The sequence below is a fragment of the Euprymna scolopes genome, chromosome 45 (assembly GCF_053919585.1).
Source record: "Euprymna scolopes isolate OS-2025 chromosome 45, ASM5391958v1, whole genome shotgun sequence".
Taxonomy (NCBI): domain Eukaryota; kingdom Metazoa; phylum Mollusca; class Cephalopoda; order Sepiida; family Sepiolidae; genus Euprymna; species Euprymna scolopes.
This window is the reverse complement of record NC_136526.1, coordinates 62,354,006-62,426,094: the sequence shown is the minus strand read 5'-3', so window position 1 is coordinate 62,426,094 and position 72,089 is coordinate 62,354,006. Positions and strand designations below refer to the sequence as shown.

At 31.9% G+C, this 72,089-nt stretch overlaps 1 protein-coding gene and 2 long non-coding RNA genes across 3 annotated transcripts in view; 1 reads left to right on the top strand and 2 right to left on the bottom strand.

The window, feature by feature from the left end:
* Positions 1-23,025: 23,025 nt before the first annotated feature.
* LOC145269831 (uncharacterized) lies at positions 23,026-31,998 on the bottom strand. Its single transcript, XR_013865262.1, has 3 exons — positions 31,854-31,998; positions 26,000-26,164; positions 23,026-23,502 (listed from the first exon to the last, which is right to left on the bottom strand). It is a non-coding gene; the product is annotated as an uncharacterized LOC145269831 (long non-coding RNA).
* A 7,738-nt stretch (positions 31,999-39,736) lies between these two features.
* On the bottom strand, positions 39,737-48,852 carry LOC145269830 (uncharacterized). The gene is made up of 2 exons (XM_080125545.1): positions 48,169-48,852; positions 39,737-42,475 (listed from the first exon to the last, which is right to left on the bottom strand). The coding sequence occupies exon 2, from the start codon at positions 41,132-41,134 to the stop codon at positions 40,676-40,678; it is 459 nt and encodes a 152-aa protein (XP_079981671.1). The 5' UTR covers positions 41,135-42,475; positions 48,169-48,852; the 3' UTR covers positions 39,737-40,675.
* Positions 48,853-70,712: 21,860 nt separating this feature from the next.
* Positions 70,713-72,089, top strand: part of LOC145269829 (uncharacterized) — a 2,109-nt gene continuing 732 nt past the window's right edge. The window contains exons 1-2 of the long non-coding RNA XR_013865261.1: positions 70,713-70,784; positions 71,006-71,076. This is a non-coding gene — a long non-coding RNA (uncharacterized LOC145269829). The remainder of the gene's footprint in view (positions 70,785-71,005; positions 71,077-72,089) is intronic.

The following is a 72,089-nucleotide window of genomic DNA, read 5'->3' as shown; positions in this document are numbered from 1 at the left end:
CAATATATATAATATGTATATACAATATATATAATATATATATATACAATATATATAATATATATATACAATATATATAATACTAGCGGGGGTACCCGGCGTTGCTCGAGTGTTTGTTTCTGGGACGGGGGGAGTTTTAAAAAATGTTATGGTAGGTAAGTAGGAAGGATCAAACCCGGAGTCATGAGTAAAAGTAGGAAAATAAAGTGTGAAAAAAAACACAAAAAAACATCTGCAACGTTAACAGTTCGGCCACCAAGAAAAGTCCATTCCAGTTTTTTAGGAAAAAAACAACAAAAAAAAAAACGACTACGGTAGGTCGGCGTGAACGTGAAAATATAATGTGAATTGTCCAGCACGCTAACCACTACGCCACAGAGCACTGCAGCTTAGTTTAGTGATTTTAAATAACTTCACATGACAGAACTACGAAGCCAAACCGGTGTTCTCTTCTCAACTGTTCCTTGTGAACGATCCCCAAACGGAGTTAAGTGGTGGCAGGGGGAGGAGGAATTTATTAGAGAGAAAATATTTTAACACTTCCATTGATCTTAACCGATTTTGGCCGTGACCTCTCAGCAGAAAAATATAGAAATCTAAGATTATCGAGGAATTTGAGAAATAATAAGCCTATAACACACCTCAGATATTGTTTTGCCGTTTGTGCATATTATATTTGCATGAAATATCTTGATTTTTAATCCTATTAATGTCAAAATCAGACGAGAAATAATGAGTACATTTTATTTATATAGAGATATATATATATACAATATATATATATATACAATATATATAATATATATACAATATATATATAATATATATATAAAATATATAATATATATATATAAAATATATATAGTATATATAAATATATATAATATATATATACAATATATATAATATATATATATATACAATATATATAATATATATATATATATACCATATATATATATATACCATATATATATATATATACAATATATATATATATATAATATATATATACAATATATATAATATATATATACAATATATATAATATATATATACAATATATATAATATATATATACAATATATACAATATATACATATACAATATATATAATATATGTTTATACAATATGTATAATATATGTTTATACAATATATATAATATATGTTTATACAATATATATAATATAATATATACAATATATAATATAATATATACAATATATATTATATATATACAATGTATATAATATACATACAATGTATATAATATATATACAATATATAATATATATACAACATATATAGATTATATAGACACTATATATATAATATATATATACAATATATATACAATACATACAAAATATATACACCATACATATAATATATATACAATACATATACAATACATAGAATATATATACAGTATATATAATATATATACAGTATATATATATATACAGTATATATAATATATATACAGTATATATAATATATATACAATATATAATAATATATATATACGGTATATATAATATATATACAATATATATAATATATATGCCATATAAATAATATATATATACAGTATATATAATATATATATATACAATATATATATAATATATATATATAGATACAATATTTATATATTTATAAATACATTATATAATATATATATACATTATATATAATATATACATTATATATAACATATATAATATATATACATTATATATAATATATATAATATATATATACATTATATATAATATATATACAATATATACAATATATATAATATATATAATATATATATAATATATATATAATATATATATACAATATATATAATATATCTATACAATATATATAATATATATAATATATAAAACAATATATATAATATATATAATATATATAATATATAATACAATATATATAATAGATATAATATATAAATACAATATATATAATATATAAATACAATATATATATACAATATATATCATATATATAATATATAAATACAATATATATAATATATAAATACAATATATATACAATGTATATCATATATATAATATATAAATACAATATATAATATATATACATTATATATAATATATATATATACAATATATATAATATATATATATATAATATATATACATACAATATATATATACAATATATATAATATATATATATATAATATATATACATACAATATATATATACAATATATATAATATATATATACAATATATATAATATATATATACAATATATATATAATATATATATATAATATATATCTACAATATATATAATATGTATATTTATATACAATATATATAATAGATATATACAATATATATAATATGTGTATTTATATACAATATATATAATAGATATATACAATATATATAATATGTATATTTATATACAATATATATAATAGATATATACAATATATATAATATGTATATTTATATACAATATATATAATAGATATATACAATATATATAATATGTATATATATATACAATATATATAATAGATATATACAATATATATAATATGTATATATATTATATATATAATATATACATAAATATATATAATGTATATAATATATATATACAATATATATAATATATACATACAATATATATAATATTTATAATAAATATAATATACATGTATATATGATATATATACAATATATAATATATATATATTATATATATATTATATACACAATATATATAATATGTATATTATATACAATATATAATACATATTATATACAATATATATATACAGTATATATATAATATATATTATATACAATATATATATAATATATATTATATACAATATATATATAATATATATTATATACAATATATTTATAATATATATTATATACAATATATATATAATATATATTATATACAATATATATATAATATATATTATATACAATATATATATAATATATATTATATACAATATATATATAATATATATTATATACAATATATATATAATATATATTATATACAATATATATATAATATATATTATATACAATATATATATAATATATATTATATACAATATATATATAATATATATTATATACAATATATATATAATATATATTATATACAATGTATATATATAATATATATTTTATACAATATATATAATATATATTATATACAAAATATATATAATATATATTATATACAAAATATATATAATATGTATTATATACAATATATATATAATATATACAATATATATAATCTATATTATATACAATATATATAATATATATTATATACAATATATATAATATATATTATATACAATATATATAATATATATTATATACAATATATATAATATATATTATATCCAATATATATATAATATATATTATATCCAATATATATATAATATATATTATATACAATATATATATAATATATATTATGTACAATATATATATTATATACAATATATATATTATATATATTAGATGCAATATATATAATATATAGCGTATGCAATATATATAATATATAGCATATGCAATATATATAATATTTAGCATATGCAATATATAAATAATATATATTGTATGCAATATATATATAATATATAGTATATGAAATATATATAATATATATTATATGCAATATGTATTATTTTATATACAATATATTGTATATATTATATATTATATATATATTATATACAATGTATAATATATATTATATATAATATATATATTATATACAATCTATATATAGTATATAAAATATATTATATACAATATATATATATATATATATATTTATATATATATATATATATATATATATATATTATTCAATTTTTACCCCCAAACAAGGCACAGTGCTACTTTGAAGCAGGGGGCTACTATTAGGGGATTAATTAGCGGGGTCATTATGAGGGGAGAAGATTAGAAAGATTTTTGTTAACATTACACTTGAACTTCTGCATATCATTGCAGTTGGGAAAGCAGAATCCCGGAAGGGAGTTCCAAAGACCCGCAGTTCTGGGGAAGAAACTATTGGAGTAAAAGGCTTGCTTGCACCTAGGGATCTCTACTGTAAAGGGATGAGACTTAGTAGCTTGTCGGGTTTGTCGGGGGTAGTTACGTCGGGAGGTACAAGTGTTTGCAGTTCGTCAGAGCATTCACCATTAAAGTATTTGTAGAACAGGCAGAGGAATGCAACATCTCGTCGATGGGACAGAGGTTGAAGCCTAGATTACAGTTCAGGACCTATCAGGTTGGCGACTCTTTTTTGAACCCTGTCCAGGAGCGAGAGACAAGCAGCAGATGCATCAGCCCAGATGTGACAACAGTACTCCATACATGGGCGAATGGCTGCCTTATAGAGGTATAGGATACCGGCAGGCGTAAGTAATTTTCTAGCACGGTAGAGGGAGCCAACCTTCCTTGCAGCAGCCTTGGCAATGCTCTCAATGTATCTATTCCAGTTCATATTCCCTGTAAACGTTAGGCCGAGGAGTTTAAAAGAGGTACATTCAGGCAATGTGTTCTTGGCCATTGCTATTGTTTGTAGAGAAGGTTTCTTGTAGTTATTGAAGGAAACAAGCTTAGTCTTAGCAGCATAGCATGTGACCAACCATTTTTGTCCCCATTCCACTACGGATAGGAGGTATCTTCTAGTGTTTCTGCCATTTCCTTGGATATGTGTTCATTTGTTTTCCCCTCATATCTGTGATAGAGAGTGGTGTCATCGGCAAATATACCCATCTCCGAAACAATATTATCAGGGAGGTCGTTTATGCATATCAGGAATAATAGAGGTCCAAGGATAGATCCCTGAGGTACTCCCGCATGTATGTCATATTGTTTGGATGTATGTCCGTCGAGGACAACTTTGATTTTTCTATTACATAAGAAGGATTTAATTACATTATGGATGCTTCCAGTGATTCCATATGATCTAATTTTCCTTAATATATTATAATATATTATATACAATATATATAGTATATATAATATATTATATACAATACATATATATAATATATATTATATACACAATATATATATAATATTATATACAATATATATATATATATATCATATACAACATATATAATATCTATAATATATATTACATACACAATATATATAATATACAATATATATAATATATATATTAGATACACAATATGTATAATATATATAAATAGAGATATTATATGAAGAATATATATTATATATATAATATATATTATATATATATACAATGTATATATATATATTATATGCAATATATATAATATATATTATATGCAATATATATAATATATATTATATGCAATGTATATAATATATATTATATGCAATATATAGTATATATTATATACAATATATATATAATATATTATATACAATATATATATAATATATTATATACAATATATATAATATATATTATATGCAATATATATATAATATATATATTATATACAATATATAGTATATATTATATACAATATATATATATAATATATTATATACAATATATATAATATATTATATACAATATATATAATATATATTATATACAATGTATATAATATATATTATATAAAATATATATAATATATATTATATACAATATATGTATAATATATATTATATACAATATATATATATAATATATATTATATACAATATATATGATATATATTATATACAATATATGTATAATATATATTATATACAATATATGTATAATATATATTATATACAATATGTATATAATATATATTATATACAATATATATATAATATATATTATATACAATATATATATAATATATATTATATACAATATATATATAATATATATGCAATATATATAATATATATTATATGCAATATATATATAATATATATTGTATGCAATATATATAATATATATTGTATGCAATATATATAATATATATTATATGCAATATATATAATATATATTATATGCAATATATATATATATTATATGCAATATATATAAAATATATTTATATGCAATATATATAAAATATATTTATATGCAATATATATAATATATTTTATATGCAATATATATAATATATTTTATATGCAATATATACATAATATATATTATATGCAATATATATTTTTTATATATATTGTATGCAATATATATAATATATATTATATCCAATATATATAATATGTAATATATGCTATAATTAATATAATATATATTATATGCAATATATTATATATAGTATATGCAATATGTATATATATTATATGCAATATATATAATATATATTATATGCAATATGTATATAATATATATTATATGCAATATATATATATAATATATATTATATGCAATATATATAATATATTATTTGCAATATGTATATAATATATATTATATGCAATATATAGATAATATATATTATATGCAATATATATAATATATATGCAATATATATAAATTTATATCATATGCAATGTATATATTATATATTAGATACAATATATAATATATATTATATATAATATATATTATATATTCAATATATATTATATATATATTATATACAATATAAAATATATATTATATATATTATATACAATATATAATATTATATATATTATATACAATATATAATATTTATTATATATATTATATACAATATATAATATATATTATATATAATATATATTATATATTATATACAATATATAATATATAATATATATATATTATATACAATATATAATATATATTATATATATTTAATATACAATATATAATATATATTAGATTTATATTATTTACAATATATAATATATATATTATATATATTATATACAATATATAATATATATTATATATATTATATATAATATTTATTATATATATATATTATATACAATATATAATATATATTATATATAATATATATTATATATAATATATATTATATACAATATATATATAGTATATATCATATATTATATACAATATATATAATATATATATTATATATATAGTTTATATATATTATACACAATATATACAATATATATAGTATATATATTATACACAATATATACAATATATATAGTATATATATTATACACAATATATGCAATATATATATAGTATAGATATATTATATACACAATATATACAATATATATAATATATATATTATATACAATACATATATATAATATATATATTGTATACACTATATATATAATATATTACATCCAATACATATATATAACATATATATCATATACACAATATATATATAATATATTATATACAATATACATATAATATATATATATTATATACAACATATATAATATCTATGATTAGACACACAATATACATAATATACAATATATATAATATATATATGTTAGATACACAATATATATAATATATATTTTATAGAGATATTATACGAATAATATATATTATATATATAATATATAATATATATACAATATACATATATTATATGCAATATATATAATATATATATTAGATACACAATATATATAATATATATAATATCGAGATAATATATATATATATATTATATACATAATACATAATATATATACAATATATATATATTATATGCAATATATAATATATTATGTATGCAATATATATAATATATATATATTATATACAGTATGTAATATATATATAATATATATAACATAAAGATATTATAAAAACAATATATATAATATATATTGTATACACAATATATATATCTTTTATGCAATATATATATTGTATATAATATATAATATATATATATTATATACAATATTCTGTATGATATATATATAATATATACAATACATATATGATATATTATGAACGATATATAATATATATACACTATATATAATATATTCTATACAATATATAAAATATATATTATATACAATATATATACAATATAATATATATACTATATGTATATAATATATAAACTATATATATCTATTATATACGATATATATAGTATATACTATATGTTTAATATATATATACATTTATATATATACATATATATATTATATACGATATATAATAATGTTAAATTTTTATTTGTTTTTTTGAAATTGTTTTAAATGTTTATTTTTCAATTTTTTATGTGCGATTTATTTCATTCTTATTACTTCGCTCCTTGAGCGTGGTTATAAGATAGGTGTTATTTGCCGTTTGTTTACATTTTTCTTCGTCCACACTTTTAGGACGTATTTAGTTTTGTAATTTTATTTAAAGATTAATTATTAATTAATAATTACTACGTGCATATACTATATATGTATATATATAATATATTATATACGATTAATATATATATAATATGCAATTTATATAATATATATATATATATTATAAACAATATATATATATATATTATAAACAATATATATAATATATATACATATATATATACAATATATATAATATATACATTGTATATATATTATATATAATATATATTGTATATATAATATATATACAATATGTATATAATACATATATAATATATATACAATATATATATACATACAATATATATAATATATACATTGTATATATATTATATAAAATGTATATAGTGTATATATAATATATATCAATATGTATATAATACATATATTATATATATACTATATATATACTATATGTATACAATATAGTTAATATATATAATATATATATATTGTTACATTGTGCAATTTAACCACATTAGATTAACATATCTAGAATATGTAAAGTCTCAAAGCTACACTGATAAACGAGACTCAAGAGAACAACTGGAAGAAAACATTTGATGCATTATTGCTGAAATACAGTCAAATTTTAATGCAAAATTTGACCACTTTACTACACGACAAAAGCGCAAACCACAGTGAGGGCATATGCTCTAAATTGTATTTTAATGATTAATACCCAAAATTAATCTTCGGAATAAACCACATATTTGTATGCAAAAAAATATTTTCTGTGATTTATTTTTATTTATTGTTCGTATAAGCACAAAAATAAATGTATTTATTATAATAATTAATGCCAGTAATGTAAAATTCTTGCCGTCTGGTATCGATGAAGTTGCGGAATGAGATTTGATATTGTTTAGGTTTTGTTTTTAAAGTTTCTGATGCATGTCATCTATTTGTTAACATAATGGTTTTTCAAAAAAACTATTAGATGAGACCGGTTACAGATTGTGGGGGTCGCCTGGCCTTTTTTTTTGGGAACTGACTTCCTCCACAAATAATAAAAATAAAAATAAGAAATCTTATGTGCAACACAAACGGAGGTTTATTTCCGGAATAGAAATAACAAATAATAACAAGTTAAAACATAGTTCTCAATATTTCAGAGTTCTTTTTTTTGAGTTCATATGAAAGGTGGAGAGTCTCTTTTTTTTTGTGTTCTTTGAATGTTCAAATATGTAACATAGACAATATTAATGTTCGTCTGTTAAAAAGAGAGTATTAATGCGCGGAGCAGTGGAAATGAAATAATTGATGTTTGCACACGTGGTAAGTCCTAATGAGAAAGCGTTGAATGAGTCGGAAGAGTTTAAAGAGACGAAAGAATGCTCGAAAGGCTAAGAGACTAAAGAGATAGATTTTGTGTTTGTGCATGTTTATATTTGGTTTGATTGGCTCCAAACGAGCTCTAGAAAATCAGTTTTAAAATGTGTCCTAGGAGGAATTCCATTGGACGGAAGACATCACATGGGGTGCTTTCAACTACGTACGCACCTTTGGTATATAAAGGTCACGCCGGAATTTGCGTGGGTGTCATTTTTCATTTTTTTAACGCGCCGAAACAATCAATTGCACTGCGCGCCTAAATTGTATTTAACGATTTTAAATTTGAATATTAAACTGTGCCAACTGGCACAAGATCGCCAGTCAGCATTACCTTCTTTTGGTGCAACTCTGGCTTCAGGAAGTGTCGTGGAGCTTCGTAGGCATCTTACAACTGAGTTGAGCATCGCTGGTTTTTGAATGTAACCCAATTTTCATTGCAAGTTACAACCCAATCATTCTTCTTGCATAAAAGAAGGGAAGATTATACTTGGTAATGGCGTTTTGTTTGGTTATCGTTTAATTCGTGAGGCATACATTAATCAAGATTTTGTCTTTTCAATCTCTCTTAAGTGGTTGGAAATCGTATACGTTACATTTAATTCAGAAGAAAATGCTCGAACAGTTGTGTGTAGATTGACTTCGACTAAGACCCTTATTTAATCGTTGTCAACATTTGATGGCCAACCACGTCGCTCATCATCTTCCTGGCTTTCATTGCTGCAATGAAATTTCTTAAACAACCATTGTGCTGTGTTCAGTAGTGGGTTTTGGGCTACACGCTTTTTTTTTTTGATAAAGCAAGCTGTTTTAGTAGCGTTTCGGCCTAGCTGTAATTGAAATAAGGACATTGTGCGAATTTGCATTCATCCATCTTTTTATTCAACGTTCTGAAATGAGGACAATTGTTATAAAATGATTGTAATTTAAACGATTAGATAGAACTAAACAAGTACCAATTTATTTGATTACCAAATCAACAAAGAAAGAAAACATCTATAATATAAATCTCACCTGTCTGTTTAAATGAATGTATGTATGTATGTATGTATGTATGTATGTATGTATGCCTAAAACTTTCGACAGAAGCAACAGATTTCCACGAGATCGGTATCAATTTGAAGCTCGACCCTTTGGACGACAAACATTGAAAAATTGGCCAACTATGCACTTTAGGTCGCTTTTTTTCGCCACTATTTTCAGTCATCCCTTTTTTCGATTGTCTAGCCTTAATTTAAACCTACGTAACTTCTAGTTTAGTGATGGGCGCAACCAAAAAACGTCAGGGGTTTTTCACGTTCTTTGCCTCCTTCGCGGTATGTGTTTGAGCCTGCCTGCCTACTACCACTTTTTTTTTTGCTCAACACGCACCTCCAAACACTCTGGCAAAGCCGGGCATACAGTCCAATATTAAATATAATGAAAATTATTTGAACCATGGTATTACAAAGCCTAATTTTTTCATGAATACACGGTTATATATAAAGACATACATAAAATATAAACAAAGAAATAAATAATTGTTTAAAAGTAAATAGACTCTGCCTTTCGCCAGGTGTTCACACCTCTTTATTTGTCTGTTAGCCACACAAACAGGTACAACGGACTCATCAGATGTACAGTTTACTTTGCCTTGTTTCCTGACTAGATCAATGGATGTCACCCTCACGCTCAATTTTTTTCTCTCACAAACTGAGAAAACTGTTTGTTTGCTACTTGTTTTAACTCGGATGATCTGGGCCGCTCATGTAAGAGGTTGTTACCTGGTCACTGTTTCTCTGGCCACTGTTTCTGACTGACAGGACAAAAGCTCTAACTCTTTGATAGCGTTTAGAGCAGCTGCTTTATCATCAGTTGTATATCGAGTTTGTTGTACATTGTCGAGCATGCTATCTCCAGTGGACTTTCACAAGGCCACAACCCTCAAGACAAGACTCGGCTAATTGACTACTTGTGTATGCATACTTGTGTATGCGTACTTGTGTATGCATACTTGTGTATGCGTACTTGGCTTCAACACTGACTCTCTTTGCCTAACACTCTACACCCAACCTGTAATTAAACAAAAACGTAAGGAAATGACAACCTCAAAAATATCACGATCAAGCAAGAAACCCACCCACACAAAACCAATTCGCCTCCACCCTTGAGGCTTGCATTCACAAATATCCGTGGATTTAGAAGTAACCTAGTATTAAGTGAAAATAACCCACACTTCTCAACCCCCTCAAACGATAACCTGATAGTATAGTTGCTTCCGTAAGGAGTCAGATATATGCACAAACTATATTTGTAGCAACCTCCCTTTGACTAGAGAGTAATGTTTTGAATCGGATGATCAGGACTTCGTGCGCTTTCGACTAGTCTTGCAACATTGTCGTAGTTATATTTTATCTACCGTTTTCTGTCAAGTCAGAACTGTACATTAATTGATCATGTCTTTGATAGTATATATGCAGCACTCTCCTTAGATACTAACGCCCAAATACATGTGTTTAGTGATTTCAATGTAAAAATTGGCTCAGTTCCTCAAGTTACAGATTCAGCTTCTCTATAGATCATTCCCTTACACAGACAGCTATGTTCCAGGCCCGCTTGCCAGATCGGGAACACTACTAAGCTTCACTTATAGACTTATTGCTTACCAAAGTAACCGTGGATGGTGTGACTAATGCCCATAGTTCACTTGGAAACACAGATCCCTGTGGGGTATATGGTTAGAAAAAAAACGTACCGAGCGTATCTGCATCCCTCTTTGGGAAAGAAGAAGGAAAGGATGGCTAACTCATACACGAAGGGCATCTTGGGAAGGGAGGGCATGATGGGAGAAGCTAATGTTTTTCCTGTCTCTTCCTTTTTTTTGTTTTTCTAGATAGGAGGATATAAAAGTTGGGAAAAATTCCCTGGAGGAGACAAAAAGAAAAGAGTCATGAACATCTGTTGAAAAGTATTTTGTGTTGCTAACGTTCAGATTGTGCGGTGTGGCATTGGTAGCGAGAGGTCAGGTGTGGTCGATTGGAAAAGAAGATGGCAGAAACGTGCTGTTGTCGAGCGAATGACTCACTCCTTTCCGAACCCCAGAACCGAATCCTGACAGTAGTATCAGTAGATATCACCCTTAAATCCCAACCCCAAGGTTAGAAACCATTTCTCAAAACGACAAGTAGCCATCAGATAATACATAAGATGCTCAATGGACCAATATTTTTTCCTGCTGAACAGTGTGCCAAGGAGAGAACCAAATGATGCAAAGAAAGTATTATAACATGTACAGCCTTTTTTAGTCTCACACAAAAACATGCGTTCACATTTCAAGCCACTTTTCTTGTCATACACATAGGCGCACACAAACATACGCACGCACGTACACATATTCACGTTCACACACTCACATTCATGTGCATACACACATGTATGCACACTTACGTGCACACTAGGGTAGGTCGATTTTTAACTTTTTTTTTTTAAATCAACTCAACTAGCCCCAGGAAAGTTGTGTAGTAGTATACCTAATACTCATACAAAAAATTAGATCTCTTACTTGCACCGATATCTTATATTTTCCCTATAAATTGGTTAGAAAAATTATTATTTTCAATATTTAACCCCAAAAATGTTATTTTGTTGCATTAAAATAAAATGAATAAGGTAAAACAGATAAAAGATAACTAGAATTAAAAAATCTAAACCCCCCATTAGCACTGACAGCTCCAACGTTCTTTTTTTAACTTCCTTAATGAAATTGGAAGTGATAACAAAAATTAAAAAGATTGAAAGAACAGATAATTGTTTTTGTTATAAAAAAGAAAATAATGTGTATCCTCTTGATTAACATATTGCATCAAATTACTGTATATAAGATCCCTTAGAAGCGAATGCAGGCCTCATTTGCCGACACAACACCTTTGCAATTATATGCCTGTGTCTTGCTTCAAATCCATACACTGATTCAGAAGCTTCGGTTGTTAATTTAACTGCCCTTTCAAAACTTTGCGAATGTGAGGGCAAATCTGGCAACTTCAACTTAATTCCATTCATCAGTGAATTCAAAAGTTCATCTTCAGAAAATGTTTTCTGTAAATGCCGGTTCAATTAAATCAGACCAATGATTGGCATTAAAGTTGATTTGTGTTATATTTTTTAATCTTCCTTTGCCCAGCTCCTCTTTCCTGAAAAGTTACTTTATTAAGCTAACTTAAAAGTGTAAGTTTATCTATTTTAATGTTTATAATGAAATGCAAACATAAATTTAAAATGACTTGATAAATCGACCAGACCAATTTAATCAATATTATATGCATGAATTGTTACTTACCGAATTGACAAAAAAATTTTTTATTGCCTTTTCTCTCACTTCTAGCTCATCTGATTTTACCATAGCATACAATATATTTTCAGGTAGCAAAGCTGTAAATTTTTTAATGTAATGTGCTAATTTCAAATTTGTTTCTTGATCCTATTCATCATATTGAAAATATACAGTTGCTGGTTATGGAACTTATTATCTCTTTTTATTTCAAACCAGCTAACTGCATATATTTCAATATAAATTTAATAAGACTGTGAAGATTGGCAGACATTTCTTGAGGATAGGCCCCTCGTGTCCATAAGCACATTAGTCTGATGACCAAAGTTAACCATTTTGCCTTATGTATAGGCCCAATTTTCCAGGCAGCAAATTTAGGGGCAACTTTTCCTCTAGAAATGCCAACTGCATATTCGAATAAAAGTCTCCAGGAATGTAGAGAATTATCCATTATATTAGAAATAACTATACAACTAGTCAGGTCAGAGTAGGTAGAATATGACAATGGAAATTAAGGAATGTTCTTTGTGTGCCAGAAAACGTGTTGGAAGCATGTGCAATAATCCACGTTCTGACGTCACAAAGAAATATAGTCAATAGATTCAGTTAAGTTGGGGTTCGAAATCAGTTGAGAGTTCAATTGGAGTCTGGAGTTAGAATTGGGGGGCAGTTAAGAGGAGAGTTGCATTAGCCTAAGCTCCTTTAGGAAGCGAGGCAGAAAGGAAAACAAGAAAAAATGTAGTAAATTTAACAGGCATTCTCATCACCAGCTGGAATTAATGTCTTCATTTTGTTTGTAATCCTTTCTCTTCGTCATTTCAACTGCAAGGTAATGTGCTTTTGTCTTCGTCCTGTATAATGAATTTATAGGAAATCAAAAGGTGTTGTCTGTATTCCCCTCATCAGTAATGTATCCCCTCTCTATGTCTACGCATCTCTCTTCTCATATATCAGCTCTTATTATAATTATGAACTCTCCAAGTAATTCTTTCATCGTCGTTACTGTGTAACCACGTAATATTATAAATGTCATTCCTAATATGTACACCCTGTTACACAACATACGTCGATTTGGTATCCCTCTTACAACCCTAACCCTCTTACACAACATTAAGAAATGCACAGCTGAGCTATCCCTTGTAATTTCCAAATTCGATAACAAATACCTTGCTGAACATTGCTTCCCAAACATCTAAATATCTAAAGAAATGGCAGAAACACTAGAAGATGAACTCCGCTCCGTAGTGGAATGGGGACATAAATGGATGGTCACATTCAATGTTGCCAAAACTAAACTTGTTTCCTTCAAAAATTAGAAGAAACCTTCTCTACCACCAATAGCAATGGACAATGACTCTTTATCTGAAAGTACATCTTTTAAACTCCTCGGCCTAACGTTCACAGGAAACATGAGTTGGAACAATTACATTGAGAACATTGCCAGGACTTCCGCAAAGGTGGGTTCTCTTTACTGTGCTAGAAAGCTATTAACGCCCGAAAGTATCCTATACCTCTATAAGGTCACCATTCGCCCATGTATGGAGTATTGTTGTCATATTTGGACTGGCGCATCTGTCATTAGTCTTTCGCTCCTAGACAAGGTTCAAAGAAGAGTCGCCAATCTGATAGGTCCTGAACTGTCATCTAAACTTCAGCCTCTGTCCCATCGACGAAATGTTGCATCCCTCTGTCTGTTCTACAAGTACTTTAACGGTGAATGCTCTGATGAACTGCAAGCACTTGTGCCCCCTCGATATAAATATCCCCGACAAGCAGCAAAATCCCACCCCCTTCACAGTAGAGATCCCTAGATGTAAGAGAGCCTTCTACTCCAGAAGTTTCTTCTCCAGAACTGCTGGACTTTGGAATTCCCTTCCGGGTCCCTGCTTCCCCAGCTGTACTGACATGCAGAAGTTCAAGTGCAACGTGAACCGACATCTTGCTGCCAACTCCCTACACAGTACCCATGATGCCTATGTCCCTGATAGTATCCCCCTACACCAAAGTGGCAATGTGCCTTGTTTGAGGTGAAAATGCAAAAAAAAAAAAAAATAACCCCCAAAAAACAGCTAGAATATGGCCTCTGTGCAAGCAGTGTACAAGAATTCTGGTCAAATAACTGACCTGCTCAATTATCACCTGATCACTTCCCTCCAAGAAGTTTGAATCACTTTTTCAGTTGAAATGAAATGCATTTAATCATGGTTATTTGAAAATTACGTATTGCCTCTCGTCTTATAAGTCTTTTAGTTTATGTCATCTGTCATGTAGTTAAATGTATCTTACCACGTTTTTCTTTTTCATTTTGTTGTGAAGTTACTTCCCGCACTGGCTATATCAACTGCATATGTGTTCTGCAGCTGATGTTACTACCAGCACTAGTGGAACTGTTACAGTTAAGAACTCGTGATTTCGTGAAAATATATAAGTCTAGTCAATTAAAGATAGTTAATAATTTCTCCACTATACAAAAATCAAACAGTCGCATGCATTACAATAGAGAAGGCAGAATATCTTTCCTTGCGATTTGCCTCTAACTTCACCTTAGGCGCAACAAACAATTCCCTCACAAATTTCCATATGTGAACTTAAGCCACACTTGATCTGAAACTCACCCCTTCTCATGTCTGCAATATCATAAAAAAACATAGACACCTTGAAAACGTGTGGGCGTGATTTCATCCCTGCCATATGAGAAATGCGCAGCTGAGCTAACCCTTGTAATTTCCAAACTCTACAACAAATGCCTTGCTGAACATTGCTTCCCAGCAGCTACAATATGGCCTCTATGCAAGCAGTGTACAGGAATTCTGATGAAATAACTGACCCGCTCAATTATCACCTGATAACTCTCCTCCCCATCTTTGTTAAAATCGTCGAAACACCAATCAATTAAGCACTAATCCATCACCTCGCAAAACCTAATCTCGTATCTGACCAACAGTATGGATTTAGACAATATCATTCCACTGCAGATATTTTAATTGACATCTCTGAATACATATGCAACATAATCCTTATTCTTCTTAAACAGTGTCGTTAGATTTTAACACTCAGAATCAAATGTTTTGTCTGAAACAGTCGAAAGAAAACAAGAAATTCGACTTTTTCAGTTGAAATGAAATGCATTTATTCATGGTTCTTCCAAAATAACACATTGTCTTTTGTTTTATAAATCTTTTGTTTATGTTGTCTTCCATGTAGTTAAAAGTATCCTACCACTACGTGGTCAAACATTCATATTCCTAGACATGCAGTTTTTTTCTCCCAGTCGTAGTTACATAGAGCACTTTTTATTTCTCTTTTCTTCCGCTGCTATGACGTCAGTTTCTGCACTGGCAAGGTCATTTGCATGTGTGTTATGCTGCTGCTCCCAGCGCTAGCATTACTGTTAGAGTTAGGAACTCCTGATATATGAGAAATCTTTAATAGTGTAGTGAATTAAAGACAAGTAATAATTCTTCCACTATTCAACAATCAGAAGGTCGCATGCACGGAACGAACAGCTTTCCTTGCGATTCGCCTCTAACTTCACCTTAGAGAAAACAAGCAATTCCCTCCCAAATTTCCCTATGTGATCTGAAGCAACACTGAGGATCTGATATTCAATCCTTCTCATATCTGTGATATCATAAACAATTAGACACCTCCAAGATGTATTGGCCTGCTCTCATTCCTGCTATACTAATTAAGAAATGGTCAGCTGAGCTATCCCTTGTAATTTCCAAACCCTACACTAAATGCTTTGCTGAACATTGCTTCCCAAATAGCTGGAAGATGTCTTCTATGGTAGCAGTGTACAAGAATGTATTAATTAGCACTGATCCACCACCTCGCAAAAGCTAATATTCTTTCTGACCAACAGTATGTATTTAGGCAATATCATTCTACTGCCGATATTTTAATTGTCATCTCTGAATGAATATACCAAGCACTGGATAAGGGGGGGGAGCCAGGGCTGTAGATGTTTATATATCCAATGTCTTGCATAAAGGGCTTCTAATGAAAATTAAATCACATGGTATAACTGGACAAATATTGAATATAATTAGATCTTTCTTAGATAAGACGACCATCCAGGCTGCCATTGATGTACGTACATTTAAACAAGATAACATTAATGTGAGACTGCCTAAGGGATCGATCCTTGGATCACTAGTATTCTTAATATTCATTAACGACTTTCCCAATAAGTATATTTTCCGATGATACAATGCTCTATAACAGGCACAAGGAAAAAAAAATAATATACACAGATCTTAGAAAATAGAAGTTTCTTTTAATGTCGTACACGAGACTCTGATATCTGGTGATATCAACCCTCTGAACTCTGTTTAAGCCATCAGTGTTATAGACAATGACTTTAAATAGGGTTATTACTTTTTCCCTTTTGTTCCATATTATAGAGAAGACAGCGTTAGCATTAGGGGTAGCTGTTCTCAGATTTTTAATAAAGATTCGAATGCGTCTTCATGTGTAGAATAAGGGCATAATTCGAACAATCCTTTCTGCTAAATTTACCTCAAAAGAGATGGAAGATGTCTTCCAACAAACATAGACGGTTGAAGACAGTGTCATGTAGTCATTCAAGTTCTATGGAGAATGTGTTCTGCAATGTTTTCATATTTTCAAATGTAATTGTTTTACCACACACTTCATATGAATAACAACTCTTGTTAGAGCGTGTTTTCATGTGTAGTTAAGCATTGGATTTGACTACAATGGTTTTGTTACATATATTACAAACTTTGCTAATAGATTGTAAAGACAATCAAGTTCTATGCAGATTGTGTTCTCCAATATGTTTTCCTATGTTGCATCAATATATATTTAAATGTAATTGTTTTACCACACACTTCATAACAATTCTCGTGTCTTCATATGTAGTTCAGCATTGGATTATTCGACAAATACGGCTCCCCTCTATTGTGCTAGAGGATTACCTCCACCAGAGAGTATCCTGTCCCTTTACAAAACCAACATTTGCCCAAGCATGGAACATTATTGTCACAACTGGGCTGGTACATTTACCGCTAGTCTCTCTTTATATGACATGTCAAAGAAGTCTCAAAGCTAATAGATCAAACACTGTCGACAAAGCTCCAACTTCTGTCCCATCGCCATTGCACCGTGTGCCTGTTTTACAAATATTTAAATAGTATATGCTTCGTATGTAGTTTAGCATTGGATTTGACTACCAAATGCTTTGCCATGAATTACAAAGTTATTAAAAGTTAGGAAAATAATTTTCCTCTCTCCCCAGTTGACCATTTAAATATGTTGTAATATTCCTTTCTTATTGTCTATGGAACTTAATGCATTCAATAATAATAATTGTTATTGTCTGCTGTGCACTAGGAGTGTCAGAGATTTCATGAAAACTATTGAATAATTCCACCCGTTATCGTTCGAAGCTTATAACTCATCGAAAAATGTAATTCAAGCCCTAATTTTTTTTTCAATTAAAGGAGCAAGGGCCAAGGTTTCATTAAAAAAAAACAACAAAAAAACAAACTACGTGTTTTTTTTAAAAAGGTTTTAAACTTCCGACTTTACAGTTAAATTTCTAAAAAACACAACTTTTTTGTTTTAAATTTGAATATATTATTTATTGATCTTTTATCTTCAATTTGTGATATATAAAACTTTGGTACATAAATTATTTACTTTTTAATAGACATTTGAAAATGGGGGGGTGCGTGAATTAAAAAAAAACATTTGTCTAAAATATTATATTCGGTTTATTTGAAAGAGCATAAAATTTCACATTGATCCGTAAAATATCGTAAAAATAGAATCAATAGAAAAATTTTGATAGATTTTTAAAGTTTAAAAATTGAAAAATACTGAACTCGTAAAATTCAATTAATTTCATTACTATTTTTTAAATAATATTTCTATGACTTTTTATTCAACTTTAATAGTTTATTTTGGAAGTATAATCCATAAAGAAAATAATCAACCCACTTTTAAAGGAGAAATTACGAGTTTTTTTATATTTTATTTGCAGTTTCGTGTTAGGGGTGTCAAAAATTCCTACAAAAATTCTGATACACCTAGCTGTGCACCATTCTTTATAAAAGCCAGAGTTGGCTCTGCATACCAAGGCGATATTATTTAGGCAGCAAATATTATGTGATTTTGAATACAAAGTCAGGTTTACATGAGGGAAAAATATCCTCATGGTAAGTTGTCCTATGCTGTTCTACACGTTTCATAAGAAAAAAGTTTTTTTTTTCTTTTTTTATTTTATTTTACTTCAGTCGAAGTTTTTTTATAGGACAGTGTTAAGTAGTCATTCGTGTGCTCTGCAATGTTTTCATATTTGTGTATCAATAAATATTCAGATGTGCACTACTTGACCACACACAGCATACAACATGGTGGTCTGAACAGAGCTGAAAGAGAGAAACAGACCAAATATCAATGTCTCATGTATATGAAAAGAAACTGGAATCTTAGAGAGATATCGATCATACCAGTTATCATAGGTGCCATAGGACTTATGAAGAAGAACCTGAAGTCCTACCTAACTAATATTCCTGGTGAACCAAGTGCAAAAGAGATTCAGACAATTGCACTTAAGGGAACAGCGAGGATACTAAAAAGGGCTCTCGGTTGGTTTCAATAAAAAAGCGGGGCAATGTTGGCAGCTGGTTTGGCTGCCCCATACCCAGCATTACAATCTTCAAAGGAAGAAAAAAAAGAAAAAAAGTTGAATATGATGTCCAGCAGATTTGACAAGGATAAGGTCTCTTCATATGAATAACGACTCTCTCCAGAGTGTATCTTGATGTATAACTTAACATTGGGTTTGACTACCAATGCTTTGTCATATATATATTACAAGAATATAGTTTATATATTTGTTTGTATTATTTTAACTTAATCGAATTTCGAAAAAATCTAGGGGCTACCAGTTGATCTCTCTATGAGATACAAAGATATTTGAATAGTCCAGTCAAGTTTTCAATACCTCTTAAAAAAAGTTAGGAATATAACTTTCTTCTCCCTAGATGCCCATTTAAATATTTTATACTATTCCATAAAATAAAATATACATCAAGTGCGCTTGAAAGCCAAATCATAACGTGATATTAGGAAAATAAACAAATAATTTACACCCCCATCTTCAGTATATTCTTTTCTTATATATTTTTTGCCATATTGTAAAGTTGGAGAAAGGTCTGTATGTAAAGAGCCACACATTGTATCTAAGTGGTAGCATTTTTAACTGTTGGAACAGTGCATAGGCAACGCGAAAATAACGTCAAGGGTGTTGAGTTCCATCTAGAAAAGTCGATTTGTAAAGAGCCGCACATTCCAACATTTCAAAATATAATGGCTGAGATACAATATGCAGCTCTTTACAAATCGACTTTTCTTTATCCAACTTTACAACATAACAAAAAAACAACATACTTATTTAGGTAGCGAATACTATGTGATTTGGAATATTTAGTCAAGGTTTACTTGAAGGTAAAAATATCCTAATGCCAGGTTATATTGATCCGCCTGTGCAAAGTATATATTGTCTAGTAGGCATTTAAATTCTCTCCTTGTTTTATTTTACTTCAGTCAAAGTTCTCAGAAATCAAGGGGCCCACAACCTGGGGCTAACACTTGAAGTCTATATGAGATACATAGATATTCGAATGTTCCATTCAAGTTCTTTATCTCTCAAGCACTGAGTTAGTAAAGAATTGAGAACATAATTTTCCTCTACCCAATTAACCATTTTTATACGTTGTAGTATATCTTTTATTTTGGTCTCTTAGTCTTACTGGATTCCAGGACAAGAATTTATCTAGTCTGGTGGAGTATCCAGCCTCGTGCTATTACTTGAGGCAATATCACTTAGAGAAGGTGTACCATTCCTCAGAGAAGCTGTGGAGTAGCCGTAGTGAGATCTTATTTGGGCTGCGAATACTATGTGATTTTGAATATTTGGTCAGGGTTTACTTCTATGGAAAAAGTATCCTCATGCCAGATTGTTCTGACAAACCCCTGTACAGAGAGACCTTAGACACTCGAGGACAGTGTCTAGTAGGCATTCAAGTTCTCTCCTGTTCAATTCTCTCCAGTGTGTGTTCGCATATGTTTTTTTAATGTGGAATTTATAGAAAATGAACATCCACATAATTCACAGTAATGAGGTTTCTCTCCAGTGTGTGTTCGCATGTGTGCCGTTGCATTAGTTTGCTATGCAAATGCTTTACCACACACTTCACAAGAAAAAGGTTTCTCTCCAGTGTGTGTTCGTATGTGTGATTTTATATCAACATTAGTCGCAAATGCTTTATCACAAACTTTACATGAATAAGGTTTTACTCCAGTGTGTATTCTTCGCATATGTATGATGGCATTACTTTTCTGTGTAAATGTTTTGCCACACACTTCACAAGAATAAGGTTTCTCTCCAGTGTGAGTTCGCATATGGTCGTTAGCATTGCCTCTGTTTGAAAATCGTGAACCACACACTTCACAAGAAAAAGGTTTCTCTCCAGTGTGTATTCTCATGTGTGTTTTTAACTCTGTATTGGTTGAAAATGCTTTGCCACAGACTTTACATTGACAAGGTTTCTCTCCAGTGTGTGTTCTCATGTGTACCGTAACACTGAAATGTTGTGTAAATGCTTTGCCACATACTTCACAAGAATAAGGTTTGTCTCCAGTATGTGTTCTAACGTGTGACTTTAAATCAGCATTGTTTACAAATGTTTTATCACAAGCTTCACAAGAAAAAGGTTTTTCTCCAGTGTGTATTCTTCGCATGTGTATTGCAGCATAAGATTTGCTTGCAAATGCTTTGCCACACACTTCACAAGGAGTTTTCTCTCCAGTGTGTGTTCGCATGTGCGATTGTACATCACGATTGCTTGCAAATGCTTTGCCACACACTTCACATGAATAAGGCTTTACTCTGATTGGTGTTTGCAGGTACTCCTTAGTTTCAAGGGCATTTGAAGATGCCATACCATACACTTCAAAGGTGGTAAGTATCAGCGTGTTAATCTTTAAACTCGAACTCGTTGAACATCCTCTTCCACACACTTGGCAAGAATAAAGAATAAATGTGTAAGTAAGATTTAACTTGAGAATTGGTTGAAAAGTATTTTTTCTTGTGTGTGCCAATATAGTATTGCTTGAAGATGCTCCCCCAATATTTTATTTTATAGCAAAATGGTCACTTCAAAAGGATAACATTTCTCAGTGTGATTGATCTCTTTAAACGTCTTACTGAAAATCTTAAGTCAATAATTTCATAGGATTAACATTTCTTTTCGATGTTTCAAAATTTCTTTTTAACTTAAAATGCAATACATTTTAAGACAAGTTGTTTTTCTCCAGTTTGTGTTTTATTTCTGCCAGTTAAATCATTTATATTCTTTAATAGGAAAACAGTGATAGCTCAGTTCAGAAGAATAACATTCTTTTATCTTAATTATATGAGTTTACTGTCCATTGCAAGTTTAACCTGTGAAGGAAAAATAAATAAAATTATATAAATCTTACATAAAAATAATCGATATGCAATAAATCAAGCCAAAAACCAATAATCTTCTGATATTAATTAATGCTTATCAAAAAGTTATAATCGAAAACTTTCAAGTGATTTTCTTGCCCATGAGATTTAAAATATAAATCTCAACATGTTCAATATTACATAACTGGGATGATTAAAATCTTCCATTTAATTTTAGTTTCTCTTAAGATCATACATAAGACCTTGACATTTGGTCCGTTTCTCTCTTTCAGCTAAGATCAGATCTCCATCATAGGGACAGTCACTTTAACCACGGTTGCCACTCTCTGCATTCTATAAAGGTTGAAAGCAGAATTTTAAACGAAGGTTGTAATGTACAGTGCATGCCTCAGTTTTTTCAAGTGTCTTCACAAGAATGTGATCTTTCTCTGGTATGCTTCAGCATATGCCGTGACAAACTTGCTTTTAGTAAAAAAAAAAAACACATACTTCACAAGAATATAGTTTTTCTCTTTTTGTTTTATTTTACTTCAGTCGAAGTTCTCAGAAATCAAGGGATCCACAACCAGGGGCTAACACTTGAACTCTATATGAGATACATAGATATTCGAATGTTCCATTTAAGGTCTTTATCTCTCAAACACTGAGTTAGTAAAGAATTGAGAACATAATTTTCCTCTCCCCAATTAACCATTTTTATATGTTGTAGTATATCTTTCATGTTGGTGTCTTGGTCTTACTGGATTCCAGGACAAGAATTTATCTAGTCTGGTGGAGTATCCAGCTTTGTGCTATTACTTGAGGTAATATCACTTGGAGAAGGTGCACCATTCCTCGTAAAAGCTAATATGGGTTAACCATAGTGAGATCTTATTAATATCACTTGGAGAAGGTGCACCGTTCTTCAGAAAAGCTGTGGAGTAGCCATAGTGAGGAGATCTTATTTGGGCTGCGAATACAAAATGTGATTTTGAATATTTGGTCAGGGTTTACTTCTATGGAAAAAGTATCCTCATGCCAGGTTGTTCTGACAAATCCCTGTACAGAGAGACCTTAGACACCCGAATGCACCAACAAAAGTTACTTCTGTATAAAAGAACCACAAACACTTCCATGAAAATATTCTAATCTATATAATATTCTGCTTGTTCCTATTTACAATGCCTCCCCACGAGACAGAGTTAGACACCAGGGTCGTTTTTTAATGTGGAGAAAAGGAACAAAAATAAAAACTGTCTCAGTCGTGAAGGATTTCTCCTCCATTGACAGAACAAGAAATTGAAGTGTAGCATCTTTGTTATGTATCAGCTTGTTATTCTTTTAACTAGAACCGTTTGGAATATTTTACACGAGAATTGGTCGTAAATGCTTTACAACACACTTCATAAATATGTTTTTTCTAGTGTGTGATCATTTAGAATTGCTTGAAGACGCTCCTCCAATATTATATTTCTTATACAAAATGGTAATTTGCAAACATTTCAAAAAGATACGTTTTTTAGTGTGGTTTATCTCTTTAAACTTATTGCTGGAAATCTTAAGCAAAGATTTCTACAGGAATAACATTTCTTTTCAGTGTCTCCAAACGTATTTTTAAATTAAAATGCAACACATTTTACGATAAGTAATGTTTTCAATGTGTGTTCATCAACATATGTTCTACAGTTTGTGTTTCATTTATATTCTCTAATGGGAAAGCAGTGATCAACTCAGAAGAATAAACTATTCTTTCATGTTAATTATATGAGTTGCTTGTCTTCTGTCACTTTTAATTTATACATCTATAAAAGTGAACGTGTATGTCTGCCTGTCTGTCTGTGTACATTTCCTGGCACAATAACTCTGTCAATTTTCAGTTTACGGACCCGAAATTTGATATACAGGGTACTGAGAGTTGGGAAAATCTTTATAATCCGTTTTCAGCCAGTAATTCGGCTGTGAAGGGGTCAAAGTTCAACGATTTGACCTGTGAGAACTTTACCAAACTCTTCCGCCAATTTTGGGTCTAAACATTTGAAATTTTAGATATAGGTTCCTTGGATATGCATCTAACGTGATAACTTGATTTGATCCCAAAACAATAAATGCTAAAGAGTCATAATAGGGGTCAAAGTTAAAAAAAATTGACCTCTGCGGTCTCCAGCAAATTACTCAGACAATTTCTGGTCTACACATTTGAAATTTTACATAAAGGGTATTCAGAGATAGGGCAAGCTTTTTAATCGGTTTGGGTCGAAAATTTTTAGTTATGAATATATAAATGTATGTATGTATGTTTTCATGTCTGCCTAAAACAGAGGCGACGGATTTTTACAAGATTAATATCGTTTTAAAGTTCAACATTTCAGACGATAAATATCGAAAATTTGGCTAAAACATTAATATCTTCACCTTCAACTTTTCTACAGGGGGGGGAGTCGCTTTTTTTCACCGATATTTTCGAAAGTCATTCTCTCCTTTTGATTGTCTAGCCTTAATTTAAACTTACGTCACTTCCGGTTTGGCGGTGGTTGTAACAGCAAAGACGTCAGGTTTTTCCCAGTCTTTTCCTCCTTTGCAGTACGGGTTCGGGCCTGCCTTCCTATTACCACTTTTTAAAATTGTTTTGCTCAACATACACCTCCAAACATCCGGGCAACGCCAGGCTGAAATGCTAGTAAGAAATAAAATTATACAAATTTTACATAAAAATAAGTGATATGCAATAAATTAAGCCAAAAACCAATAATCTTCTATTATTATATCGTCAAAATTATTCAAAAATCCATAATCGAAAACGTTCAAGTGATTTCTTGCCCATGAGACTAACAATATCTCAACATGTTCAATATTTCATCACTCTAGAACCGACGATGTCATAACAAAAACTTCTATGAAAATATTATCATCTATTTTTTTATTTTCTATATGTTATTCTTCCTTCTTAGTCTGTACATTGTTTTCAGTAATCAAATATAGTAAAAACTTAGTAATATGCAAACATGTTACTGTGCAGCAGTGCAGCACTGTTACTAGGCAACCTCATTACTATAACATGTATCCCAGCAAATCAAATAAAAGGGAATAAATTGCAAACATTTACATAAATTTCCATGTTCATAACAATTGATGATTGTGTTTTCTTTAATTCTATTTTATATATTTATAAGTGCAACTCCCGGCAGCTGCTAATGCGACAAATGACAAGAAGATGAAGGGGACAAAAACTACAGAAACAACATTGATAAGTGGTTGTTGAAAGTCAACAACTGGTTATCGCACAAACAAAACAAACTAATCAAAAAGGGAAGAGTGGATGTTATATTCAGAGTTATTTCACCTTGATAAGTATGTTCATAACTAAATACTCACGTGACAAATTCTTTCTCATCTCCACCACTTTTTCTCTGAAAATATGGACAAATACATAACTCTACATCTAAACTGACTAAACATACATATTTGTTATGTTATGGTTATCTTACCTGAATCTATCAATTGATGATTGTGTTTTATTTAATTTTGTTTTATATACTTATGAGCACACCTCTCGCCAGCTGCTGATGTGACAGATGACAAGACGATGAAGGAGACGAAAACTACAAAAACAATATTGGGTCAGCAATTGTAGAGTGGCAACACCTGGTTATCACACAAATAAAAAAAATAAGCAAAAATGGAAGAAGAAAAAACGAGCAGATGTTAAATTCAGAGTTATTTCCCCTTGACTGATAAGTATGCTCATAACTAAATACTGACATGACACATTTTTTATTATCTCCACCTTTTTCTCTTAAGATAGAAGATCAGTGACAAAGCAGTGGCTCCAGTAGAGTTGTTGAGTATGCAAGAGAGACTGTTGTTTCTGGAATAAATGTAGGTACTACCTGACCGAAATGTTGAGATCTCCGTATCTGTTGTGGTTAACTGCACTCTATCTCTTACACTCCTTGTTATTTATTGCCGTAGCCATACAGAATTCCAAGTTCTCCTCAAGACAGAGTGTGGTTTGTTAGAGTGAGGCACACAAAGCATCAGCATGTCGGACCTGCCACAGGTTGTCTAGCAATGTTGAACCATACTTGATTCGAGTGTTCCCAATAAAATACCACAGAGATCTGAGAACTGCACGCCTGTGGAATTCTCTTCCGTTTGCCTGTTTCCCACTTGACTACAACTTGGACGTCTTCAAGTCCAACATAAACAAATTCCTGATTGATCGCCCCCTTACGTAAGACGCTTTATCAAATCTCCAATACCAACTATTACTACGATATTATCCCATTGATTATTGCACACAAAATAACCCTTATCCCTGAGTGGCTTACGAGCCTTGATAAGTGGTGATCCCCATGTAAAAAAAAAAGGTGTGATACCAATATACATGATCTCAGCTTCATTCTATAACACCATTGTACTAACTTAAGGAGGGATGAGTGACACAGAAGCAACGTGAGAACTATTATATTCTCCAACGTGATGGTGACTCTCTCCACGTTTGTTATATCAGTTTTAATGCTAAGCAATGAGTCATTAATGAAAGCTGTTTGTCTCTGAAACAATCTTCAAGTCCTATGAAGTTGAAGTTCAGAAAGTGTCACTTGTCTGAAAGCCAAGTTTTTTTTTTTAAATTACATTTTCACCCCAAACAAGGCACATTGCCACTTTGATGTAGGGGGCTACTATCAATGACATAATCTACAGGGGTACTATGTGGGGAGTTGGGCAGCAAGATGTCGGTTCACATTACACTTGAACTTCTGCATGACAGTACAGTTGGGTAAGCAGGAACCCGGAAGGGAATTCCAAAGACTAGCGGTTCTGGGGAAGAAACTACTGGAGTAGAAGGCTCTCTTATATCTAGGGATCTCTACTGTGAAGGAGTGGGATTTAGCTGCTTATCGGGTTTGTTGGGGGTATTTACGTCGAGGGGGTACAAGTGCTTGCATTTCGTCAGAGTTGTATTATGATCTGCCAAACGCTTGCTTAAGATGTGGGTGATTTCACAGCAGTAATTTGCACCTGTTTTGACATCATTTTAGTGATATCTTTTTGGATGGCAAACAGGTACTTCCATGCCATCATTTGTAAATTTCTGTGTTGGTATGTGAAAGACATTTTCTCCCAGTTAACTTCAAGGAATGATGCAGAATTTACTCCGAGATGCCATATACTACTGAGGGAAAGACATCTGAAGTCTAAGCAGCTCAATTGCGATTCAAAGAATGGTTTGGATCTTGTGAATTTCCTGTCCACTCAATGATCTACAGATGGGTCAACATGTTCAGAACCCATGGGACTGCATAACTCAATTATAAAGACACTAGCAAACAATCATAATGTGGACAACTGAAATCACCTCACACAACGTTGCTGCAGTCAGAGATTCTGTTGTCTGCATCTCAATCAAGTGTGTGTTTTTTTATTTTGTAGTACAGACTTGAAACTTTGAAAATGTCTGCTATATAGGCTTGACCTAATGTAACTGAAGTTTTGTACTGATCTAAATAAGATTTAGGAAGTTATTTGATTTTTGGCAATGACCGTTTTCGTTCGGACGACAATTAGAACAAATCTAAGAATCCAATCTAAGGGAAATAACTTCTAAATTTTCAGAGAAGATTGTTTCCCCTGAACCTTGAAATGGTCCCTGGGATTCTCGTATGTAAACACAACAATGAGAACACAACAAGGATACAACGACAATACGAAGAAAGCGCGAGTCTGCGATTGGGAATGGAGGAACGAACATTGTTCTTCATAGCAAAGACATTTCTAATTCTATCTGTTCCCATCTGAATATATATTTTTATGTAATCGTTATGTTAACATCAATAAATGTTGTTAACTGATAATCATTGTTTTGTCTCTCCATCGATGTGATTTATTACCATGTTTTTTTTGTTTTTTTTTTACTCTTATGAAGGATTCCATTTACCCACGTCATAACTGTTTTTTTTTGGGGGGTGGGCCATCTTTAAATATTAAGTGCGACAGATCAACGGACATCGACAAAAATGATAAACATGACAGACCAACTAAAATTCTATATCAGACAATCAATAGAAATGCTATATCAAAGTTACGCGTGACAGACCAATGAAACGCTGTTAATGTTGATGAATAAGCAGTATGTAAGGCTATTTCTCCACGTCTCAAAGGAAAACATAATCTTATTTTTTTCTCAGGCATCACAGTTATGTGGATGCACACAGACATTTTAATTAGTCCATAAATATAAATGTATTACGTCAAACCGTTTGAAGGTATAAAAAGACTTTACTAAAAATTTCATATGGAATTCCCCGCAAAAAAACAAAACAAAAACGAATGAGTGTTACCAAAGGCAACAAAATTTTATCCACCATGTTTAGTTTTTCTATTTTGGAGCTGTTTTTAGTTTTATTTTCTAGTGTAGAAACAAATATAAAATGTAAACTAGTCAACAATCAAAGTAGAAAAACGAGCAGACGAGAAGGGCAAATAACTCTTGTGCACTTAGTTATTCCGCTCTCCCGAGCGAGAAATATGCTCATAAATTATTACCGGCGGGATGCATTTTTTATTGTTATTCTTTACTCTTCTTCTCTTAGGATAGGGCCTAGTAGTTTGTCACTTTCTCATACAATTACAATTTCTTAGTTTAAATAGAAAATACTTAATCGATTTATGTGGTTTTGGGAATATAACAATTTTTGTTCTGTGAGGAGTGTGTATATTCATAAATATTTTTTCTTTCTGTATTTTTGTTTAAGTCAAATTCTGGATTTGCACCATTTTTTTTTCTTTACTAATATTGGATAAAATTCAATTTCAGTCTGAATCGAATTATTTTCAAATGAGTTTTCAAATTTGCTAACAAAATTTAGTGAATGTCAAGAATTTCCTATAGAAAAAAGGTGAAAAAAAACAAAAAAACACAAACGTATTTGGATTTTTTATTCTGATTTTTTAGTGTTCTTTACGAGATTGTTTAAATGTATGAAGAGATGATATTTCCAAACGTAAAAAACAAACCAAATAGTTAAGAAAAGAAAAAACAACAGCAGACGATAAAGGCAGATAACTCTGCTTAACTCAGAGTTATCTCCCTTTGGCCAATAAGAATGCTCGTTACTTAATACTGCTTTTTCATTTGTGCCATTTATATCTCTGCCATTTATATCTGTGCCATTTTTACTGAGCAGCGGTCAAAATACATACACTTGTTCTTTTTTTTGTTGATTTTTTAATTTTCGTTTTCCAAGCTTGATAAACATTTATTAATAACCTTTTTACGGACCATATAATTAAAAGTTTTTATACAAATTAGAAAACCACCGAACTTATGTCTGCAGCAAACGGTTTCCATTCAGATTCAGTTCCTGATATTAAACTTCCTGTGTAATATAACTTCCGGCAAGAGTTTCAGTTTTCTCAAATCTTTTATTTAACTAGTTAAGTAAGTGTAGAATAGTTAACAAAACCTCTCCAAGTCAATAAACGTTTACTAAATACTAGTGACAATATTTCAGCATTGTCAGTAAACTGCAGACGATTATTAAGAAAGCCATTCTTTGAATGGCGACATGGGGTGTTTCTGTCTGTACTTTCACCTAACAATTTAATTAATCAATAAAAATTAGATTTTAATTAATAAAAATTAGATTTTAAAATTGATAAAACATAATAATAATAGACACAATATGGACTTATCTGCCCTCATTTTGTTTTCAAGAAAGTGAACTGCGACAGTCTCTTTTTACTTACTCATAAAATTTGATTTTTTTACTTAAAAATAAAACTATTTGATAGTTTAATGTGAGTTTTGGAATATGACAAAATATAATATAAATATAAAAAGTAATTAAAAAAAAGGTCACACACTGGTGAAAGACATTTTTTTTCTTTTGGAATTGATAAAAAATGTAACTGAAAATAAATACTAATAGCTTACAAATAAGTTTAAAATTGAGTAGAATTAAAACTCATTTTTTTTTTTTTTTTTTTTTTTTAATCCAGATTTATTACACCGCTGGTCCACCATACATTCGAAGAAAAAGACGCATGGCTTAATAGCAGCATAAACAAGCCGTAACAAAAGGATATGAACGCTTTTGTTTATCTCGACTTTAGAATTTGTTCAAATGCGTTTTTAATTTGAACTTCATAAACATGTCCAAACTCCATTTACGAATATTTAATATAATAGAAAATATTTTTAGATCATAAAATAAAACATTTAAATTCAAAATAATGTGATTTTTTTTTCTATAAATTTACCTTTTCCCCACGTTAAAAAAAACGACCCTGATGTCTCTGTCCCGTAGGGAGGCAGAGTAAATAGGTATAAATAATATCGTAAAAGACGTAAGATTACTTACTTTTCAGTCTTTCAATGATGTATTTGATTTAAAGGAAGAGATTAATTTTCGACCAGTAAAATAAAAAAAATAATAAAGTACTGGTTCATCAGTTTTCTTAAAAAAAAAAGAAAAAAAAGTTAAATATCGACCCAAATAAAAACTGCTTTTGTCTGAAAAGAAAAAAAAGTACTTTTTGTACAAAATTACCTCCCTTGATTGTCGTTTTTTTTTTTTTTTTTTTTTTTTTTTTTTTTTTCGGATTCCCGGCCATACTTTTGTGAAGAATACCGACCCTCTTCGTTCATCTCTCGTGCAAGAAATTGTTTAAACGCGTTATATTTTTTGTATAGCTCTGTGAAAAAAAAAATAACGTATTTTCATTGTTTTCATATTATAGAACAAAATATAAAAATCGGTGCAAGTCAAGAATTCAAACTAATTAAAAAATAGAAAAAAAAAAAAAAAAAAAAAATCGGCGCTTATATCAAAGGATCATTAAATGTAAGGGAGATAACCAGCATAGACATTGCCAAAATAAGCATATTTTGCAAGATATAATTTGGGACGCTGAATAATCAGTAGAACAATGAAAGTATGTTAAATGGGGGGGGGGAATGATTACACGATTACTGTAGCCGAATTTCGGAAATTGCGGAAGCAGTTTATGAAAAGGAAACAAATTAGCGAAGTTAACGAACTTAAAATATAATGATGTTAAGTAATAATTGTCCAATTAAGCGAAAAAAACAAACAAACAAAAAACAAAAACAAAAAAAACCCCGAACACTTTATCTTGTGCAGATTCCTTGAACGTTGTTATTTTTTCCTCTTTTTAAATACAGTTCTACATGATAGTAACAAACAAACAAACAAAAAAAAAAAACTTTAATCGTAGACAGAAATGACTGATTACCTAAAATAAAGAAAAACAAATTTCTTAATTTTTTATTTTTTATTTTCGTTAAAAAAATATATATATTAATGGTTCAAAAACGTTTCGTTATTTTCGTTTACAAGTTTAATTAATTTTTGTTGTGGATTAAACAGTTTACTTTTGTTTGTTAATTAATAAGTTTATTAATAAGTTTATTCATAAGTTAAGGAATAAGTTAAGTAATAAGTTAATTAAAATGTTTCTTAATTAGTTAATTAATAAGTTTATTAATAAGTTTATTAATAAGTTTATTAATAAGTTATTAAGTTAATTAATAAGTTAATTAATAAGTTAATAAGTTAATTGATAAGTTTTCTTGTTACTTAATATTGTTATATTTTAAGTTCATTGATTAACTTGTTTCCTTTTCATAAACTGCTTCAGCAATTTCCGGAACTCGACTACAGTAATCGAGTAATCATTTTTTTTAATTTAACATTCTTTCATTATTGTACTGATTATTTCAGCCTCTCAAATTATATCTTGCAAAATATGCTTATTTTGCTGCTAATGCACTTACTAATCCGCGCTATTTTTTAAAATAGTATTTCCACGTTTGATTAAAATTTTATGATATGTTTTTTTTTATTCAATTGTAAGGTTAAAGTACAGAATAGGTACAAAACACCTCCCCCTCGCCATGTTAAGAATGGCTTTTGAAATAATAACGTTATTATAAAATTAATACGTATTATATACGTTAGAAGCCAAAACAACGCATTATTACAAAATAAACAGACATTTATTTTGTTTGAAAATTATGTTGAAATTCATAAATATATTTCGAGGCAAAGCCTCATCATCAGTATGTCTTTCTTTCTTTCTTTTTGCCATGTTCTTGCTGGGGCAGAGAATCAGAAAGTAGAAGTCCGTTTGTTGTTTTTACGGTAGTTTTTTTTAAATCTCGGAACAAGTCTGTTGCCAAGGTCGCTGGAAAGATGATGGGATCCTTCTACCGCTCCAGAAGATATCTCACTACTGATGCAATTCTCTATCTATATAAAAGCCAAGTACGTCCAAGGATGGAATACTGTTGCCATATCTGGACAGGAGCTGCTAAAAACAGCCAATCCTGCCTTGACAGAGTACAAAATAGACTTTGTGGCTTAGTGGGGGATGCCCTTTTCTCTAACCTGCAACCTCTCTCCCACAGAAGAGACGTTGCGAGCCTATACTTGTTTTATTGTTATTTCCATGGCAGGTGCTCGTCTGAACTCCCATCTCTGGTCCCCCCTCGTCAATCTTCCACGAAAAACACCCGTCTAGCCGAATCCACTGTGAAAAATTTCCCCCACTCTTTATCTGTGCCTAAATCAAAACGTGGATTCCATGAACAAAGCTTCTTTCTTAGAACTGAACTGCACGCCTGTGGAACTCTGTTCCGTCTGCCTGCTTCCCACCTGACTACAACTTGGATGTGTTCAAGTCTAACGTTAACAAATTCCTAATGAACCGTCCCCTTAAGTAAACACTTCATTAAATCTCCACACTAACGTAATGTACTTGCAATAACCCTTATCCCTGACTTGATAAGTGGTGACCACTGTGTAAAAAAAACAAAAACAAAAAAAAAACAAAAAAACAATGGTGCGTTAGGTCACCTGGGATTCACGTTAAGATTTTTTGTGTTTCTTAGAATTAATAATGCGTTATTTTGGTTTCTAACGTATATAATATGTATTTATTTTAATCAAACTCAACCGCCGCTTCTAAGGAACACAAAAAAATCTTAATGTGAATCCCGCGTGTTCCTTAGAAGAACTGGTTGAGTTTGAATAAAATAAATACGTACTCTGCATGAGTACCCTTATTTTTTTATGTCTATACTGGTTATCTCCCTTAGATTTAATGATCCATTGATATAAGCGCCAAAAAATCTTTATCATGTACGTACCCGTCTCGGAACGAACATGTTATATACTAAGACTCATGTAAATTGATCAAGTAGCTATATTTTTAACAAACAAAATGCAATTCATGAGGAAACTAGAATGACGTGTCTTGATCCGCCATATTTAATAAAGGTAAACACCTTAATTCGAACTACCGACGTTTTAAAATCAGTTTGTAATCGCTAAAAATCGTAAAAATGATTTTTCTATGCATAATACTTGCTATTTGGAACTTGCTATTTTCGTTTCATGGCGGCATAAACACTTTTCTGTATTAATTAATTAATGTATTTTTTTATTGTGTTCTATTCTGCATAAAGGCCTTAAGATTGAAGCATATTTTAATCGTTTTTATATTATAGAATAAAATATAAAAATAAAATGTAAGATTTTGGGATAAATTTATGATAAATTCTTTTCACATTGCAAATATGCCCGTATGAATGTATAATTATCAACGTATGATAATGATCTTGGAAAATAAAGTAAAAAAAAAAAAATTGAAAAACAGGAACATAGAAAAATAATTTAATTAAAAAAAGGTAAAAATTATACGAACATTCAATGTCAGTAAGTACGGATGCACAGACATGAAAAGAAAACCAGTCTGTTTTGCCTACCATCCTCCTCTCTTTAACCGTTTGTGTTTGTCCACTTTAAATTTTATGCAGTCATTCTGATAAATTTTAATGCAGTTTGTATTTTTTAACGTGTAATTTTTTCAATAGATATAAATTGTTTCATTAACCAATTGTAATTTTGTGTAAATATTAATAAATAATGGTGTTAACATTTTTCAGTGAATAAATCATCATTAGTTTAATTAATGAATTTAATTAACTTTATGCAGTTTGTCTTTCAAGTTTACATTCTATTTATTTTAAATAATAATAATTATTTCAACTTTTTTCCAATTATTATGAGGTCGAGACTTTATGTCACACCTTCGTTTATTGTCGCATCGTGTTGCCGCTGATTGAGTTTGTTACAAGTCTCATGGCTCGCATACTGAACACATCATCACAAACTTTGGTTCCTATCAATGTCTGTAGCAACTGGGCACTGACAACTGATAGACTTAGAAAAGAATTGTTCCTGACCTTGCTAGCTGTTATGAGAGGTGTGATTTGGAACACGCGTATGAGGTTATGGACACAGGAGCCAACAAAACTGGTCCTTACTCTAAACTAAAACGTGACCTACACTGGACTAAAAAACGTGTCAAAGCTGATGTTCATCTTTGTTACCCAAAATTCTCTTGCCTAAGGCACATACTTACTCCTCTCACACGACAGACACACGCAAAAGACACCCACCTTCGACAAAGTCAGACGAAGAGAGTCTAACCCTCTCGGCCTTGATATGAACCTTCAAATGATAATAGAAGATTCGTATAAGGTCGAGAGGAGCAAAGTCCTCAGATCCGTAGACCACTCTTATATGCGTGTTCCAAATCACACCTCGCATAACCGCTAGCAAGGTCAGGAACAATTCTTTTCTAAGCCTATCAGTTGTCAGTGCCCGGTTGCTACAGACATTGATAGAAACCAAAGTTTGTGATGATGTGTTCAGTATGCGAACCATGAGACTCAATCAGCGGCACCACGATGCGACACTAAACGAAGGTGTGACATAAAGTCTCGACCTCATCGTCGCACTGTTTACAAATAGGCGACATTGCCAAGCCAGTTGAATGAAGTCTCTTACCGACCCAGAGAGCATCTCGAATTACCAGCCAGGTAATTTCTATAAAAAAGTGAAAGAGAACATATATCTGTAATTGTTTAATTGGAAATGTTTCGATTTAATTAATGAAAATGGGAAAGTTTTTCATTTAATTTTAGGTCAATTTATTTTTTCCGGAAGCAATTGTTCTTCAGTTTAATTTTTTTGTTATTTCATGCTCCAGCCATAGTTTAAAATAATGATTGCTCCCTTGGATTTTAACGGCAGGTGCGCAAAATAAAATGGTGTCTCCAGTTTCGGTGATAAAGTGTAGAAGTACTCGCAAATATAATAGAGGACGAATCAAGAATGGTGTCTGGGTTTTTGGAGCCGTCGAACGTGGGTCAAACCTGTGCAATATTACCAGAGTTGACAGCAGGGATCGGGACACGTTATTTCCGATAATTAATTTGTGGATCCTAACAGGAACACAAATTCTATCTGATGGATGGGCAGCATATAAAGGTCTGGACTACTTTGATTAGGGAAAATATGAAAATGGTGAAGTTATTCATGAAGAAAACTTTGTTGACACGATGGACCCCCTCCGGGTACACGCACACCCTAGAAGGTTTATGGTCCCATTGTAAAAAAAAAAAAAATTGAGAAAAGTTGGAAACAAGGAAATTATAAATTTTAAATGTTTTTCACTGATGCAGTTTACGCAAACAGAAATATGAGGAAGAAAATGAGACATAAGTCATGTTACACCGGTAGAAAGATTAAGTTTGTGAAGGAATCAAGGGCAGACAACTAAACAACAATTTCATAATATAACGTGTACTTTTTTCTTTTGTAGAAAATAAAGTTTTCAAATAAAAACAATATCTTTTAGGTCATTTGATATAAATAAAAACAAAATTTTAAGAATATATATATATTCTATAAAACTATCTGTTTCTTTCCTAAAGTTTTTATTTTGACTTTTAAGGTATTCGGCAACTTTGAGAATTAATTGTGCCTTCTAGAGAGCAGGGCTAACATTTAGTCTATAGTGCCTGCCTACTGCTGTAATATTGTCTTTGATTAATTTGTGTAGGCCCTCGCACATGGGCGACTTTAGAAAATTATTTACTTTATCCATTTTTTTCAAAAAGTTGTTTTCCTATAGTTTCTGTTTCCTCACATGTGTGTCCGTCTTCCTAGACACACGCCCCCACTTTTGTTACAAAAATAGATTATGGAAGGAGTGGAAAGAAAAGAAAAGAAGGTGAGATTAAACAAAAAAAAACAATAAAGATGGAGAGTCTTATTCTAATGTCTAAAAATGCCAAACGGAAAATACATGAATGAACAACAAAAAAGGGCAAAACAAAAAGAAACTTACATTCATGAGAGAGAAAGAAGTGTCTATAAAAAATGTATTTCTTTTTCCGTCAGCACAAAAGTGAAATAAAAAATGTTTTCTCTTTAAAACGCATAATCTAACGTGGCAATTATGTGACAGGGCGTATGTTGAAAATCATATTCATATCATTCAGGTTTGAAAAGCCTTGCAGGAACACAGTCATGATGACCAAATACATTCAAGAGAAGTTGTTTCAACAATGACGCTGGGCCCATCTACACCGAATTTGAGAGTGTGATTCAAATGAAACCTAGTTGTGTTCTACTTGAGAACAACTATTATGCAATGCTACACATAATTGAGTATGTAAATATTATTTAACTATCTGTACAGAATTGAAGATTCAATCAAGTAAGTAAAATATATAAAGAATTAATATATAAAAAATAAGAAAGCAAAACATTTTTGTTGGATAGATACAGTAAAATATCTATTTTTGCTCCAAAGATTTTCAATTCCGTAATCTTTTACTTTTATTTGTTTATTAATTTTTGCATATGCTCTTTTGTTACAGTGTTGTGCAAACTAAAATTCCAATAATTTTTCTTAATAAAATTGATTTTTAAATAATTTTATTAAGTTTTGCATATGGCCGTTTTGTTGCAATGTTGTGCAAATTTAAATTTCATTATCTGGATTCTTATAGAGTCCACATTTGAATTTGTATCAAATTTCGAACTATTAAATTTGAATTTTCTCTTCTTTGCCTTTTGTTTTTTATCTTAATACTAGCTGTAACCAGGCCACGTGTTGCTGTGGCTCAGTGTGGTTTCACGAAAAATAAAACAAAAAAAAAAGAAAGTGTTGAAAAAGCTTCAACCAGAACTAGCTCCCATAGTTACAAAGCTGTTTAAAAGTTGTCTTAAGAAGAATTGCTTCCCAATACCCTGGAAAATCTCATCAGTATGGCCTGCATTTAAGGATTCAGGTGATCATTCATCTTCCTCCCAGGACAGGCCAATAAGCCTCCTGTGCATCATCAGTAAGTTGCTGGAATCTGTGCTAAATAAAGAAGTAGTCAACCACCTCAGTAAAAATAACCTTGTTAGTGACATGCAATGTGGTTTCCGTTCTGCTAGATCTACAGCAGATGTGCTACCGGTTATATCTCATAGGATTAGTAAATCCTTTCTAGGGCAATTGCTCTTGACATATCAAGGCCTTTGATAGGGTATGGCATAAAGGTCTACTTCACAAGATCTCCAGCTATGGTATAGCTGGAAATATCTTTTCAATTGTGAAATCCGTCTAGCTGAATCCACTGCGAAAAATTTCCCCCACTCTATATCTGTGCCTAAATCAAACCGCGGATTCCATGAACAAAGCTTCTTTCTTAGAACTGCACGCCTGTGGAACTCTGTTCCGTCTGCCTGCTTCCCTCCGGACTACAACTTGGATGTCTTCAAGTCTAATGTTCACAAATTCCTAATGAACCGCCCCCTTAAGTAAACACTCCATCAAATCTCCGCACTAACGTAATGTACTTGCAATAACCCTTATCCGTGAGTGGCTTCCGGGCCTTGATAAGTGGTGATCACTGTGTAAAAAAAAAAAAAAGAAATCATTTCTCTCTGATAGGTTCATAAGAGTAGTGGTTGATGGACAGAAATTAGAAGCTCACTGTATAAATGCTGAAGTCCCTCAGGGGTCCATCCTGAGCCCAGCTCTTTTCCTAATATACATCAATGATCTTCCAAATCACATCCTATGATCATTCATAGACATTTATGTTGACGACACTACCATCTATGGTAGCACATCAAAGGCAAAGTTTTCAGTAAGAATGTGATTGATGTTTGTAAAGATAGATCTAGATGTCTACTTGGTTATAGAATCAAAACTCTTGCAAAAACCTATGGATGTATGCAATAATGACTGCTGCATATATATATATATATATATATATTATGCATGTATACAGAACTGGTCTTTAAAAATTCTGCAAAGAGCATATCGATCCAATTGATAAAAAGTAAAAGCAAAACAAAAATATTATATTTTAAAATTTATTTGGACGCTGATTGCGTCTTTTGTCAGTTGAACAGTTATCTTATGGGAGTAAAGGATTTTTTCATTACTTAAAAAATGCTGCAAAGAGCATTTCGATCCAATTGATAAAAAGTACTTGAATCTCCGCAAATACCAACCTTCCGTCATAGTTTGTGCAGAGATGATAACAGTATAGGATTGCCTCAACAGGCTATACCATCGGATGAAAGAAACACTTGTTTCAGATCTAAATCGTGGCAGAATGAGAGTATAGTCTATGGTAATCAAGTAGGACCACTCATGTCGGGAAGACTGATGAAGAACCTGAACTGTATAATGGGCCCTAGTAACGTCATGGGAAGCAGCACGACAGTTATGCACCATGGCAGAAGAAGTGAAGAACCAGACAAAAGACATCTAGCCAGGTGTTTATGATATTTGCTCACCACTCCCAATGTCATCATATTTGTTGAGCTTTTGATGTACTGCCTCATGCTTACTATGGTGGCTCGATATGCATGGTTACTTTCAGTGACGCCTAGGCGCTCTTCTTTCCGTAAGTATAGTCTCCTCTTTTTTTAATTTTACTTTTGTTAGTTTGAAGAGATCAAAGGGCTCCTCCTGGGGCTAACACTCGATTCTATCACAGTTTAAATTTATATCCGAGGGCTCTTTTAAGAATAGACACTGTTCCCTTTATGGCTGCTATCTGTATTTCCGTACAGTTTGGTCTTCCAGGGATTGCTTCTATGTATTTCTGAATGTTCTTTTTTATTATGCCAGTTGCTCCCGTCACAACCGGTATAATGTTTATTTCTTTCAGAGACCATGTCGTTTATAGATCATTTTTTAGGTCCTGATATTTTGTTATCTTTTCCCATTAAGCTCTATTAAGGCCAAAGTCATTCGGAACTGTGACGTCGATAAGGAGTGCAGTTCTTTTGAGCTGGTTCTATATTACTATATCTGGCTTGATGGCCTTGTCTTTTATGTATCTGCTCGCCTGTATGTCTTTGTCGTAGAACACTGTCACGTTTCCGTTGGATGTTATCGGTGGTGATTCAGGTCGTCGAACATCTGGGAACATATCTACTTGCATCTCTTCACAGATCTTCCAATGTAAGTATCTACATACTTTGTTGTGGCGGGCAGTGTAATGACCATTGGGTAGAAGGATCTTGCATCCAGACATTAGGTGGCTTGGGCTTTCAACAGGTGAGTGATAGAATCTGCATTGGTCGGTTTTTTGTAGACCAGCAATTTTCTTAAATCCATTTGTGAATAAGCCTTGGTCTTGTGCAGCTATAATTAATCGTTCTTCATCAAATGGAAATTTGTCATTTTTAAGCCATTGTAGTGAAGCCTCCTTGTCAATGTAGTTCTGGTTCAGTTCATGGAAGAACTGTTCCATGAACCTGCCTGCTCTCTTATGTTGTTGCCATCCTTCTAGTGTTGTCTTCAGTGTGTAGTCGCATATGTTTATTTAAAGTAGAATTTGTAGAAAATGAACATCCACATAATTCATAGTAATTAGGTTTCCCCAGTGTGTGTTCGCATGTGTGCCATTGCATTAGTTTGCTGTGTAAATGTTTTACCACACACTTCACAAGAAAAAGGTTTCTCTCCAGTGTGTGTTCGCATGTGTGATTTTACCTGACCACTGGTTGCAAATGCTTTACCACAAACTTTACATGAAAAAGGTTTCTCTCCAGTGTGTATTCTCCGTGTGTGTATTGTAGCATCAGATTGATTTGTAAATGTTTTGCCACACACTTCACAGGAAAAAGGTTTCTCTCCAGTGTGTATTCTCACGTGCCTTTTTAATACTGTATTAGTTAAAAATGCTTTACCACAGACTTTACATAGACAAGGTTTCTCTCCAGCATGTGTTATAATGTGTAATTTTAATTCAGCATTGGTTACATATGTTTTATCACACACTTCACAAGAAAAAGTTTTCTCTCCAGTGTGTATTCTTTGTATGTGTATTGCAGCATAAGATTTGCTTGCAAATGCTTTGCCACACAGTCTGCAAGAAGAAGTTTTCTCTCCAGTGTGTGTTCGCATGTGTGACTGTAAATCACAATTCCTTGCAAATGCTTTACCACACACTTCACAAGAATAACGTTTCCCTCTGATCGGTGTTTGCAGGTGCTCTTTGGTTTCAGAATAATTTGAAGATGCCATACCTCACATGTCAAATTTGTCAGCGTGTTAGTCTTTAAACTAGAACTGGTTGAACATGCTCTTTCAGACACTTTACAAGAATAAAGAATAAATGAAGTTTTCTTTGATGTCTTGAAGCAACATTTAACGCAAAAAATTGTTGAAAATACTTGACCACACACTTCACAAGCATTTTTAGTGTGTGGTGATTCAGAGTTGCTTAAAGATGATCATCTAATATTATATTTTTATAGCAAAAAAGGTCATTTGCAAACACTTCAAAAGGATACGATTTCTCAATATGGTTTATCTCTTTAAAACTTTAAACTTTTCACTCAAAATCTTAAGCTAAGAATCTCACAGGAATAACATTTATTTTCAACGTTTCCAAACATATTTTTAAATGAATTAAAATGCATCACGTTTTAAAGCAAGCTGCCTTCAATGCGTGTTCATCAACAAATGTTCTCAAGTTTTTGTTTCATTTCTGCAAGTTGATTCATCTCTGTTCTTTAATGAGAGAAAAGTGATAAGATCAGTTCAGAAAAAAATTCTTTTGTGTTAATTATATGATTTTATTGTCCACCTGTGAAAAAAAAAAAGAAATAAAATTATACTAATTTTACATAAGTCCAACTTGTAAAGAATAGATGATACAAAACTCCCTTGTGGGGTGGTGTTGCCTATCACTTTCACCTAACAATTTAATAAATGTTAATAATGGTTTTCTAAATAATATCGAGAACTGTTCAAATTTTAATTCCTAAAGATGAATGAACACTCCATACAGTAATCCAGGCATTTGATAAATAAACTATAAGAGAAAACAAAAACAAAATAGGAAATAAGTTATTGAATTCAATTTCTCAACAAGTGAAGCATGCATGATCCCCCGTGAGTGCACAGTGAATGAGGCATAAAATAAAATCTAATGAATGGGGCAAAAATTATAGGGTTAAATAGTGTCATTTATTTTGCAATTTTGAGGCATCTGTGACCCCTTTTGAGCTCCTGGCAGTGACAAATCACAGTGAAAATGGACAAATGGTGCAGTTTCACGCCTTACGACATGTATATTTGAATTTAGCACCATGGAAAACCACTATATAGATATACATATCAAGTTTTTGAGTAATATGAGAAAAGAGTTCCAAAAAAGCATGTTTTTAGCCCTAAAAATCCCAGAAGGATATTAACCAGAATTTTGCCAGGGTCACCGATACTGAATTTACATTAAGAACAATAGCCTCCACATTTTGGCCAAGTTTCGGGATAATCTAATGGATGAATTCAACGCTATGGGGGAAAAGTGTCATTTTAGGCGATTTTGGGGCATTTGTGTTTACCTCTTTTGAGCCCCTGGGGATGCCGAATCCCAGTGTAAATGGATAACGGTGCATTTTCAGACCCTAAAACATGTATATTTGAGTTGATCACCGTAAAAAAACACTATATAGTCAGACATATCAAGGTTTTGTTGAGAAATATAAAAGAAGAGCCACAAAAAAGGGCGTTTTTAGCACTAAAAGTCCCCAGGGATGTGAACCAGAATTTTGTCAGGGTCATCTATAGTGAATTTACATTAAGAACAATGGCCTCCACATTTTGGCCAAGTTTCAGAAAAATCTAATGGATGGATCAAAATTTATGGGCAAAAAATATAATTTCTGGACATTTTGGGGCATTTTTTTTACCTATTTTGAGCCACTGGGGACGCAACGGGAATTTTTGCAAAAAATTTTTTCTTTACTGTGCACATCTATTTAATGAAATACAATTTGTGGCAAAATTTCAAGAAAAATTAATGGGCGGTTATCTGACAATCGTTCGGACTAACAGATGCATGGATGGCTGCACGGAAGAATGCACAGACGCCACTGAAAACATAGGTCCATCTCCGATAAATCAGGGGACCAATACAAAAGAATGTTAATAATGGTATTCTAAAACATAGTGACAATATTTCAAATTTTTATTCCTGAACATGAAGGAACACACCATAAAATAATTTAGGTATTCAATAAATACATTTAGCATTCAATAAATACACTTTAGCATTCAATAAATACGCTTTAGCATTCAATAAATACATTTTAGCATTCAATAAATACACTTTAGCATCCAATAAATACACTTTAGCATTCAATAAATACACTTTAGCATCCAATAAATACACTTTAGCATTCAATAAATACATTTTTTGTGGAAAGAAATGAAATAAGAAACATGCCATTAAATTCTAATTCTAAATACAAAAGAATATCTGTACAATCGAAACACAACAAAATAACAGATGTAGTGGGTCAAACTATGGACATGTAGACTGTGTTATAAGGTAAGAAATAAATGCTGTTATACAAGAGGTAAAGATGATGATGATGCTGATAAAGATGATGATGAAAGGAAAGACAATTGTTTTACAGTTTGATAATAAAGCATCGGTTAATATATTGAATGAGAAACCTGTGATGGGGAAACACTCAAATGTGGAACGAGGCAGAAATGTAGCAATTACAGAAATGTAGGCTTAAATGATAATACGCAAAAACTGGACAGAAATACACAGTAAAATTTGTTATTGCAAAGGACAATTCCCCCCCCCCCATATTTGAGGCTAATGCAATTCAGCAGATTTATCAATGCAAATAGGAAAATTATATCTGTAGAAAAGATAGAAAATAATCTCCTCCAGAAAATGATCAAATACTCAAAAAGTGAAACAAGATAATTAAAGGGGTGTGGGGAGCAAAAGGCAACAAAATTATTTTAACCATAGTTCTAAATTGAGGCATTTTTTTTGTCAAGATAGAAGCACCTTCTAAATTAAGGCATTTTTTTGTCAAGATAGAAGCACCTTCTAAATCGAGGCATTTTTTTTTGTCAAGATAGAAGCATCTTCTAATTTGAGGCATTTTATTTTGTCAAGATAGAAGCACCTTCTAAATTGAGGCATTTTTTCTTGTCAAGATAGAAGCACCTTCTAAATTGAGGCATTTTTTTTGTCAAGATAGAAGCACCTTCTAAATTGAGGCATTTTTTTGTCAAGATAGAAGCATCTTCTAATTTGAGGCATTTTTTTTTGTCAAGATAGAAGCACCTTCTAAATTGAGGCATTTTTTTTGTCAAGATAGAAGCACCTTCTAAATTGAGGCATTTTTTCTTGTCAAGATAGAAGCATCTTCTAATTTGAGGCATTTTTTTTTGTCAAGATAGAAGCATCTTCTAAATTGAGGCATTTTTTTTGTCAAGATAGAAGCACCTTCTAATTTGAGGCATTTTTTTTGTCAAGATAGAAGCACCTTCTAATTTGAGGCATTTTTTTGTCAAGATAGAAGCATCTTCTAATTTGAGGCATTTTTTTTTGTCAAGATCGAAGCACCTTCTAAATTGAGGCATTTTTTTGTCAAGATAGAAGCACCTTCTATCTTGACAAAAAAAATGCCTCAATTTAGAACTATTTCTTTAGAAGGAAGTGGATATTCCTTACATAAAAAACTGACTTTGCATCTCACTCTGTCTTCGTAGGGGTGAAGTAAAAAAATAACAGATCGTTGGTAAAATAAAACCGTTCTCTAGAATTGTTTTATTTTACCAACGATCTGTTATCATTTTTACAAACGAAAAAAAAAGAGGCAAGACGTTCGATAATCAACGTCATCTCGAACCAATATACACGCAGTGCAATAGTTACACAAGGACATAGAAAGAAAGAGTTGTATGTTTTAGTTGTTTATATTATGGCATATCAACCCTTTTGGGGTTATTTTAATTACGAATACACCAATCCTGGGAAGAAAATTCACGTTTCAAGTTCTTTATAATTTTCAAAATTTATCCACAGGGTTTTGTTTGGTGGTTTTGTCTTTCAACTTATCAACCTTTATCGAGTTATTTACTGCCGAATCCAATAATTTTGGTAAAAGGTTTTATGCTTCAAGTTCCTTTAAATATTTAATCATGATGTTTGCAACTCGTAAATGTAGTAAGTGAGGAAGTTTTCTTTACGATTTACAGACCCGTGAACTAATCACGGCTCTTGAATTATCAACTCAAACTTCCTTGAAACATCAAACTAATTTCCCCCTTTTGTTCACTCATAAATGAACTATTATTTTCAATGAAAATATTTCCTAAAATGTAATAAATCTTTTTCCTTTTATAAATTGAGAGTTAACCTTGTTTGTTATGTTGATATATTTTCTACAAAAGAACCTCGTAAATTCGACTCTCTGTCTCGCTGTCTTTACTTCTTTTCCCCACAATAATAACATTAATTAATAATACATAAACAACAATAAAAAATAAGGAATAGGCAAAAGTTTCTGTCAGTTTTTATATTAGCAAGGCAAATAGAAAAGTGGAATCTGCTGTGAAGATAGCAAAGAACCTCCGCCAGAATTACTAAAATATTTATGCAAGATAATTAAGTGGGGGAGCAAAAGGCAACAAAATTATTTTAATCATAAAGTAAAACTGATTCAATTATTGCAACTCGTAAATGTAGTAAGGATTAAAACAAAACAAAAAGTCAGAAAGATTGGAAGAAAACGATTGTGTGGCAAAGACTGGATGAAAAGTTATATTTTGCCAAAGTTAATGGGCAGCTGTTTATTGTTAACTATTCTGTACTTTTACCTTACAATTTAATAAATAAATAAAAATTAGTATAAAACTTTGAAAAACACAAAAGTAATAGACCAAAAAGCTTTATTATGAAGAATTAAATTTTAGCAAACATGGTTTACTGCGGAATTTGAGTTAGATTTTCTGGTTTACCAGTTTTTAGTTATTATTTCGTTTAACAAATATTGTTATTGATATTTTTTAAAACGATCATACTTTCGCATTAATTTAAAGAAAAATACAAAGATTAATATAAAATACCATGTGTTTTTATATTAATGCTTATTAAAATATTTTAAAATATTTATTTAAGGCACATTGTCAGTCGAATGAAATATATATTCAAAAATATATTTATTTAAAAATAAATTATCATGTAAATAAATGAAATATATTTTTAAAAATATATTTATTTATATAAAAATTATCATGCAAAAAGAATAAAATATATTTTAAAAATATATTTATTTACAGTCAAATAAATAATATAATTTTAGAAAATATTTATTTACAGAGAAATTGTCATGCAAATGAATAAAATATATTTTTTAAATATATTTATTTACAGAGAAATTGTCAATAATAGAAATAATAAACAAATTAATTAAATATATTTTTAAAAATATATTTATTTACAAAGAAATTGTCATGAAAATGAATAAAATATATTTTTTTAATATCTAAAAATATTTGAAAAAAAAAATATCACATGCAATACATTCATAAAAATAAATAAATATATAAACATATATTAAAAAAAAAACAGTCTACAGATATGTGATAATTAAATTGATTGACTTACCGAGGGTGGCTCGGTGGGAAGGGAAAGACACTCATGGCTGTGTGTGAACGGGCCGGCCTGGTGTTTGTTAATGAAGAAAATAGGATGTCTATTCCTTATAGCTTAAATAGACATTCCAGTCTCGTTTCAATCTCGCTGAACGAGAGATTGAGACTATAAAAACAGTCACCTTTGTAGGTTGTTGTTGTTGTAGTTTTTGTTCTTGTCGTTGTTAGAGATCTATCAGACCGGTACGACAACTGTTAACAGCGCGTTATATTACAAGAATACGTTTGCTTGTAAGCAACGAGGTAATTTTTCGTTGCAAGTTAAACGTCTTTTCTCCCCCCCCCACTCGTCGGTAGGAAATATCGACAGATATTCTTATTTATTATATTTAAAATCAATAATGAAAATAACAAACAATAAATCGGAATTTTGTTTTAATTTAATTTTCTTTTTTCAAAATTTGTTTATTGATAAAAACATGTTAAAGTTTAAATAAATACTAATAAATATTAATAGATTAAAAAAAATGTTGTATAATTCGAAATCGTTTTTTTTAAAAAGTCCGGATTTATTACACTACTGGTCCACCAGTCCACCCACACATTCGAAGAAAAAAATGCGTGGCCTAGTAATGCCATAGACATAACAAAAGAATACCGACACTTCAAATGCGTTTTTAATTTGAACTCCGTGAAAAAATGTCTAGAAAACTCCATTTAAATATATTTTTCATATAATGATATATATTATTTTAAGATTATAAAATAAAATATTCAAGTTCAAAATACCGTGATCTTTTTCGATAAATTTGTGATCAATCCTTTTTACATTACAAATAATATCGTAAAAGTCATAAAATTACTTACTTTTTTGCCCAGTTTTTTTCTTCTTTCCAATGATTTAAAATAAGAAATTAATTTTCGATATTTAGATAAATTATTTTTCCATATTCCAATCATAAAAATTAATTTTTGGGTTAACCAGTTTCTTTCTAACAAATCACGTCGTATCGATCAAATTGAAAACGACTTTGTACTTTTTGAACAAATTTACCTCCCTTGATTATCGCTCTTCACTTCAGGTCCACCATACTTTTTATTTATTTATTATTATTTTTTTTTTAAAGAATATTAACTTTTTCATTTATCCCTTGTGTTGAGAAATAAATAAATATTTAAAATAAATGTCACTAAAGCAAAAGCACCGAAATGCCTTCACAACATTTCAATGTATTGTGGTCATTTTTTTTATTATAGACAACAAACGGAAAGAAATAGTCAATAAAAAATATGTTACAAGTCTATGTCACTAAAGACAAGATAAATTACTCTTCTACCTACCTGGATAAGTATTTTATGTTTTAACTTTAAAGTGTTTATTTAATTCGAAACAAACACACTACAACAAAGTGGCCGATATGAGATTATCACTTTTAGAGTCTCGATAATGGCTTGAATCCAAAATAAAACAAAAATAAATTCTAATTTTTATAATTCTGTGAAAAATACCGGTACTTATTTGTTAGAAGAGCGAAAATCGAAATCGAAAAAAAAATTTAAAAAAATTAATTTTCATTAAAAACAAGGTATTATTTTAGAAAAAGCGTGAATTCGAACAAGTAGAAAAAAATATTGTTTTTGTAGATTTCCGTGTGCTGAAAAAGGATGTGAAGACCATATTGTCACAATTTAATAGTTTCGGAGATATTAATATTTTTCCAACGGATTATTTTCTTTGTAAAATCAGCTATAATAGCGTAGGTCGGCTGATTGCGCATGCGCACAGACGCCATTTCACTGACTTTATTTACGATACGCACGAGGAGGAGCGGTAGTGACGTGACATTTTACAAGGCGCATGAATACATGACGGACAAAAACAAATGTTATCTACTTTTTATGAAAATTTCAACTAAAACCAATGTTAATTATCATGTTGCAATTACTGTATTATTTACATAAAACACGTATTTTTATGACTTAACGAAAGAACGATTTTGATATAATTTGTTACGGCCCGGAAAACTCGTCCATTTTTGCTAGATAGAAAAACTGGTCTCTTATTGAATAAATATCGATTGAAAACATATTTTATGACCGTTCTTGAAGGAGATATTGTATTTAAAAGAGACTATAAGCCCCCCCCCTAATATTTAAAAAAATATTTTTACTTTACTGTTGTTTAAAAAAAAAATCAATTTTCTAAGTGTCCGTTTTCTACCTAACTGGCTAAGTTGTTAGTGGTTTCACTTATTTTAAAGCGTTTATTCTGTTCAAAAACGAGACTACAGAACGCATATTTAAAAAAAATATTTATACTTATTTACTGTTGTTTTTAAAAGGGAAAAATCGATTTTTCTACCTAGCTGGCTAAGTTGTTAGTGGTTTAATTTATTTTGAAGCGTTTATTCAGTAAAAAAAAAAAAAAAAAAAGTAGCGTCGAGTGTTATGTGAGAAGGAGAAATAATGTCCGACATGAGGGGATCACATCTTAGGGTTCTTGATAATCGCTAAAAATAGAAAATTAAAGGAAATATTGAGGGAGATTAAGTTTTAAAAAGAGCTCCCACCCTCCAAAAGAAAATGAATTTTAATATCTCCCTCGAAAAACAAAACAATAAACAACAACAATTACATTGAATTTATATAGGAAAGTGATCCCCACTCTAGAATGTTATTTTTTATTTTTTATTTTTTCGAAATTTTCTCTTTTCATATAGTTCATAAAGGTCGTTTGACTGTATTAGGCACCCAAACAAGTAGATCTTCATTTTTTTAAGGGGTTAACCGACGCTGGGGCAGGTTGTAAAAATTTACCATATTTTTACAAAATAATTACACAAGACTTTAATGGTAATGTTTATAAACAAATATTATCTATTTTTTAATGTAAATTTCAACTGAAAGCAATGTTAATGATCATGTTACAATTACTGCATTATTTACATAAAACATGTATTTTTATGACTTTCAGAGGTATGTGGGTTTACATGAGATGTGCAATGGATATGCCAAGATCAGAAACAACTCTGGAGGAACTAATGTGTCGAGTACTAGGCGACTTGCTGGCGGAGGGATATGTGGCAAAGTTTGCTGATGATCTTTACTGTGGAGGGAACAGCATTAAGGACCTATTATCAGTTTGGCATAGAGTCCCCACAGCTCTATCTCTGGCTAGTTTAAGACTATCTGCCAGCAAAACCATAATATGTCCTAAGCAAACAATCATCCTTGGATGGATATGGTCAGAGGGATCCTATCATTACACTTAGCTTCTGTCAACTTCCCAAGACTGTGAAGGATCTTCAATCATTCACAGAAGCCTACAAGGTCTTTAACTAATTGTCCCAACTTTCTTAGCTCTTTAGATGAAGCCACTGCAGGAACAGAGTCACAAGATGTTGTAAACTGGTTTGACAACTTACGTGAGGCATTCTTCACTGCTTAGAAGCACCTGACGTCAGCAAAAAACATTCATGTACTCCGTCTTGCCAATCAGTTGTGGATCGTGACTGACAGTTCTGTAAGACAACACAGTACTGGTGCCCTGATGTACACAGACAAAGGAGGGAGACTGCTGCTATGTGGTCATTTTTCTGCGAAACTACATGGCCATCAACCCACCTGGTTGCCATGTGAAGTCGAGGCTATTAGCTATTGCTGCAGCAATCAAACATTTTGGCCCATATCTGATTCAGTCAAGACATCATCCTGCTGTCCTCACCGGGAGCAAGCCCTATATTCAGGCCTATGAAAAGCTCTACCGAAGCCAGTTTTCAACCAGCCCCAGATTAACGTCATTCTTGTTAACTGTTTGCAATTTCAAGGCCTCTGTTCAACATTTTGCGGGCAGAGTGAACTTGTCTGCCGACTTTGCCAGCTGTAATGCTTCTGAATGCAGGCACATAACATCAGGTCTGCTCCTTCTTACAGGTGCAGGAGGAGGTCGCTGTGTTTAGAGTCAGAGATCTGACAACTTACTCCCCCCCTCCAATTTCAAATCCCTTAAAAATGATGGATATCTGCTCACTTACCATATCTCAATAGAGATAGGTAACTCTAAAAATCTCAATTGTAACCCTGTTGCTGAAAACGCCGTCCAAGATGTCCAGTGAAAGCTCCTCAAGTTGGCTCCAGCTGGTTCGGAGACCTCTACAGTCTTGTTCTCTATAGCATGCTGCACGTTGAACTGTAGGTTTGGATCACTCAAATTATCCTCGAGAAATATCTTGTACCACAGGGACCAGTTTACCAATGAATGCGTCAACTTCAATGATATGGATCTTATAGAAGAGCGGCATCATAGGTGCAATGCCGACCATGTTTACAGTGAGTGGTCTAAAGCTCCAACCACTCACATAGGCCTTGTATGGAGAGGAATGTCGGAGACATTGGGTACCTTCACAGTAACTTATCAAAAAATAACTGACGTGAGCAATACTTAGTTTCATCCATTCACCCATGTGGTGGGACGACCCGTTTTGTTTATAAACTGCTGCTATATATCTTCCACCTATCTCATTTGATCCCAGACAATGCTAATATATGTTTTCCACATATCTCATTCAACCCTGGGTGAAACTGGGTATTCTGCTAGTATATATTTGCACTTACCTCATCCAATCCTGGGACTGACTTCATGTCTGCCACCCCATTGTTAAAAATAACATTAAATAAAGTAATTTTTAAATCATACACTATTTCAGCCATTTCCGGGACTGACTTCTTATTCCTTATCCCATTGTTATAAATATACATGGAATAATGTAATGTCTAAAACGTAAATGGTTACAGCCATTTCCAGAACTGACTGCATATCCCCCATCTACTGTTAAAAATATACATGAAATAAAGTAATGTTTAAATTGTAAACTATTTCAGCCGTTTCTAGGACTGACTTCTTATCCCTTACCCCATTGTTATAAATATGTATGAAATAATGTCATATCTAAAACGTAAATGCTTGCAGCCATTTCCGGGACTGACTTCATATCCCCCAGCCCACTGTTAAAAATATACATGAAATAAAGTAACGTTTAATGCATAAACGGTTTCGGCCATTTCGGGGACTGATTTCATATACCCCCCACTGTTATAAATATACATTAAATAAAGTAATGTTTAATGCATAAATGGTTTCAGCCATTTCAGGGACTGGCTTCTTATCTCCCACCCCACTGTTAAAATATAAATGAAATAAAGTAATATTTAAATCATGAACTGTTTAAGTAACTTTTTGAAAATAATACATAAAAACATTAACACGGTTAGGGATTAGACACCCATTACTTCAACATGAACTTTTGAGTGTAGTATCAGTCTCAGCATTCCAGTGACTTTAATCCTTCCTGGATTATCAGTAACAAAATATTTACCAGCATCTTATGAAATCACTCGACCTTGGAGTAACTCTGGAGGTGATAGGGGGAGGTCAGCACATGCTGCACCCCAGACCTTCCAGGACTTTCTTCATGACTTTATTGACATTCTTAGTGCCATTGTTAGTGATAATTGCTTTGGGGCTCTATATCGAGGGTAAATCTCACCCATGACTACGCCGCCCACCGACTGGGTGGCCTTGTCCAGTACCACATAGGCCTCTGGCTCACTATGTATTGATTGCCTTGCTCTGTTATTGGATTGGCGAGCTCTTTGTCTGCACCTGGTAATTCCCTGATGACCAGAGTGAATTTTGGCAATGATGGCCGGTTTCAGAAGTTCACCATACACCAGTAGTCCATTCCTACACATGATGCTGCCATGGTAGGCCCAATAGGGTTTAATCGATGCTGGAATATGGTTTTTGATGGCCAGCCGTTTCTTACATATTTTTCTGTAGTAGGTAAAAAGTCCATCATGGCGTGGGAGAATGCCGTTGCTAACTCTCCTAGGTCCTTGTCTTGCTTGGAAGGTCCATTGCTGGATACCACTCTTGACAGAGCATCAGCTGTATATAGTTCCTTACCAAGGACATAGCGAATTGTGTATCCATACCCCATTAAACATATTCGAAACCTCTGTATTTTTGTTGGAACTTCACTGAGGTCCTTGCTACCTAGTAGTAGCATCAGTGGTTTGTGGTCTGTCTCCACTGTGTAGTCCAAGATAGTCTGAGAAGCGTTCACAAGCCCATGTTATTGCTAGGGCCTCCTTTTCTATTTTGGGCATAACGAGTTTCAGTTTCTGACATGGCTCGTGAAGCATAGGTGATGGGATGTAATTTTGTGTCATTCTGTCATTGTAATAATACTGCTCCCAGCACGTTAGATGAAGCGTTGCTAGAAACCACAGTCTCATTTGATGGGTTGTACAGGCATAGAACAGGTGCTAAACACAATGCTTTCTTGATGGAGCTGAATGCATCCTATTCTGCATTGTCCCAAACAAATGCGTATTTCTGACTCAATAAATCCCTTAATGGTTTAGTCATGTCTGCTAGGTTTGGAATGAATTTTCCTAATTGATTCACCATCCCTAGGAAGTGGCGGGTTTCCGTCATGTTCGTTGGTGTTCGGAATTTGAAGACACCAGTGAGCCTTTCTGGATCTGGTCGCAGGCCATCACCATTGAGAATATGTCCAAGAAATTTTACTGATGACTTGAATATTTCACATTTTTCGGAATTGAGTGCCAGCAGCCTGAATTTTTTGTAGTGCGCTTTTCAACCGAGCATCATATTCTTGTTGATTTTTTCCATATACTAAAACGTTATCTTGCATACATATGGCTCCAATTTTGCTCTCTAGTACTTGTGACATGCGCCTCTGGTAGATCTCACTCGTTGATGAAATACCAAACAGGGGGTGGTTGAATTGGTATCATCCAGATGGAGTTATGAAGGTCGTTAGGAAACGGGATTCTAATGAAAGTGGAATCTGCCAACATCTGTTGTTGGCGTCTAATTTGCTCATGATTTTTGCTTCCCCTAACTGAGCCAAAAGGTGGTCGACCATGGGGAGCATGTGGAACTCACGTTTTACGCACTTATTGAGCTTTGTGAAATCTACACATATCCTACTCGTCCCGTTTGCTTTTGGTACTACAATCACGGGGAACACTATTCAGTGGGTGTGTCAATCTTGCTTATGACTCCCAGCTTTTCCATTCTCTGGAGCTCTGCCTGTGTTTTCTCCATCAAGGGTTGTGGTACGCGTCATGGTATGGATACTGAGTATGGACTCGCATCCGGATGTAACAGTACGGTATATTCCTCCCCACATATGCCTAGGCCTGTGAATAGGTCTGGCATTTCTTTTTATTTTTGAGTCGAATGGTCGTTTTTGGCTGCTGATGGTATGCATGTTTGGGTGGACAGTTAAGAGCGTAAGTGCTTCAATGGCTAGCCTTCCTAATAGCGGCTCCTCGAGATTGGGGATAATAAATATCCACTGTTTTGTTGAAAGCTTTTCATGTGAGACAGTTACAGTGACCATTCCAGCCACTTTGAGTGGAATACATCTTGGATCATGATGGATTTTGTGGGTACCCGAGAGATCTGGTAGGTCTCTCCTTAACTTCTAGATGTGTTCTGGAATCGTGGTCACGCCTTCCCCAGAATCCAGCTTGAATTACAATGGCACTCTATTGATGGCGATATTGTTTCGCCAAGGTTTACTCATGCTGATCTCTGATATTGCCAGGACACCAAGGTACACACTCTGATCACTTTCACAGTCATCCGAGCTAGGTTTAATTTGATGCAGCCTTCTCGTGTGGCAGCACTGAGCATAGTGTCCAATCCTTCCACAATTGTGACAGGTGATTGAAATGGCGGGCACGCACGTCTCTGCTGTTGGGTTTTGTTACCACAGTGGTGGCACTCAGCCTCCAGTCTATGCTGCTGCATGCACTCGTATTTTTCTCGATTCTTGTAGTGAAATTCTCGTCCGGGTCTTGTCATGTGTTTACCCTGATCTTGTCTGTGAATTCTGTTGTCACCAATGTAGTGGACTGCAATATTACTGTCAGCCAGATCTTCATCAACGATGTGTTCTGGAGACCGCAGGAGATGCTGTCGTGATTTTATTGTCTCACTCTGTTGTGCGCGTCTAATGGCACCGTCTAAGGTGTGGTCTGAAATCATTTGCAGACTTAGTGATAGCTTAGGACCTGTGCACCCAACTACAATTCTGTTATGAATTAATTCCACGTGCAGGTCTCGGAAATTGCAGTTTTTAGCTAGTGTGTGGAGATTCGTGATGAATGAATCAATGGACTCACTTTCTTCTTGACACCTTCGGTTGAATCTGGCCCGTTTGTAAATTATGTTCGTATCCCTTTGAAATCGTCATTGAATTTTACTACCACTATATTGAAGTGTTGGGCTTCCTCAGGTGCAAGTCTGAACGTGGCAAAAATGTTTTCAGATTTATCACCCATACAATATATTAAGGTGCCCACCTGACAAGGTCTTGTTTTTTCGTCAAGGCTTGTTTTTCCCATAACTCGGGTTGGTCAAATGGAAAGGGTTCTGGTGGGCTCACGTGGCTATTCATACTGGGGGTTCTTATGAGATTTCCCCCTTTTTTAACGGCTTTTAGGCTCGGTATTTAGTATAAATCCTTCCCCGTATTTTTCTCCCATTCGTTAGTAAATCCTTTGTTCTGACACCATATAATAAAAATTATAATAATAATAATGATGATAATAATAATAATAATAATAATAATAATAATAATAATAATAATAATAATAATAATAAAATCATAATGTTTTCTTACCTTTCTATCATTAACAACAGGACAAGACAAATCATCACCGAGACCTAAAATGTCCAGCTGCCTGAGTATCGTTTATTCATGTCTGAGAGTTTACATTTTCAACATTGAACAAAAGAGGATAACTCCCATCGATGTAAGTGACATAACATTCTGTTTTTCGGGTAGAAGTCCACAATTATACAGGGAATGGTAGATTTGTTCCCTCAGTTGTGCTGTTAATATTTTCCACATATTGGGTAAGCACGTGATTGACCTATACTTGTTGGGGGCGGTTCCTTTGTCTGTGTCCTTCTGTATCAGTGTGGTCTTACCTTTGTTGTGGACCAGGATATAAAATACCCTAACTCGCTACAAGAAAAAATAATGAAACGAATTGAATGAAGAAAACAAAGAACTCAAATGCTGGAATAAAATAAACATGTCGTTTATTTTCTGTTGAGAAATGAAAGTCTTCGGTGTACACGTGTTCATTCAGCCGTTGACGACTACGTGCATGGAAGGAAAGGGGGAATGCAATAGAGAAACGTGAAGTGGCAAGCCGTCTGTAGAAAGAAAGGATTAAACTTAGTAGAATGTCGCGCACATGTCTGTGTCGATGGGCCAGGACGAAAGGGAGATAGTGAGAAAAGTCAATCCAGTTCATGGAGAGAGAAAGCGTATAAAGTGTACTTGCGCTTGCCCCACATTACAGTAGCAGGGAAAGTGACGTTAGAATATGCGGTTGGTTCATCGACTAAGCAGCTTGAACGCTGGTCCAGATGAAAAAGGGGAAGTTAACAGGTTTTGTTGACTTATATACTGGGGTCAGTGTTCTGACTGCGCATATCTGGCTTTCACTTTAAAGGTAGTGACGTTTCACATGTGTGCGTACTTGTGTGCATATATGTGCATATATGTGTGTACGTAAGCGCGTGTGTGTGTGTGTGTGCGCGCGTGAATGTGAGTGTATATACGTGAGCGTGAGTATATGTACGTGTCTCTGCGTATGTGCGTGTGTACATTTGGGTGTGTGTATGAGGATGTGTATATGCGTGTGTGTGTGTATGTGTGCATATGTGCGTGCGTACGTGTGGGTGTGTATATGTGAGGGAAAACATGTTCGAACACCTTTTGTCATCCAGTCTGGCACGTTGGTTTTCTCTATATATTTTCTCAGGTTTTGAGCTAGTCTTTCATGTAATGTTGTGATCTTTTTAAACTAGTATGCATGTATCCCGTCGTGTCCTGGTGCTCTTCAGTTCACCATTTTTTCTATGGTTTTCTTTATAGTTTCCTTGTTGATTTGATTCACTGTTCCTTTTTCGATTTGTTGTAACTCTCCTTTCATATCTTTCAGCCATTCGGCATTTGTATTGTGATCCCGTCGTTCTTCCCATATCTTACTCCAGTAAAGTTTTGTTTCGGTCGGGTTTGGTCATTCTGTTTTTATTTTTCCTCCGTTCACATTTTGGTAGAATTGGCTTTCATTGTTTTCAAATGTCCTGTTTTGCTTGCACTGTTCAGATTTGTATTTATATCAACTCAATCTCCTTTCTTTTGTCTTTACTTTTTAGTTCAATTCTTCCTGTTTCTTATTTAGCCTCTCCCTCTTTCCATCTTATTTACATCGCTTTGTCTTCTTTTTTATGTTTGTTTATTTGGGTTTCTAGTCTTATTTGCCATCCAGGTTTTGTCGATTCATCTTTCCCCGGCTGTTTTTCTGATTCAAACTTTATACATACCATTTGGCTCCTGCATAAATGAAATTGTTTAGGTCTGTGATTGTATCTGTTGTGATTTGTGGGAGGAGTTTGTTAACCTTTTCCGTTTTGCCTCTTAATTTCTTCTGTTCTTGATTACTTAAAGATAGGAATTTTGTTTTTTCCTCGTTCATAAACTGCATTTTTTTCTCTATTTCATCTGCTTCATCCTCTGTTAGTTCTGTTTCATTGTTCTCAGTTTCCACGTTTGTAGAGTCCAGTCTTTACAGATCATCTGTCTGTAGTGTTTTCACACGTGCGATAACAGTGGGGGATACTTCATGCTCGTTTTCCCAGCGTCTCTGGCAACAGATTTGATGTAGGTGTTCCATTTCAGATCAGGAGTAAAGGTCAAAACATGGAGCCTCTCCAAGATGAGAGGCATCCGTTTCAATTGATGCCAGATGGGGATCAGAGCGTTGATGATATAAAGATAGGAGTTTGATTTTAGATGCATTAAAGGTAACATATATATATATATATATATATATATATATATATATATATATATATATATATATATATATATACTTAGTCAGTTAGAGAGTTAATCGGCTAGTAGTAGATGAGGGATTGAGACAAGCCACTGTATTGTAAGAGAAAAGGGCATCACCCACTAAGCCACAAAGTCTATTTTGTACTCTGTCAAGGCAGGATAGGCTGTTTTTAGCAGCTCCTGACCAGATATGGCAGCAGTATTCCATCCTTGGACGTACTTGGCTTTTATACAGATAGAGAATTGCATCAATACTTGGCTTACCAATAGAAAGCGCTTGAGAAGAATATGGCGGAACAACAACTTTTAGGCATGATTATATTAATTGAAATTAAAATAAACTATAATCTATATATAAAAGCGAAAATGTGTTTATGTATGTATGTTCGTTTTTTGTGTATGTCCGAGAAAGGCTTTTTTATGCTTAAAGTTTATTTTTCGCTGTTTTTTTGTTCCAGTTTTGAGAGTCAGCCTCTCTTGAGTATAACTCTTGCTTGATCCGCAATTGTTTATTCTGTTGTATGGTAGTAACTGGACAAGTCCCAGACTTCTTTCATTCGTGTCCAATAACCTTCAATTTTATATTTATGGTGGCTTCTATAATAGCATTCCATTACGAGTCGATTCTCTTTCGTCGTCCATTTCTTCCTTCGAGTTTTCATTTTTTTATGGTTTAGCATTGTGGTCCCTGAAATTAGAAGACATACCTGTTATATATATGAAGGATAGTTACTGCAGACTTCCTTTTTTTTGTGGGAGGGACTTCCGGTGTTGTGGTACTCTAAGTGTATCAGAATTTTGGGGGAATTTTTGGCACCCCTAACAGAAAATTGCGAATAAAATATAAAAAAAACTTGTAATTTCTCTTGTTAAAGTGGGTTGCTTATTTTCTGTATGGAATATACTTAAAAAATTAACTATTAAAGTTGTTTAAAAAATAATAGAAATTTTATTTTTTATTTAAAAAAAAAACAGTGTTTACAAAGTGCCAGTGCGCGTTCAACCAGCCATTTCTTTTACGTATGAAATCAATTGAATTTTACGAGTGAAATTTTTTTCAATTTTTAAACTTTAAAAATCTATCGAAATTTTTCTATTAGTTCAATTTTTACGATATTTTCAGTGTCAATGTGAAATTTCCAATATACCGAATAATATTTTAGACAAACATTTTTTTTACCCCCCCTCATTTTGAAATGTCTATTAAGAATTAAATAAATGATTTATGTACCAAAGTTTTACATATCACAAATTGATCAATAAATAAAATATTCTAATTTAAAACAAAAAAAAGAAGTGTTTTTTGGAAATTTACTTGTAAAGTCCAAAGTGTAAAACCTTTTTTTTTTAAACTACGTTGATTTTTTTTTAATGAAAGCTCATGTTATGCTTATATCGTCAAGTAAATACCGAACGCTGACGGCAATTTTTCCTATTTCATTCAATGTTTCTTTTTTTTAGATATTTAAAAAAAAATCTCGTCGATAAAGTAGAAATAAGATATAATAATAAAAAACTCGAGTATTTCATTAAGAGAATTAAAAATAATCGGTAAACTGGATTTTTTGTTTAACGGGAAAAAGTTATAAGTAAATGTGTGCTTTTTTACTTACGGAGGACCAAAAATACTAATTTTGGTTAACAGCATACAATAAAAAAGAGACATTAATTATGCCGCTTTGATGAATCCGTATTTGATAAATTGCAAAGTAGCAGCAGCGCTTTATGCTTATGGCACAAAACGTGTTACGAAAATGCGATTTTCTACAACCTTTGCTTCCAAAAAATCCTTTTATTTAAAAAATACATGGAATATAAAATATAAATATAGAAAATTCTTATAAATGAAGAATAGAACCAACCATTGCCTGTTTTTTTTTTTTTACAGGTAAGTGATTTTTTGGTATTTATATATACTTAATAGATTTTGGTACCACTTAAAATTTGTTGAATTTTGTGAAATCTTTTTTTTAAGAAAACCGATGAAAATAAAATTGTATTTTTTCGATTAAACCTTTCATTATTTTAAAATTTGGTCTTTCCTCATTTTATTAAAAAAAAATTACAGTTTGAAATTACATTTTCATATTGATTATAAGCTTCGAAACAGAGACAGTCTAATACAACCAGATGTTTATTCAAGTTTCTAATGGCGCCTTCTGATACTCCTAGTGGTACTCAGGTCTCATTAGATCCATTTTTTCACCACAAATAAAATGAAATTAAAAAACGTTTAACATTTGAAATAAAATTAGTTTATTTACACAAAAACTAACAAATAACAAGCCAATCATTTAGTGTCGAAAAAGTGCAAATGTAAAAGTTATTTAGACTGTTCATTGTTTTGAAGGAAAAAGGCAGAGCATGTCCTTTGTTTTCTCAGCGAGAAAGCTGGCTTAGTTTTTTGTGTGCTGGAAGAAAAAAGAAAGAAAAAGGGAAATGTACTGGCGTGCGGCTGAATGTCGGCATTATTCTGTGTGTATGTGTGCATTTTGTGTGGATAAGCAATTCACTGTGCGTGTGTGCATGCATATGGATAATTGTGTTTTGCCAGGCTGGCGAAAAAAATGAGTGGTAACGTTGATGTGAATGGAGAGTGGTGAGCGCAGAGCGAGAAATGCTGGTTGAGAAGAGTGAAAAAAGAGAAGGGGGAGTGAGTGAGTTCGTTTAAGTACATTTCGATCGGCTCCCAGGCGATGTGCGAAAAAAAGGTTGTGAAAATTAAATCTTTCTTTGTGTATCGATTGGTTAAAACTTGCACGTCTTAGTCACGTGGTATGCTTTCAACTATGTCGCCGAACAGGATGCATTTCACGTTTTGTTCCCAGCTGAATTTGCATATTTTTAAAAGTCTTTGCGCCTCTGAAATTTATCTTTTTTATTTGAGCGCATAATTAGATTTTTATTTATTTATTTGTTATTTTTAGAACAAGAAGTGAATGCATTTTTTTGGTGTGTTTAACCGCACACTGGGTAGTCCGGGGTCGGGTCTTCCGGTAATAGCATTCTTGGAATAAAAAATCTTATGCAAACATTCTCCAATGTCTCTCTTCTTGCCATGTGTTGAACGACATATACAACAGTGGATCCCTTTATTAAATATGGTTAATCAAGAAACACCGTTCTCACTTTTTTATAAATTAGATGTTCTTAGTTAAAAAAAAAAGAACTAACTGATCAAGTCGAGTGAGTTTTGGAATATGACACGTTCGTTCCGCGTGTACATACATCATAAAGATTTTTTTATATTTTTATATTTATCACATTATCACATGTTGATTACAAATATGGTCGAATGTTCGCGAGCAAGATTTTTAAAAAATATATTTACAAAAGTTTTAAGATCTAAAAGAAAAAAATATATATTTACAAAACATTTTCTTTAATACTAAATATTTACAAAACTTTTAAGGATAAAAAAACTGTTTTCTATTTACACAAAACTTTTTTGTTACTTCCAGCTAGTCCGGGGTGGGGTCTTCTGGTAATGGTGTTTTTGAAATAAAACTTCTGTAAACATTCTCGGATGTCTATCTTCTTTGTTTCACCTGTTGTAAAGACATCATGATTTTTTCTTTCAAGAACAATAATCTCATCTTCCAACGGTAAGACTATTTAGTCCATCTCCACATTATTCAGAAAGAGATAAACCTCTTGAACGACATATATTACATGGTGACTTATTTGCAGAAATTTTAAATACGATATTCGTTTTCAGCATATCCGAAAAACAAATGATCGTCATTTTAAATGAAAATGTTAAATTAGAATCCAGGTAAAAATTTTCAAATAAATAAATAAATAAATAAACGGTACTAGTGCACTGCACTTATTGATCTGTGCTGAAATAATAACATTATTATTTAAAAAGTCGTTCTTAACATGGGGAGGGGAGAGTGTTTTGTAACTATTCTATACTTTAACCTTACAATTGAATAAAAAAACATATCATAAAACTTTAATTAAACGTGGAAATACGATTTAAAAAATAGCGCGGATCAGTAAGTGCACAAGCACCAAATAAACAGATAAAAGGGCAATCAATAATATGTAATTGACCATCAATGTCCATTTCCTATGGCATAGTAATGTCTCGAGTAAGTTAATATGCGTGATTGCCAATAACTTTTAATAATGAAAGAATATATATATATATATATATATATATATATATATATAATAAATTCCACAGCCAAAAAACGTCGCAGCTCACAAGAGACATGACAGTCAATGAACCGGAAGTCCAAGACTCAAGTTTTGCCCTCATTTGGGCTCATCAGTTAGACACATCTGAACTCAGGATTCGAAACCCGAGCTGTGGAATTTATTATATACAATCTCTCACATTCTGAAAATCCTATTATAAGTTGCTCGTTTGGTTAGCATTGCTGGATGGCGTCGTCCTTTCGAGTTAAAAACTCCTACTTGTGAGACATCGGCTTGGGTTATTGACTGGTTGGATGGCCGCGTCCCTTGTCGAGACGAAGTAGGTTCATTTCACAGTTGGATTTTGGCGCGGTTTGCTTCATCTGTGTTGGTTAATAGAAATTCTTGTGTGCGGGGCGGGGCGTTTGCTCAGTTAGTAGAGTGCTTGTGCTTGCCTCGCATGCAAGAGGCTCGGGTGAGCTGCGACGTTGTTTGGATGTGGAATTTATTATATACAATCTCTCACATTCTGAAAATCATATATATATATATATATATATATATATATATATATATATATATATATATATATATATATTTGGCAGATTTGCCGTTTTAGTTGTACAAATAGCCTCGAAGCCTATTCTCACGAAAAGGGACACGTTGGGTCAGCACCGGTATATAGCGATTAATGTAAAGAAACGTTTGTTTATATTTACGTGATTATTGAAAATGTAATCCTATGATTAAAATTTAATTTAAATTATTCACGTTGTTTAACAAATAATAAAAAAAAAAATAATGAAAAATGAAGTCTTCTTTTTTTGATTATTATTTGTATTGTTAAATATTTAAAATTTTAAATTATAAAATAAAAATTTTAAATTATAAAATAAAACACATTTAATCATTTTAAAACTTAATCTTTCATTATTTTTATTTATTTATTTTTTGTTAAAGAACGTGGTTGGTTCACATTAATCGCTATATACCGGTGTCGGCCCAACGTGTCCCTTTTTGTGATAATAGGCTTCTTCGAGGCTATTACAACTAAACGGCAAATCTGCCCCCCTTTTTTTTATTTAACCCAAAGCAAAAAAAAAAAAAAAAAAAAAGAAAAATTACTAAAATCAAATCACAATAAAATGAAAACAAATATTTCAATTTTCTGCGAACTTGCTTTTCCGGTCGCCATTTTAAAATGTTGACTTCCACCCGTCAAACTCGTCTCGTTTAAATTAACTCATTTTATAATCGTTTCTTTGTTAAAAACAGATTGCCAAACAAAAAGTAAGTATTTATTAATTTAATTGCTTTTGAAGCTCTTTTTTATTACATTATTATTCCCTTTGTTTTACTACAGGGGCGCGTCGAAACCATTATGATTGCCTTTGTTTTAATAGAGAAATGAGTCAACATTCCATGATTGCATAGAAACGAAGAATGGTACTTTAGAAATCACTCTAATCGGGGTTTTTATTGTTTAGTTTTGTTTTTAAAGTTTATTTTTCTTCTTTTTTCAAGTGCCTTGAAAATTATCTTTATATTGAAAACATCGCAATTACCTAACATATTATGACATACTCTTAACATAACGACCCAAAATATATGAATGGAAAAAAACCCCCCAAAAAAAACCCAAAAAACAAACGGTTTTCGATATGATTAAGTCAAAATAGAACCTTAAAATCCGTTACTAAACATATCCCAAGAAGAAATTAACAATAATAATAATAATAATATTTATTTTTGGAATGAAAATGGGGAAAAAAGTGGGATAATACTGATTGATACTGACCAAAAAAAAAAAAAAAAAGAAAAATTAACAGAAAGTGCCTCTCCCTTCATTTTAAAATTCAATTTTAATGAAGTTTTCTGCATTTATTTATTAACAATCACAGAATATAGTAAACATACTTTTTTTTTTAATCTTAATAGAAAATTATTATTTTATGTAAACAAAATAACAATTTTCTAAAGTTCTATTTTAAGTACTAAAAACACATTTATTTTAGTTTTGATGAAGATAAAACATCGTAAATGTTAGCAATTTATTTAAGTTTAAGTCATGTAAATATGAAAGACGTGGTTCTACAATTCATTGTTAAGATCAACTCAAAGCAAAAATGGCGTTTTCCATCTCTTCTTATATACTATTGAGGGACAGATAACTCACTGGTACTTCCTGTACAATTGGCAGATAACTTTTATATACTATTCCAACACATTAGTCGATAACTCTTTTCCCGCTACATCTTCCACACTGTGACCACAAGACGGATTATCATGATCATTTTTGTGTGCAACATGATATACACATTCATTTTACATTTAAACGTAAATATGTCGCTTAAAAAAAGCAATGACAAACGAAAAGTTTGACTCAATTTTATTTTATTTGCTTTTGGCATTTTCACATCTTGGATCACCAATCAACTGTAAATGTATTGCTTTGAAAATAAAATACAACAAATAAACAGAAAGAACAAAAGTTCTCAGCAGCTTAAAACCAATCCTTAATAGCCAGCATTCCACTGGGTTTGGCCCATGAGTACCTTGGTGTTATGAACTGCCATTACATGTTGCATCCCTGTGCATGTTGTACAAATATTTTAATGGAATGTGCTCTGATGAACTCATTGTACTTGTGCCCCCTCTATGTACATATAACCGACAAACCGACTTAGCAACAAAATTACATCCATTCACTGTTGAGGTTGTATCAAATTCAACTTCAATCGTCATCAACGCTTGCAATAGTAACACAATGACTGTTTTGAAGTTGTTTTGCGTTTATTTATTTATTTACTATTCTTATTAAACGTTCCTATTGCTATTCTCTTTTACGATTTCTTGTTACTATCTTTTTACTTTAGGGTATTTTTAAAGTGTCTGTGTGTTCTTACCAAAGTTCTTATCAAAGTACTTATGTGTGTGTGTGTGTGTGTGTGTGTGCGTTCTATCCTTACACAGTTTCTTGCCTTGAAGGGTTTTGACATGTATGCGCAAATAATATCATGCATACATACCTGCTTGCATTATCCAGCGGATGATATCTTCTGGTCGCTAGTCTCCATCTCATGGGGAGTGGTCACTGCTGCAGACAGACGCATTGATAACACAAGATGGATTTGAAGCTTCGATTCTTTTTATTAAAGGCAAGCCTATCATGGACCCTGGTTGCCACGGAGAGACCCTAATCTCCTGTCTGTTTAATCTGCAGGCCAAAACCACTCCCATGTGTCTGTCAACCGGAAGCCTATGACCACAATTCCCGTTACCCTATAATTTCTGGTGCACGTCACCCCTAATTTCCAGTGCATCTAACCTAGGTCATTAAAGGTGACTTGAGTTTGATGAGTGTCAAATCTAACCTTCTGTGACCCCACTAAATTCACTGACGGGAACCAAAAATATACTTACATAACTTACTATTTCTCCAACTACCTAGATAGCATTTAAGCTGGGATTCCCAATAATACATAACCTTGTGACTGTAAATGACACTGTTTCCTCCACTCACTCAAGCTTGCTTTTTATGCAGTTTTTCATCTTGTCTCATTTGCATGTGTGCCCTCTGTTTTGTCATGATCTCGCGATCTCACGAGACTACAGTTTATAAAACACCAGATGCCATTCCCTCAGTTTGCTGGCGCACATGACAGCATCGGCAGAGTAAGCCTCAATGTACTGGTTGAGCTCACGATAATCCAGCACTGGTCTTACTTTTGACTTGTTATGCTGGATAACCACCATTAAGGGTATCAGACCCTTGGGAGGACCAAGCTTCTTGGGGTAGGGGATCAGCTATCCAGCTTGGATCCATGCCTCAAGCTCTTGCTCATACTCATCACGAGCCTCATCAGGTATAGGGTATTCCCTCAGTCCACTTCCATGACGCAGTCCAGGCCTGCTGTCTATAGTCATAGCCCACCTTAAAGTCAGGGCGATTGATGTGGATTACAGCTCACACTGTTTTTTTTTTAAACCTTTAATAGCTTCTTCCCTGTCTGTGGTGAAAGTGAGGAAAAAACTCTTAATAATAATGGATTGTCAAATGTAAATGCTTTGCTTTAAAAATAAAATATAATAAATATACGGAAAGAACAAATATTCTTGGCACCTTAAAACCAAGCATGTGAAGAATCCCATCAATAAAACAATTCATTCGCATGACCAGACTATCATTACAAAATTGGGTGAATAATTGCAGTGTTAGAAAGAGACCTAACAGACTGCTTTATCATCTTGCTCCTGTGGTGAATGCGATTGTGGCTCAAGATGAGGAATATGAATGTAACACTGCACCGAATAGATGGAGAGATGTCTAGCATCACTTGCAAAACAAACATTTGTTAAACTGTTTCTAATATTGTGACTTTAGTCCCTTGCCATCACATTATCCTCTACGTAATTCATTCACTTTTTTACTCGTAATCACTCCAAACAAGACATATTGCCATTTGGATGTAAAGGGTTGCAATTTAAGATTATGTCTACACGGACACTGTAGTGAGTTGAGCAGTAAGATATTTGGTCGCATTACATTTAAATTTAAATCAAGCAGGAAAGATGGAGAGAATGCCAAAATCTAGCAGTTTGATGTAAGAAAGTATTATAACAAAAACATAAGCTGCTTTCAGGACTGCTAGCAACCACTGTAAAAGAGTAATAAAGAACGCGAGAGAGATGTATGCTCAGTCTGTCAAGTCCAAAGTAGCTAAGCAGCGGTTTGATTTCCACCAGTTTGTCAAATAACAAACAAATTCCTGAATAGAAGCGTGTTCTCTATCCTAACCATCATCAATGGACCTAAGGTACTCTCGTCAGCAATGGATAAAGGCCAACTCTTTGCCAAGAACTTTGCAGGTAATTTTACTCTATACAATCAATGCTGCCCAGCCCACCTATATCATCCTGTGTCTGAAAACAAAGTCTGTGATATACAAATATCTGTGCATGATGTGTCCGAGCTAATCAAAAACCTTGATTTCAGTAAAGCAACTGGCCCTGACTATATTCAAATTATTGTGCTGAAAAAGCTTCAACCAGAACTAGCTCCTATACTTACAAAGCTCTTTAAGCATTGTCTTAAGGAAAATTGCTCCCCAACAGCCTGGAAAACCTTATCAGTATGTCCTATATTTAAAAATTCAGGTGATCGAGTATCTCCCTTTCAGTACAGACCAATCAGTCTCTTGTGCATCATAAGTAAGTTGCTAGAATCTGTGTTAAATAGAGAAGTAGTCAACCACCTCAGCAAAAATAACCTCTTCAGTAACATGCAATATGGTGTACATTTTGCTAGATCTACGGCAGATATTCTAAAAGTGTTATCTTGTAGGATTACCAAATCTCTCAACAGAGATTTCCTTTTTAAGACAATTGCTCTTGACATATCAAAAGCCTTTGATAGGGTATGGCATAAAGGTCTACTCACAAAATCTCAAGCTATGGTATAGCTGGAAATGCCTTGTCTATTATTAAATCATTTCTTTCTCATAGGTTCATAAAAGCAGTTAATTGGCAGAAATCAGAAGATCACAGTATTATTGCTGGAGTCCCTCACGGGTCCATTCTAGGCCAAACTCTGTTCTTGATCTACATCAATATTCTCCCAAATCACATCTTAAGATTATTTGTAGATATTTATGCTTACAACACTACCATCTATGGCAACATATCAAAGGCTGTATACGACCAAGTTCACTTTGATACTCTCTCCTCTGATCTTGAGCATGTGGTGCCATGGGGAAAGAGGTAGCTGGATAATTTTAATGCAAAGCTTCTATCTTTATTTCATTGACGCTCTGATTCCTATTTGGCATCGATTGAAATGAATAGCTCTTGTCTTGAAGAGGCTCCATGTTTTGACAAGCTTCTGGGTCTGACCTTTACTTCTGATTTGAGATGGAACATGCACATCAAATTTGTTGCCTAGGCTACTGGAAACATGGTGTAATCATTCTACTGTTCAAGAAAATACCTGTATAAGAGCCAAGTACATCCAAGGATTGAATACTGTTGCCAGCCACATCTGGTCAGGAGCTACTAGAAAGATCTTATCCTGCCTTGACAGAGTTCAAAATCGATTTTGTAGCCTAGTGGGGGATGCCCATTTCTCTTCCCTGCAACCTTTTTCACACAGAAGAGAGATTGAAAGCCTGTCTCTGCTTTATCTTTATTTTCATGGCAAGTGCTCGCCTGAGCTCCAACCTCTGGTCCCCAGTTTCCTGACTTTCATGCTTAAACCACTATCAATAATTTCCTCCACTCTTTATCTGTGCCTAAACCTAAATGTAAATTCCACAAGCAAAGCTTTTTCTTGGAACTGCACGCCTATGGAACTCTGTTCCATTTTCTTGCTTTCCAACTGACTACAGTGTGGTCATCTTCAAGTCCAATGTAAACAAGTTCTTGATTAGCTGTCCCCTTAAGAAATCCAATTTTCCAAATTTCCACTACTAATGATCACAATTGTTACGTTATGCTGTAGTCCTATTCATAAATCGTGTGCCAAAATACTCAGTGAATGTTTACAGCAAACGCTCAATTTTTAATATATAAAAAAATTGACAATTTTATTCTTCCAATAATACTTTCACAAGTATGGTATGGAGTGAGGAAGAGAGAGAGATATATAGTGTGTGGTGGAGTGTTGTGGATGACGACAAAATGATAAGTCGATCGGCTCGGTGTCTGTCACTCTCTCTCTGACTGACTTCTTCCTTGGCTGGCATTTGTTTTTGTTTACAAGATAGGAATTTCGTTTTACCATGAAATATTCCACTGGGCCTTATTAAATTCGTCCACGTTCCAATTTCAATATGACTGTTTTCAAAACTTATCAGTTGAAGAATATTGATTTCAAAGCTTCTCCATACTTCTTTCAATTGTTATGACTTTTGATGACATTTCTTGGTTTGAAGACATCAATAATATTTGTGTGTGTGCACCCAGGTCCATATGCGTGTCTGCACTTTGACAAGCACAAGCATACACAAATATATATATATATATATATATATATATATATATATATATAGCAAGAATTATAGTAATAATTCCACATTTCAGAATATTACAACACTATATTTTACTATTGAATACCATACACTTATTAAATCTTATCCTGGAGTGGCCTCCAGACCTTGATAACTGTTGGCTCCTTTGAATAATAAAAAAAAACTTTTCATGCTTCTAGGGATGTATACATTTAACAGTAAGATTCTGCTGCCTATTTGGTATTTTGGAATATTCATGTCCAGGGGCACAAATGCTACAAGTTGGTCAAAGCACTTTTCATTTAATTAATTGTAAAACAAACACATGGATGCAACATTATGGCAATGGAGCTTGTTGATAGTATGCAATTCATTAGATTGGAAATATTCTTTTTAGGATTGTGTCTATAAGGAAAATACTTGTGGTAGATGCACCAGATTATTTCTAACTGGTATTGTATATTCTTTTAACTGACATAATTAATATATGCATTTATTTCTAAACTGCATTGTTCATATCTAACTGCATTGTTCATATCTAACTGCATTGTTCATATCTAACTGCATTGTTTATATCCAACTGCATTGTTCATATCTAACTGCATTGTTCATATCTAACTGCATTGTTCATATCTAACTGCATTGTTCATATCTAACTACATTGTTCATATCTAACTACATTGTTCATATCTAACTGCATTGTTCATATCCAACTGCATTGTTCATATCCAACTGCATTGTTCATATCCAACTGCATTGTTCATATCCAACTGCATTGTTCATATCCAACTGCATTGTTCATATCTAACTGCATTGTTCATATCTAACTGCATTGTTCATATCCAACTGCATTGTTCATATCTAACTGCATTGTTCATATCTAACTGCATTGTTCATATCCAACTGCATTGTTCATATCCAACTGCATTGTTCATATCTAACTGCATTGTTCATATCTAACTCTGACATAAATATTTCTAACGAACAATGACAATCGTTTTACATTCCTAAATTGAATATTTATTATCTCTTGCTTACTGGGTTCGATTCTATCCTTTTCCAAATATTATTTTCAAACTTTTCTATTTGATTACTGGTGTCCGTCCCTTTTCATGTAACAAATTTAAACTGCATATATCTATAGCCCAAATGTTTAAGCATAATTTTGTAACTTTTAAACAAAACAGACTGCTTAATATTTAAAAAGTTTTTGAATATCAGTTAATTATTTTTAATTATGACATGTTTAGTGTTCTTTATTTTTTATGATTATTCTAATTGTGTTTATTTTGTTTTTTTATTTGTAGATTTTTGTAAAGCAATTAATTTGAACACCATAACCTTTCTGAATGTTCTGATCAGTTTCAACATCACTAATGTAAGATTTATTTTTTTGGTGTTAAAAATACAATAATTTAAACTGCATATATCTATAGCCCAAATGTTCAAGCATAGTTTTGTAACTTTTAAACAAAACAGACTGCTTAATATTTAAAAAGTTTTTGAATATCAGTTAATTATTTTTAATTATGACATGTTTAGTGTTCTTTATTTTTTATGATTATTCTAATTGTGTTTATTTTTTTTTTTTATTTGTAGATTTTTGTAAAGCAATTAATTTGAACACCATAACCTTTATGAATGTTCTGATCAGTTTCAACATCACTAATGTAAGATTTATTTTTTTGGTGTTAAAAATACAATAATTTAAACTGCATATATCTATAGCCCAAATGTTTAAGCATAGTTTTGTAACATTTAAACAAAACAGACTGCTTAATATTTTTTTGTGTTAAAAATTAATTCGAACACCATAACCTTTCTGAATGTTCTGATCAGTTTCAACATCACTAATGTAAGATTTATTTTTTTGGTGTTAAAAATACAATAATTTAAACTGCATATATCTATAGCCCAAATGTTCAAGCATAGTTTTGTAACATTTAAACAAAACAGACTGCTTAATATTTTTTTGTGTTAAAAATTAATTCGAACACCATAACCTTTCTGAATGTTCTGATCAGTTTCAACATCACTAATGTAAGATTTATTTTTTTGGTGTTAAAAATACAATAATTTAAACTGCATATATCTATAGCCCAAATGTTCAAGCATAGTTTTGTAACATTTAAACAAAACAGACTGCTTAATATTTTTTTGTGTTAAAAATTAATTCGAACCTTTCTGAATGTTCTAATCAGTCGCAACATGTAAGATTTATTTTTTTTTGTTAAAATACAATAAAAAATTTAAATGTTTTGAATGAGAAATTAGAATGATTCACATATTTTTTATTGTATTAAACAAAAATTATTTGGTTTATTAGTTTTTTCAAACTTTTCCAGAAAATCTGAACATCCTATATCTATTGTCAAAATCCTCAAGCATAGCTCTATGACCTTATAGAAAACATTTTTTTGCTTCACCAAAAGACTCATTTCTTTTTTTTTAAATTTTGTAAATTAAACAAAAGTAATGAAATGTTGAAAATCACAAAGGAAGCTTTTTTTTTAAATTATTTATGAAAAAGAATTCATTTTCTGCATGGATAAGTATTGCAAAAAATGTCCTGATAATATTTTTACTTTAATCAAAAATCAATTTGAAGACTTTGTAAAAAATTGTCCATGATTATTTGTCTTTAGCTCACAATGCAAACGTTTGTCTCTAATTTATCCATTTA

Excerpts from the sequence above, each read along its gene's own strand:
- LOC145269830 (XM_080125545.1), bottom strand. The coding sequence starts at position 41,134 with ATGGAACAGTTCTTCCATGAACTGAACCAGAACTACATTGACAAGGAG.